The 71716-nt window shown below is 42.7% G+C and overlaps 2 protein-coding genes, 2 long non-coding RNA genes and 1 pseudogene across 4 annotated transcripts; 2 read left to right on the forward strand and 3 right to left on the reverse strand.

Moving 5' to 3' along the window:
- Nucleotides 1-3621: 3621 nt before the first annotated feature.
- Nucleotides 3622-13233, reverse strand: CDCA4 (cell division cycle associated 4). The gene is given in 7 exon segments (XM_015632008.3): nucleotides 3622-7305; nucleotides 7465-7580; nucleotides 7583-7742; nucleotides 9599-9679; nucleotides 10399-10455; nucleotides 12306-12475; nucleotides 13123-13233. Coding segments are annotated over 5 exon segments (1125 nt in total). The 5' UTR covers nucleotides 10411-10455; nucleotides 12306-12475; nucleotides 13123-13233; the 3' UTR covers nucleotides 3622-6549.
- Nucleotides 13234-15061: 1828 nt separating this feature from the next.
- LOC107205383 lies at nucleotides 15062-16321 on the reverse strand (annotated as a pseudogene).
- Nucleotides 16322-18347: 2026 nt separating this feature from the next.
- LOC117244607 lies at nucleotides 18348-20971 on the forward strand. Its single transcript, XR_004498043.1, has 3 exons — nucleotides 18348-19186; nucleotides 20009-20092; nucleotides 20885-20971. It is a non-coding gene; the product is annotated as an uncharacterized LOC117244607 (long non-coding RNA).
- A 7278-nt stretch (nucleotides 20972-28249) lies between these two features.
- GPR132 (G protein-coupled receptor 132) lies at nucleotides 28250-37234 on the reverse strand. The gene is made up of 2 exons (XM_033515257.1): nucleotides 37161-37234; nucleotides 28250-30898 (listed from the first exon to the last, which is right to left on the reverse strand). The coding sequence occupies exon 2, from the start codon at nucleotides 30872-30874 to the stop codon at nucleotides 29771-29773; it is 1104 nt and encodes a 367-aa protein (XP_033371148.1). The 5' UTR covers nucleotides 30875-30898; nucleotides 37161-37234; the 3' UTR covers nucleotides 28250-29770.
- Nucleotides 37196-46722, forward strand: LOC107206353. The gene is made up of 5 exons (XR_004497929.1): nucleotides 37196-37286; nucleotides 38916-39087; nucleotides 40904-41001; nucleotides 41729-41825; nucleotides 46307-46722. It is a non-coding gene; the product is annotated as an uncharacterized LOC107206353 (long non-coding RNA).
- Nucleotides 46723-71716: the final 24994 nt, after the last annotated feature.

Raw genomic sequence — 71716 nt, forward strand, 5'->3', positions numbered from 1 at the left:
TACAAAGGTAGCTGGTGCAAAAGGGATGGATCTGGAATCAGTATGTCTAACACAGAATATAAAGGGGTAGTTTAACTAGCAGTACCCCTAAAGTGTTCCCATAGTTTGAGCCAAGGTTAGGCTTTGCAGACTTGACCCCTGCTGGTAAAAAGTCTATGACCTCTGGGCTACCCTGCAGCAGCAGTACAGTCCTGGACAATTCTCCCTCTCTACAGCTCAAGGCAATGCTTGAGCCTCTGGTACAACCATTCTTCTTAAGTCCAGCATACCTCCCAGAAAGACACCAACACCAGTCACTCTTTCTTGAGTGATTAACATAACATAGTCAGGTTCTGTGAGCAATTTTTGTTCTGTGCAATAGGAAAGGGTGAATGTGCCTTCTATAGCAGGTGTTTCTATAAAGGACAGGTGTTTCAAGCATGCTCTGACAAGAGGTACCAAAAAAAAGAACCTGAAGTTGTTTAAATACATGCATAACAACCTTGGATTCATGGCTTAACACTTGAAGTTAACAGAAATGACCCAAAATATGGTGATTATTTGCAAAGGGTTTGGTCACTTCTTTGCTTGTGTTAACAGTAGAATTCACATAAAAGAACTGGAACCTTGTTTAACTTGGCAATATTTAGCATCTTATGTGCTGGAGGAGCCATGCTTGTCTCACACAGTGAATTCAGAGGTCTGAGCACACATATAAGGTCTTTCTTGACAAAAAACTTCCTTTAAAAGGCCCTTATGTTCTCAAATGAGGTCATGTTCTAGGAGTCTAATGCTCTCCCATTTTGACTTGAACAGGATTGCATATGATTTTTTAATGATTTAAACACAGCCTTTCAGAATGTCTGTACTCACTGCAGCAGTCCAGGATGCCATTCTCACGAGCAGCATATTTGCTTTTGCAGCAAATTTTGCATAAACCAGGAAAAAACACAACCCTCAAACCAATCAATGTCTCTGTATAACTCATCTGAAAGGAAAGCCGGAGGTTTGCTACTTCTTCTTACCTTCATACTCGGCATCTATTCAAAAACACGGTTCAGCAACACAGGAACTAATGAAGACTGCTTTCCTATGGATTTATGCCTGTGATTAATTACTCTGTGTCTAAGGTATGAGCTCTAATTGAAGCTGGTCTCATGCCTGGAAACTTAAGTCTCTCCCTTATCTGAATTACTGGATATCAGTACAGAATGCTGTTTTCTTCTGGTATCTCCACACTTGGATACATTCTAAAAATGTAGTGACTGTGAGATCTGCCAGATTTGATTGAAATAAATTAGCTATTCTAAAGCTGAGTGGCAGAATGATCCCATAAATGCCATCCTTCCACAGGGAAGTGAGAAAGGCAGAGCACGCTGCACTAAAGCCCGGTTAGTTTTACCACCTCTTTTTGGTGGTAAAGCCGCTGTGAACAAACTAATCCTAGACAGTTACTCAAGTTTATTAGAAAAAGCTATGACACAAGATGCTTATTACAAAACCTAACAACACCTTACTGAATATTTCTCAGAGTAGGAAATTAGCCATTGTTCTCTTTTGTCAAAGGAATCATAATTTACAAGAAAAAGCACTTTCCCCTTATACCTTTTAAACAAAGCAGAGACACAAAAGTTAACTATGGTACTGAGCTTCAATTTAAACAATTAACCATTCAGAAATTTTGTCTTAAACTTTCAGTCAGCTCACTGGACACAAAATAATCCAAACACCCAGTATTTTCCATATCTAGCCTTTCTCTCAGAAATTATTTCAAACACAGAAGAGTGAATTTGTTACAAGTCCTGGGTTTTTTTTTCTTTTAAGTATTAAACTCATGGTTTTTGAGTTTGTTTTTTATCAACATACCTGCTCTTCCCCTTGGAAGTCCTGTTTTGTAAGCTTGCACAACCCCAGGTTGAAGTTGCATTACTTGATACATTTCTTTTCCTCTCCAAATCTTGTCTGTAAATGGAACATGAAAAATAGCATATACAGTTCCTTTGCTGCAGCATTTTACTATTGCAGTACATACTTGCACTTCCCACAAGCTCCATGGGGACTTCCAAATACAGCATACAGGGAAATACAATTTCTGTTTAATTCTGGTTTTGCAAGAAGTCTTGTAATCACCTGTATCTTCAATTACTCTTGCCTAAAAAGATGACAGTTGAAATTACTGAAATATTTCCCTGGCAATGCAAAGCAGTCTCCAGCATTAGGTTTTCCTGTTGATATGTTCGTCATGCTTGAATGTTTGCCACAATAATTCTTCAAGTCATAAACCACTCATTTTGGGGGAATGTTAGTTAAGCAAATGAATAATTATTGTTGTTTTTTAAAGGAAGAGCTACCATACAAACTTATGAAAAGCATGTCAAACAATGAAATTTTTGTATTTTTCACTAGTGTCATGGGGTGGCTTTGTACTCTTAGTATTAGTCACAGAGCATGAAATAACACTCATTTCAGAACTGATGAGCAAACAAAATTTGTCATCATCAGTCTCTTTTTTTTTTATATGGGACTACACATTCTAGGCCTGAGACACAAGCATACTTTTACTTTGAACAGAAGTAATTTTTGAAAGCATTTTTATTTGTTCTATCATAGATGTCAGAAAACAAATGTGTTGGGTTTTTTTCATTCTAGCTTTTCACAGTTTGTTTACTTATAAGGTAATATGGAATAAGTTGCAGGACTGCAAGGCAGTCACGCAAATCAATATTCTGAGACACAAAAAATCTATAATGGTCTGGTAATTACAATATTAAACTATACTCCCAGCCAATTTAAAATGCCTTTTAAAATGCTTACTAAAGCAGCCCAGATATACCTGAACTTCAAAAAAAGTCTGAGGACAGCTTTGAGAACAGGTAATTCCTGGTGAGTATGAGGGCTCAGCTCACGTGTGAATCCCTAACTGCTCCAGGCTGAAACCCTTCCCTGCTGCACCTCCAAGGCAGTCTGGTCAGGAAAGGTGCTTTTTTTTTTCAAAGACCTGATTCTCTCTTCATTGACTAAATTTGTCTTTAGGCAAATATAGCTACAGTCGTAGAGACAAGCGTAGAGAGATGTCTTTTGCACTTTTGTCTTAGGCAAACTCCCAGAGCTGTGGCAGAGAGAGGGGGTTAAAAGAAACCAACAAACACCACACAAACACAGAAGCAATAAGCAGACAAGCCATGGTTACAGCACCCTGGATCCTTGCACTTCTTGCATTTGCAGAATGCCTGAGCTCTGATTCTCTGGCAAAGGAAAGGGGGAAATAAAACCACATGCACAGAAGAAGGGGACAGATACCCAGTGTTACCTGCAAAAGAAGCAGACTGGATATTAGCTACGTGCTTGACAGTGCTTTCTTTTGTGCAGGTCTGCAGTGACACCAGGCAGACCAACAGCCCTGTCAGACACACAGCATTGATGATGTGCAAGCTCCACAACTTCCCTAGGAGTACAAAGTCCTAGGAGTGGCAGCAGAATTTGTCACAAGCTTTTCCTAATTTAAGAGGCTACATTTTTGGTTTTTTGTTGTTTTTTTTTTTTTTTAATTTCTCATTTACAAATAGAAATTAAGAAAATCCCCACCAGCTAACATTTTTAGCAACAGCTTACTAAAGAAATGAAATGTCGGTTAGAAAATAAGATGATTTATTATTTATTTTTTTTTTCTTTTACCACCAAGAGAAACAAAGCATGAGAAGCTGAATCAGATTGAGACACAGTATTAAACCAACAGGGAGACAAGCTGATTTTACAGACTGGTCTCTGCAAAGTCAGACCAGTTGTAGGCACCCATCAGTTCTGCATGGTGACTGTGCAAGTTTCAGCAATAACAATTATTATACCTGCTGAGCCAAGATATCAGGCTTGTAAGAGCACATAAGATTTGGCATAAGTTTTAAGAATGTAATAAAATAGGATATATATTTCTGTTTAAATGCTTAACTCTATAAATGCCTACTTACCTAACACATTTCCTGTTAAGCCAACTAGTCTCCATAAATTGTTTTAACAATAATAGAGTTATAAATACACACACGTGCATTTGAGACATAGTTTAAGTTATGAACAAGTTATATTGATTCCTATCTGTAACATGCAGACTGATGCACATGAAGGAGGTGGGGAAGAGCATTTTTAAAATATCTTAACACAAAATTGCTCATTTAATGAAAATAGAGGGTATGGAGGCAGAGGGGAACATCCATAATTGCTCAAACCTGTGATTTTTCAACACAGTTCAGAGCAATTTTGGGAGTTTCCCAGAGGAACGCAAGATATTTAGTTATTCCAATCAATGTTGATATTCCCTTTATAAAACTCTGAAACTGCCTGGCTTTCTGATTTACCCCCTAAGGCATCTGCAGTCCAGTCCAGCGGTTCATGCACAAAAAAGCATCAAGAAAAATTACCTGCAGATTTATGATTTTTAAGGAATCTCTGATACTACAAGAAACACTACCAAACAAGCCAGCTTTATTTCACAGTGAGATATGACAGTTTGTATCTGTATTTGGATCCTGCCAAATCGGCATTTATTACTGCAATACCTATGAGTGATCTCTCAATTAAAACATGCAGCATGAGCAAAATTCTCTTTGGTCCAGCTGTATCCTACAGACTGAACTTGCAAGTACCTATATGCTATTTGGTGCTTTAACGTGAAGTTATTAATTGAAGTGAGAAAGCAAAGTTTAACTACAGCAACTACAAATTATCTTATGCCAAATTTAATATAAGAAACATCTTCCAGTTCACTGGAGACTCACACCAAATGCATGGTTTCAGAAGATGGAGCCCATACGCATTCAACTGTCGAGTTTGTAAAATTTAGCTAAATGATACGATCTTTCCTCAAAGCAGATGATTCTAAAGCACATAAGCTCAGTGGTCTCCTTATTCTTGAGGAGATACTCAAATGTTCTTAACACCCCTTTGGCACCCCCACCTCCAATCCCGTTCCCAGGTTTGAGAACCTGCACCACAGGTAAGGTCACTCATGGGAAGGCAGAGCCTGTCACACACAGCAAGGTTTTCTTTTCTTGTTCAGTAACTTGCTTGGCTTAGATCTACAGAAAACAACCACGTTACTGAGAGAGGTCTTCCCCTGACACAGCCACAGCCAACATATTCCAATGTTGAAACCAATCCATATTTTCTCCCTTCCCTGCTCGCTTGGGGCTTTTCCCCAGTAGCAGCTTCTGATGGTAAACATTTGTTATTTTAGAATAAAATCATAGGCTATACTCAAATTATCCCTTTCCCCCAAAAAAGCCTCCTAGGAAGAAGCTTAGTTATATACACTCTAAACCAAATGCGCTGGAAAAAAAGACCACCATCCCGTGTTGTATTACATTTTTTGTTATTTAAAAAAGCCAAGAGGAAACCCTTTGAAGAGTGGGGCACATTAATTATGACAAGACATCATGACATTCCAACCAGTGAGACTTAAAGGCCGCCAGTAACACTTTTTGTAGTAATTAGTGCAAGATAGTTATCCCATATAAACAAATATTTGATGGTAGACTTCAATGATAAACAATTCACTTGATGACATTTACATATAAATACACATAAATAAAAACCTACATCATTTAGGTTTGTAGTTAACAAAAAGTATGGTCTGAAATGAATTAAATGTAATTGTGTCTAGCTAGATCAAAGCTCTTCCTATAATAATACTCAAATATGTGGGGCATGAAAAGCATAAATGTACAATTCTCAATTTAGTAAAGTACTACTCTATAAAACAGAATCATGAAAACAGCTCTTACATTTTAATGCAAAGTATAAAATTGTCTATTTACATTTACATACACTTTACTGAACTACATTGGGTAGCTCATGGTAAAAAAACATCCCTTTTTGAAAATCTTGCAAAAAATACATCAACTGCAGATATGATCAAAAGTTACTAAGTCAGCAGCTGACATAACATCTGTAGTAAAAAATATATTTTAGGAAAATACCTGGAAAAATCTAAACACCAATAAACACTTTAAAACTATTTCTGAAGTAAAAATTGTAGCAAAACCCAGAAGAAGCTAGCAAGGATAACAAAGACTATTGCATACTGCTCTTTAAGAGCCATGTAGCGAAGTAAAACAGAAGCAGCAGGTATGGTAGGAGTTTTGTGGTGTAACAAAGTGGAAACCAGAGGAAAATAGGAAACCAGTTATCCAACTTTTCTCTCTGTTTATTACCATTTTTATGGGAGAAGTATAAGATGATGAGAGAATCCCTCTCCCTGAGGACATCCTCTATCAAAGGCTAAAAGAAATTGGTAAAAAGAACCCAATTTCAAGAGCCTTAAACCCCCAACGTAGACACTTTTTCCATATGTACTTACAGTTCAGTGGACAATAAATCAGATTGTTACACTACAAGTTACAGGTTAACTTTAAGAGTTAACACTATTTTGCAATATGAAGTGCTTCTTAATATATATATCTATATAATATATAGATACCTGTAAAATACTCGTGCAGATTTGATAGAACAAACTATGGAAATTGCTTTCTCAAGTCTTTTCTTCCCATTAACAGATCTTTACCTCCTATGCAATGAGGTTCAAGATTCAACAAGGATTTCCACAATATGATCAAGGTCATTAAGATCAGATTTACAATTAGAGTTAGAAGCTGTATTTGTTGGAGTAGAAAATGTTTCAAGATTATCACAGTGTCCCATTTTTGTGTTGCTCATCATGCCAGTTAACATAGTATCAAGATCATAATAAGAATTGTCAACTTCTGAAAACAGATCTTCAACAGAATTAGGACTTTTATTCTCCAGTGTCTCAAATATTTGATCTAAAGATTTTTGAAAGTTTCCTTTATTTTCTTGTGGATTCTCCATTTCCCACACGTTGCTCTGTAGGTTTCTTGGTGCTTGCACTGAAGAGGCTGTTGACATAGTTTCTGAACTATCTTGTGCCTGGTCACTCTCAAAGTCTTTATTGAAAGTACCATAGGCTGGAACATGCTTTCCCTCAGCTTGATCCCTAGATGAACGGCAGAGGATATCTGTTGAAACAAGACGATCCAGGGATGCCTGCCCTGTACTCTGTGTATTTATCATCTGCCAAGTCCCATCTTGAGTCATTTCCTCTTGGATCTGCCGTACCGTGTTGGCTATAAGCACTGAACGACAAAGGTTGGGTTCGACCAGCATGTGACACAGCTGAAGTTTAACCAAGGACATATCTAAAAGTGACTGCCGCTGGAGATTATAGGAAGGGATAGCCTTAATACCAGCCAGAGTCCCTTCAATATCTTCTTCACCATCAAAACATTTTCTCTTCAATCCTCGTACAAACATTGTGTCCTATTAAAAAAACCAAACAAATAAAAAAAAAATCATGTACAACATAAACAGCTTAAGAGAGAGGAGGGAAAAAAAAAGTACTAAAAAAGAGAACAGCGAAGTTTAATCTTCTATTAAAAAGCAAATTCTTTAAAGATAGAAACATCAGAATTGTCATACCATGTTCTGGAATGGCCAGTGTGGTACAACAGGGGTCAGGAACATGTGGACTGGGTCCCAAAGGCGACATTCGGGAACCAGGGGTGAGCAGGTCCACAAGGCATGGCATCGGAGAGAGGCAGGGGCTCCCAGCTCCTGGCTCCCATTAAGCTCCACACTTGATGGAAGTCAGGGGCTGATGCCTCACACAGAAGCAAACATCTCACCGGCTGTATTTCACCTACTGGAGAGGCAGTTTCTCCTCGCTCCTCCTGAGTTCCTACTGGCATGCTTAACCTCTAATTTTGGAAATAAAAATACAACCTGGCATACCATCTTTAAAAGATTTGACCCCTCCAGAACATTAATATGCCTAACAAAGTAACATGAAAGAAATAAAACATGGGCAGCATATGTGAAAAGATTAGCTTATTTTGGCTACAAATAGAGTAGTATCTAGATTTGTTCTGTATAACTTGAGACATTCAGAAGAGGTGCCTAAAGCAGTCCTTCCGGTTCCCTTCCTTGGGTGAGTAACTGAACTGCGTAATTCCAATAAGAACTGGGCAAGTCCAGTAAGGATAGTCACAGTCATCCTCTGTGTGGGCTCCTGTACTCCTTTCCCAGTTGACTAAGATAGCAAAATTCTTATATTCAAAGCTTAGGTTCACAGCTAAAAACACACAGGGTGCATGCAGGCTTTTCAGTATTCACACCTAAAATCGTTTGCTGAATTCTCCAAGGGGTGCCTCTGAAGTACCAGCCTTAGCTCTTCTTCTGAATTGCACTAATTTTGACAACAGTACCCCATGCAAATATTGCAGATGGTACTTTGGAATACAAAGTGACTTTTTTTTAATGTAGTATATATCACTTTTATTCTTATAAAAATTGGGCTGTAAATTAAAGCTGGTGCCTGATCTTTACATTTATGCGTCTTCCTTATTTTCTTTCTAAGTCTTCTGATCTTAGAATTCCTGTTTGCCCACTATTTGAGGACTTTTTTTCTTAAGGTAGTGACCCAAACAAAAAAGTTTTTCAACTTTAAAGGCTGATAAAACCAAAATACTATTGCAGTGTCTTTCTATATATAATTTCCCATTTTCCTCAATAAGCCCTAAACTCTGCCTTGCTTTTCAGGTTGCTACAGTACATTCCACATATTTTCAAGGAATTCTCTCTCAGCTTTTTCAGAGACTCTAAAAATCCACTAAAAGGCAACAACACTGTTCCTTTCAAAATACATTACATGCTTATCTACTGTGAAAACCTGGGGATAGCACAGTAGCTAGATAAACACTTGGTCTGACTCTGTACAACATTTGTTACATTGCTGTATATATCCATGAAATAACCTTTGTTGGGATTTACCCGCTCTTGAAAGATTTTTTCCACTGAAGGTACAAAACTCTTCAGAAATCATAATGTGCAGAGACTACAGAATTGAATGAACTTGGTCTTGTAGTCATTTTTCATAACTTCTTAAAAGCTATCCATGGATTAGCTATGGATTAAATACTTCGGACATTTCTTCTAAAATTTTATCCTGAAACCTAACATACTTGCATTACTCCTATTAAATACAACACATGATGTTTCTCAATAGATCCTTTTCCAGATTTTCAGACATACCTGCAGATTTCCTATCAAAGGATATCCTATTTAGTTTTTCCTACACTTGTATAGTTTCTGAACACACCCTGCCCTCCCATGTGAAACAACTTCTAGAAATATTTTTTGGGACTGTGTACAAATTATGTATGATTGAATCATTGAACATAAAACACTGAGCAGAGTTTGAAGCTTCTTTTATTTCAACTTACATTCATGTGAAGAGTAATTAAAACTTCAATTGAATGCTAACCTGGTTTTCTTACATCTATAATTTAGCATTTATATGCCTTCTAAGGCACACCAGCAGAACACAGGAAAAAACTTGAAAACCTCAATACATCACACTTGGGCACCTAGAAGCAGACGAAAAACATTTATTGATTCTTAAAGATAAATCTTTCACAGCATTCACTGGATTTTTTTCTAAAGCTTGCTTTCAATTAGTATCTTACATCATAAAGCCAGTTCTTTGTCATCCTGTTCTCATGACTGCACAGAGTACCAGGTTACGGTTTCATTTAAGAAGCAAAAAGTGACGTACCAGGAATTGTGTTTGATGCAGTCCTTCCTCTTCTCCCATGCTACTGAGCAAGAGTCCATACAGTAAAAGTGACAGCTCCACCTGCCAAGCACAGGGAAGCAGGATGTCAAGCGGAGACAGGAGATGCAGAACAAAATAGTTTTGCTACAGTATCTTTATCCTGGTATGATGTGAGCATCAAAAACATGAATAGTACAATTAAACCCAATGCACAATTAGAGCACGAATGTGATTTGGCCAACAATACCCCCAAAATCTGCAGCAGGAGGAAAATACCAGTTTAATCCCAAGTCCTAGGCTACTGCCCTGACCTTTGGACTAGACTCTCCCTTCTGCCTACACCTTTGCCATTTAAAGGGCAAACAAAAATTTTTTATATGAGCATTAAAGTTTTCACTTTATAATGACAGCAAGTCTTCCTTTACTTTTATTACTAAACTATAGTTTCCACCTTTCTTGTACAAACACATGTGTATCTCTGTAGCATCTAGAGAAAATAAAGTGGCACTAACATAAAACTGTAACATAGCAAAACATGAGAATTTCCCTTTACCAGCACAGAAACTTTGTGACTAAGACTTATTTTGCAAGATGACAATAATGAAAGTAATGACAGTAATTAAACTACTTGAACTATAAAGGCTGAATTTTTAAATCCATTTAAGTATAATAAAATTTGATATCTCAAATACAATTTCCCATCACATGCAACAATTCCCTTAACTACTGAAACTAAAAAGAATGCTGTTCTAATAGGCTACAAAAACTTTTATAATAAACTATGGAAACAATTCAGATACTTTTCTAGACATGTCTGTGCAGTACAAGTCAGTTGTGTCTCCAACTGAAGTGTATACCTAGAAAAGAAACAAAAGAAGATGCACATGGACATCTGTTGTTATTTTCTGTTTTGTCTAGTAATAAACAATTTCTCAAGATTGCTTGCTCACAGATGGGGGGGGGAAGAAGATGGCTGACAAAGGACTTGGGGGTGGGAGTGCAGAAGACATATTTTTCCTCAAGAAGCTTGCATACTTGTTAAAATACCACAACGGAAAAAAACCAAAATCCACCTTTCCACCTTTAACATTCTCAAGCCAAAATCTTTTGACTTGATCCCAGATATTCAAACTACATGATGTTATGTCATGGAAACTATTTCAACCAACTCACAGTCTCCTTTTCTTTTATGGACTGAGCTCACAGCAACTTTAGAAACAGTGTCTTAAGGCATCTGAACTACAATTTCAGTCAGACACCTTATCAAGTCAGTGAACTATTTCTTATTTCTGGCAAACACTTTATGACACTATAAAAGTTCAGAAGTTTTTGCTCCCCAGGTACAGTTTCAAAACATTTATAAATGGAAAGTGATCTCTTTTACAGCCTGTGTTTGGTAACTATTTTGAATCCCAAAATTTCTATTTATGGGAGGTAGGTGACAAGGACATAAACCTAATTTGAAAAAAACCAACCACAAAAAAGACAACAAACACTCCCCCCTCCCCCCAATAACTACAGGTAAATATGGTGCAGTCATGAGAAAAATAAATTGAAACATTTTCTGATGCTATTTGGTATATCTGACAATTTTAGAGGGAGAGGCTGTGGCTGTTTGCCTTGCAAAATAGTGAACAATACAGGAGGGGACCACTGCTGTTGGTAAAAGAGCCATTATCACATCCACTAACTAAATGACAGGGGATGCAGGCAGACCAGTCCAGACTGTAATACATTTACATATTACAAAAGTAAAGCTTTCCCATGCACTATAATAATATGTAAAACCTGCTGCATGTGATTCCAGGTTTTTCCCTAGGACAATAACCAAACCACGTGGACCTCTGTTAGTATAAAGTTGAAGAATATGTCCATCACGACATTCATTTATTTGGGTTCTATAAACTGGCATAGATGTATACCTCAGAAACCTCACTAAAAGCATATTAACTTCACAGCTACTGTCAGACGCAATTAAAACCTTGCACACAAATGACCTCCTACAGACTTCTCTGCATTATCTTCAATAAGCACTCTTCTCAAGAGAATGCTAAATTTGAAACTTAATTAATTAAAATCCAAGTACATTTTCCTATTGACTTATGTATTAACATACTCAAAAAGGCATTAGCCATTGTGTAAAACCTTTTGGTACACCAGAGCAAGACTGCTGCTGCTTCAGAGTCAAGGTGTTCAAAATCCCCTGATAAATTCAAGCAGCATCTTTATTTGTCCAAGAGGCAGCATCATATCCTTTCTTCCTCTGCTATCCCAGTGTCATGAGCCCAAACTTTGTGTGTTCAACTAAACTGCTGTTTGAAACATCTACGCAAAATAAATGTTGTCAAGGAGACAACAGCTAGCTGCAGCATAGTGCACTAGGAAAAAGGAGTTTTGTGGGTTTTGTTGTTTTGCTTTTTCAGAAAATAATAGCACAGTATTATGCAATTCATTATAAGTTTTGTTTTTAGGATTGACAAATTCCCAGTCTGCTTTACAAATAAGAGGCTTGAAATTTGCTCCAATTCTTATTAGAGCATCAACTTCAGAACTCCAGGTTCACACTCAATTCAGACTCATATAGTGATATGCTGCCAAAGATATACATAAGTACTTAAGGGAAAAAGCTGCCTCCATTAACTGGGGTAACAGAGAAGATAGGGAATTCAGCAGTGCTCATCTTTAGGAGAAAGCAGACAAAACCTACCTAGGCCAGTGCTGGAGGTTGTGAAGCACACTGGTGCTTTTTGTACAGCCGAGTACAGTGATGATGGTTAGCACAAGAAGGCAAGAAGGGGCCGTATGTCCCCTCTACCACTCTAATCCTCTCCGCTTCAACACTGGCTTTTCTAAGAACCGTGGGAAGAAACCAAAGCTCTGTGGAACAGTGGAGAAAAAGACGGAAAGAGAGCTACTCCTCCTCTTTAACAATGCACGTGTATCCATATGGTGGTGTCGAGGTACAAGGTGGGATGCAGACACAGCAGAGGGCTGCTAAGGCCAGAAACATCGCTATTCGGACTGGAACAAAGGCCTCTATAAAGCACTAGGGTCTGTCCACCCTGGGGCGTAGGGGGCTTGCAGGCAGCTCTCCAGCACTCGAGAGATTTAGGAAGAGGTTCCAGCAGCCGGGGAAGGGCAGGCTGGGCAGCTGGGCTAGGAGCTCGTGGAAACGCAGGCGGGGGACAGGAGCGCTGAGCGGGGGGAGCCCGCAGAGCCGGGGGGAGAGGCGGGACCAGGGCGGGGAGCGAGGGGGAGCTCCCCGGTGGTGGGAGTGTAGCGGAGTGCCCGGCAGAGGCGCAGACGATGAGGCAGCACGGCTGCGGAAGGGACCGAACGGAGGAGAGGTGCGGAACAGGCCCCCTGTCCCGCCCGCCCCGGCCCCCTCAGCGCTCCCGGCGGTTACTCATCGCCCGCGCTCCCGCCGCCATTTTGAATCGACCCCGTCCCCTCCACGGGTTTCGCCGGCACCGGCTTTCCGCGGATCCGACCCACCCCGGCCCGACCCAGCCCACTGTACTCACAGCCTTGCCGCTGCTGTCGCCGGCGCACGCCCGCCCAAGAACCCGAACACCGCTCCCGCCTCACCGCCCGCTCCGCGCCTGAGGGACGGGCGGAGCCACCCGGCCCCGCCTCTCCCCGCCCGCCATCTTATTGTCAAACCCCACAAAGGCACCCGCGTCCGCCGGGGGCGGGCCTTTCCCGGAGACCGCGCCCACCAAAGAACGACGGCGGCTTCTATTGGCTGCTTCCAGGCCCGGCAGGAGCCACTCGCCGCTACGATTGGCTATAACGCCCGTCTGTCCCGTCCCGGGCTCCGCCCCCGAAGGCGGTGGGGTTGCCATGGCAGCCCGGCCCTTCCCCTCGGCCGTGAGAGGCTGAGGGAGGCGGGGGCGGGGGCGAGGCGGGGCCACCCCGATTTCAAATCGCAGCCAAGGGCCTGCGGCGCGTCTGGGCTCCCGGCCACGGGCTCCGGCGGGAACAGGTTCAGACCTGGCCGCGCTGCAGCCCGCGGGGAGCCGTGCTGGAGGAGGGAGCGTTGGCCGCCCTGGCCCGGACACTTCCCGCCGTCAGGCGCCACTTCCTTGAGGGCTGGGGAGCCCCGGAGCTGTGCCCGCGGGGGTGACAGGAGGCCTCAGTACTCCATTAGCAAGGCCTGTGGCATTTCCTGTTCGGGCCCGGCCGCCCAGCCCCGGGTCTCGCAGTCAGAGCCAAGAACCCGCGTGCTTGGGGCGGGGGTGATGTCTCACACCCCGCAGGGAGCCGCTGTCTGAACACGAGTCAGCAGTGAGTGCCCAGGTGGGCAAGATCAGCGGCATCCTGGCCTTTGTCAGGAATAGTGTGGCCAGCAGGACCAGGGAAGCGATCGCCCCGCTGTACTGGGCACACCTCGAGTGCTCTGCCCAGTTCTGGGCCCCTCAGTTCAGGAATATTGAGGTGCTGGAGTGTGTCCAGAGAAGGAAAGAGAGCTGATGAAGGGTCTGGAGCACAAGTTTTATGAGAAGCAGCTGAGGCAGATTATTTAGCCTGGAGAATAGGAGACTCTCTACAACTCCCTCACAGGAGGGTGTCCCCCCCCGCCCCGGTGGGGTCGCTCTTTGCTCCCAGGGAACGAGTGACAGCCCAAGAAAGAAGATAGCCTTAAGCTGTGCTGTAGGGAGTTTAGGCTGGACATTAGGAAGACTTTCATCACAGAAAAGGTGATCAGGCACTGGAACCGGCAGCCTAAGGAGGTGGTGGAGTCACCGTCCCTGGAGGTGCTGAAGGAAGACTGCACCTGGCACTTAGTGCCATGGTCTAGCTGACACGATCCTGTTTGGTCACAGGTTTCGCTTGATCTCGGAAGTCTTTTTCAGGCTAATTCTGTCCTAAAGCTGCCGTTGCCCTGCTGGGCGAAACCCCCTCCCCAAACCTTGCTCGCCGCTGTGACCCCAGCTCGATGCAGCTGCACATCTGTAACCACTTAGGCCGCCCCAGCGTCTCTGGGTCGCTCGCCCGGTCCAGCAGCTACGTGCCGGCTGCTCCGGAGCAGCCCGGGAGAAGGAGGGGCGGCTGGCCCGGGCCGCCGGAGAGCCGCACAGGCGGCAGCTGCTGCCTCCCGCCCCCGGGGCGCGGCGGGACGGGGAGGGGAAGGAAATGGAGAAAGGGTGGGATAGGCAGCAGGAGCTGGAGGATCGGCGAGGCTGATTCCTATTTGCGGCTAAGGCTCTGTAGGAAAGGATGGGAAACAGCAGAGCTGTGGCATATACAGTAAAGCAGGAGGAAATAACGTTTCCATAGCAAAACAAGATCTGCTTTTAGGACGAGACAGTTCACTCAGTCATCTTTTGTCACTTCATCCGGTCTTCTTTGTAGAAGTAGCGCCGAGTTCATTTGCAATTTCGAAGTTACCTTCAGTTTGCTCAGAAATGTCAGGTCTCTCATGAAGCTGTGCATTCAGGTAATTATTCATGCCTGAAGCTTCTACACATGCTGGCCATCCCCTGACTGGGTGGGCTGCGTGTTCCCTTTTGTTCTGGCTCAGAGACCATCATTGATCTGACCAGGACCACATCATATCCTTTATTACTATGGATCCCATTATTGATCATAATTACCTTTGGAGTGTCATAATATTCATCTAAGAAGTCATCTAAAAGAATTCTCTCCTTGCAGCAAGTACATACCATTGCTCAACAGAGTTTATGCATTACCTGGATATATTCCCACACCAGCACCCTTGGCATCACACAGATCTGAGTTTTTCATTAATAGCTTAGCTGATGTCTGCACTGTTATGCCTCTGGTTCCACAGTGTAACACACAATTCTCCAGGGTGTTTTTCCCATGATGGATGTTTAAAACCTCCTTCACAACTTCATGTCGCATTCACTTCAAACTGTAGATCTTATATTGGATTATGTACAATCAAGAAAGATGTCTCTTTTTTTTTTTTTTGTTTATTTTACCACAATATAAAAGCCATAGCCTTTGAGTTCAACTGAATAAGCACTGCAGAGCAGGCCCCCTAGAACACAGTGACCAGGAGACATGATGACTGTGTCTGCTTCATAACAGGCATTTACAGCTGTCAGTGGATTACAGTGAAACTGTATTTCTAGGTCTTTACCACAATCAGCAACAAGCCCAGAATCATACCATGTTCTCAGATGTCAGAATGCAACCTCAATCAAGGCTCAACACATCACACAAAATAATCCCAGTCATCCTTCTCCCTGTCCGAGTCCTCCAGACACACTGGTAGAAGAGCCTGACATGTTCTACAGTTTGTGCTGTCTGGTCAAACTCTCCTGACTCACCACACACAACCCACAGCTCCCATATTGGTATCTGGTATCCTTTAAGCTTCAAGGGTTCCAGCTGTCCCGTGACTCACACAAGAAAAGCTGAGTTGCACAACTGCTTTCAGAGCTGAGTACTCCATATCAGCCACCCCAACAAGAACTTCGAACACATCTGTACACCAAATTTCCTGCCATCTATGTGATGCAAAGACTTTTTCCAGGTACTCAGCTGTGAATTGTGTCACCTCTGAAGTTTTGCTGTACAAAGAAATAGTTTGGACCTTAGGTTCTGAGCCAGAGTCAGTTTCTTTAAGCTCGAGGTGGTGCCTCTGGAGAGGGATCCCAAAGAAATCTCTGTGCTTTTATATCCTCACAGTCTGTGCACCTGATCTTCCTGTGCCATTGGTGGCTTATGGTCTGCAGTCTTCTGATACCTCATGGAGTTCTTTCTTCATGTCCACGTGGGCAGGCCGTTAATTGCTTCTTCCATCCTGGGGCACTTCAGGATCTCAACTCTTATCTGAAGACACCCAGTCTTTCTTTGTTTACTCCCCTGCTTAGCTGTCCCTGCTAACAAAGTTAATTTAAAGTTCCCTGATGCCAAGCTTTCAGCAGGACCTACTCATGCTAAACTGTCAGCACGTTACAATTCAACTTAACCCTAGACAATTTATTTCTAATATTTTATAAGTAAACAGTAAAATCCCCAACACACAGTCAGCCAAGATATAATCCTGGTAATCTCTAAATTACTCGTGAAACAAAAGATGATCAGTGTGAAGAATATCTGGAAAAAGTACATTCCCGTTGGGCACAGTGTCTCCTAAAGCAGTGCCTGGTTTGTCATGATGATGCCTCAGTCACTCCAGGAGCCGTCACTCCAGACACTCAGCATATTCCTGGAGCAGATCTAGGCTCTGCCGCCTCGGCTGCTCCCGCAGGCCACCACAGCTGGCGGCAGCAGGGCCTGACCCTCCTCCCACGGCCCCCGGCAGCCCCAGCTCAGCAGGAATTCAAATAGGTATTCCCACAACAAATCCTCCAAGAACCTTTGAGCCTCCGTGGAGGCCCCTTTCGAGGCAGTGTGGGGGCTGTTCCCTGAAGGATCACGGCTCAGAGAGTTCATTTGCATTGCTCTTTCTAGTGATAGCATAATCTATATAAAGTACTTAAGTCCCCTCTCCTTATCCATTTTTCTTTTTTTTCTGAGTCGCTACAGTGAGAGGATCACAACATTTTTATAGGTTTTTCCCCCCTCCCAATATCCTCTCCAGTGAAACTGGAGGATGTTTTATAGCTTAAGAGCAACATCATCTATGTTTCTGACTAAACCAGTGAAAGAAAAATTGTGAAAGATTCTCCATCTTCGTTAAAAATCTGAGAAACTAGTGATGTCTCCTCATTTGGTTATTCTCAGCCAAAAGCAACTCTCACATCTCACATGTGTGAGAAACAAAACTCCAAAAGTCAAAATGGAAAAATCTGGACGGGTCTTCGCAAAACAATGCAGCCTTAAGTATTTACTAGAGAGCTGGAAAGAGATATCTGCAAAACAACTTGACAGGGGAAATGGAAATGAAGAAAGTAACTGCATACAAAGCAAAGGAAAAAAGTGAGGGAATCACTGGCCAGGATTGTCAGGAGACCTTTAAATCAAAAGGTAATTCAGAGCATATACCTAGACAATTGGGAAGCATTGCACCTAGTAAGACACTGCAGAGCAGCCTGCCTGCTGAGGAAATGAATAACATGGGTGACAGGGAAAATGGTGCAAATCAGCTCAGCATGTCTCTCCTGGGAAGCCGGGTCACCACTGACACGCAGCAAGATCTCCAGAGCGAGTGGAAGTTCTGAAGGGATTTAAAATCACTGGCAGCCTGTATGAAATATGAATGAGATGCTCTCTTTGTCTGAAACAAGAGGCACAAGGGCTGGTTTAACAGGAGTAGGCATTGCCTCGACCTTTCCAAGCAGGTCGGAGGTGTAGATCCATCCTTAGCACATGGAGTGCTTTGAGCTGCAGCCCCAGCCTCAGAGCAGCAGGGCCGGGTCGAGCGGAGCCGCTGCCCTGAGCCGCCTTCCCTTGGCTGGGCAGGGGATGCCTCGTGCTCGGTGGAAGGACGGGCTTGGCTTCAATCCCTGAGAGCTGCGTGTGCTCCAGCCGTGCCGCCTCCCCGAGCGGAGCATCCGCGGCTGCGGGAGCTGTGCCGGCAGCCAGCTCCGGCTCTCCCCATTCCACAGCCCGCCTGCTCTGCCGGCAGCCCTGCTGCCTCCTCCTCCGGCGGTGGCTGGTACCGGCTGGTGTGACCTGCGTGCCATGGGCGCTGGAAAGCAGCCACTGCTCCCTCCCGCCCAGCCCCCTTCCTTTCCGTCTGGAGCAAGCCTGTGCTGGGCTGTGCTTGATGCGTCGGGAGCTTTGCCGCTCCTTTCTCAAAGCTGCTCAGCCCCTGCTGAGCTGGCCAGACTTTCACACATTGGCTGCGGAGGGAAGGCTGTTTAGAGCTGGATAATGTTTATAAAACCGCAGAAATTAACAGAAACGCAGTGTCCAGGAGCAGGGCTGAAACTACCCTTTTAAAAGACAAAAAACCCCCAAACCAAACAAAACCAGACATGACTCAGCCCTGAACTGGAAGCTGTGAGCTGTCAGCAGTGCAGTTCTGTGCTCTGGCTAGTGACTCCTTTTGAGAGACAAGGTGTGTTAGCTCAAGCTCTCTGCATTACCAGTACAACTGCCTGTGGTTTGGAAGAGTTTTTTGGCGGTGATCCCACTGGTTCAGAACGAGGATAGAGCTTGCTTGCCTCTGCCTCTGCTAAAGACAACGTAGGCTTGTTCTGAGTCTGTATTGTTTCTCTCATAATTACTGTTTGATTAAAGCATTTAAGATACTTTTGTCTTTTTAATTTGGCTCTAGAATAGGGCAGGAGGCCCACTCCTAGTATACATAGTTTCCTTTAAGCCCAACCTGGCAAATTTTGATTACTTCTGAGATAGGCAGCATTATGAATCAGTCCTGAATGCTTCTGCAGACAAGCACATTCCTGCAGCAGAGCTCACCTAAAAAATCCAGAGGCAGATGGAAAACCAGCTATCAAGTAATTAAATTGGGCTGTTAGTCAAGAAACAAGGCTGTAGTAGCAGCTCAGCTGGGCCCCATAAGCCAGGTACAGGACACAACTTCACTGCGTGCAGTCTGCAGTCACAGTGGGCCGAACGCAAGAGAAAGTGTTTTTGTGTCGTTGCAGTGCCTTAATGCGTGGATCACCAAAGGTGGCTGGAAGTTCTGCTCAGCCTTCAGTGAGGGTAAGCTTCTCCTTCACTGCTCTGAGCCTGGATGTTACTCCTACCTATACTCCTACCTTTAAACAAGGGCAGTGGGCAAGTGGTGCCTGTAAAACAAACCAGAAGGTTTGTAGTAAGCAGTGAACATTTGTGGGCTAACTGTAGCTTGATGTTGGATAATAATGATGCTGGCATGAAATGTTAGTGGCTTACAAAATGAGAATAGCAGAGTCAGAGCACTCATCACCCCAGCTAATCCACGAACCAGCTAATACATGTCTGAATATGGCAGTGTTGGCTCAGCTGGGTGTTTGAAAAACTGAACAGTGGTAGTAGGCAGGTGATGGGAGGGTGTGTGGCTGTCAGCACAACAATGGCAAAGCATTAGGAAGAAATCTGTCTGCCTCAGGCCACCAGCCTCAGGCCTTAGGTTTTATGGCTGTGGGTATCTGATCTATCTACTAGGAGGCCATGGATATTAGGAATGACATGAGCCAAGAAGTGAGTTCTTTGTAAGAACTTGCACAGATTAAGATACTTTGTGAGCAAAAAGCATTGCTGCTGTTTTTACCTAAGCTTTATGCAACCAATAATAAATTGCTAAGAAGAGGTATTAGTATGTTTTGATTGCAGCAAATGGAGTGAAAACAGGACACAGGAAAGCAGTTAACCTTGCAGTAGTACACCAGCTCTCTTAGCTTGCCTGGCTAAAGTGGTTTGGTTGGAGTTAAAAGACTCCTCACAGGCCCTCACTGTTGAAATCAGTGAGTTTTCCCTTACAGCAGAAAGGTGCTGAAAGAAAGAGGTCTCTAATTACAGTATTTGTTTATGCTCTTCAACCAGGAGGATGTGACAAAAGTAAAGAGCAGTGTTTTCAGCAAGATCTACAGTTACAAGCCAATTCAGAGAAGGTGTTCTCCATGGCAGGTGAGAATTGTGTTGTAGTAGACATTGGCAGGGAGGAACAAAACCCAGATGATACCAAGTTAATGACTATAGGAATCTCTAGTGACAAAGCACCATGCACTGGACCAAACAGCAGAAGTCTCCAAATGTTGCACCAGCAATCAACAAAGATGGATTTTAAAGTGCTGAATGTTGTTTGGGGTTTTATTTTAAGGTAGCTCTTTGTGATGGTTCAGGTTTATGTTTGTGAGGGACAAGATTGTTTTGTTGTTGCAAAAGCAATGACTTAGAAAGGATTTTTAATAATCAGAAGAACATACCTACTTCTTAATTGGGATTTTTTAAATGTACATTTTGGATACTTGAGTGCCATGTTATCTGGTGCTGCTTAAAATATGTGCTCTGTATCTAAGCATAAATACCATAGGCTATGACAGTTGCTATAGCAACTAAGCATCTACTATTAAATAGCACCCAGAGGCTGAAAAACCATGTGCAGCCTGTCAGTACACAAGGTATTCCTTTCTTTTCAGCCAGCTAAGTACAGTATTTTCATCTCAGGAGCTAGTCTGTTTCTGATGAATGTGTTTGTGCTGGCCATGTGAAGATCTTTTCTCCCTCATCAGCTCTGCCTTCCTTTGAAACAGCAGATACTATAAGAACAAAATAGCCTGGAGTGGTTGCAGGCTGAGGAAGTTAATGAATAATTCCTTTTTCATATATTTTTGAACATACATTAGAGTGTAGCTTTCAAATCTTTTAGTCCAGGTTTGAGCTTGCACTTTTGCTGTTCTGCATCTTTTGATATTACAGTGAAACCAGCCTTTCAGGAGGCACCGTGCTGTTCCTAGAAGCTGTGTCCTTGAAATTTACAGTATCAGTGGGAAACTAATTTCTGCAGTCATGGCAGACTGGTGAGTTATAATTCAAAAGCACAGTTAAAACTAACAAAACTTTTAAGAATATGTGGTCCAGTTATTTATTTTTAAGCTTGCCTTAGAGTTGGTAAGCATTTGGACCATGAAATCTATGGGGGAAAAGTAGAAAAATAAGAACACTGAGTTTCATATGCAGTAATAATTCTGGTGGTTGAGACATCAGTAAGAAGTTGTTGACAGCATTAGTTGTTTTAGATTTTCCAAGCCAGAAATGTGATTTTCTTTAGACCCATCATATATTTATATATAAATCCTTTTTTTTTTTTTCTCCTTTTATATAAGGAGAATTAAATTAAGCATAAATAAGAGAAATATTGATACAAATATTGAAACAAATGCTTTATCTGCAAATTAAAATGACTCTCTGTGAGCCTTGAAGGAGTAGAAGGTGGCTGTGATGGCTTATTGGAGTGTGTGGATTGTTTCCAAATTTTGTTTGAGAGTCTGATGAATCAATAGGTTAAAAGGAAGATGTACTGTAGCTACAAATTATTGCTGATGTTGATTTGCTGGCGGCTTAGCAGAATAACTTAGTCTGTAAAAATATAAATTATAGTAGGAGCAAAACAATTACAGTTTAATAAAGAGTATCAAAAAGTGAGGATATGAAGTAAGTGAACTAAGGCATGAAAAGGCATATTAAAAATGTGGGATTTTTTCCTAAGAGAATGACTAACACCTGTGTGCCTTGTCTGTTTAAAGGGTTAACCCAATTAGAAGCATGACTATGAACAGAGATAACAGGCTGTGAGCTGGTCTTGTTCTCTGCTCTGGTCCTGCACCTCGATGGGAATGACAGCCTTGACTTTTGTAGCAGTAAAGGAATGTTAATTTCTGTCTCCTGGTGGTCTGCCAGTAGCCAGTGGTTTCCCAGCAATCATTTCAACATGTCTCGTATTAATGGAATAATAAATCTTTAATTTGTGTTACTTACAAATAGCACCAAGTGCCAACAGACTTGGGATAAAGTCGCAGGAGCTGCCGTGAGGAGTGGTGCAGGATAATGTGGGGAGTGGTTTGCTGAGGCAGAGAGGCAAAGCAGTGCTCATCGAAGAGTTGTTTAGAATTTGCTGGGTATTTAGATACTGCATGGGGCTCAGCTGAATGCCTTAGATGGTCTTCCCGTCTCCTGCCACTTAGATCTCTCCAGGGAATCATGGACAGATTCTGGCAAGTTCCAGCATCCTCCATTTTATTTTAATGCAAGGGAATTATCTCTTTCTCCCCATGATTTCCCTGTTTATTTTCAATTCTGTTTGGTTGGGGTTTTTTTTTGTTTGTTTGTTTTTTTTGGTTTTTTTTGTTTTTTTTTTTTTTTGTTTTTTGTTGCTTCTTGTTTTTCAGCCTGTTTGTAGCCATCCTTTGAAAAAGGTTGTGTGTTTCTGCCATATTTGGGTAAGTATTATAGCCTGATCTTGTGTCTGGCTCAACAGCTATTTGTATGGTGAGGATAAGCACACAAACACACTCTTCTGTACAGACTGTTCTACCTAAGAGAAGCACAAATTCTTACAAATTATGTTTACAGGGTGTGAACTTTAGGGATATAAGAGCTACTAATGTTTATTTCTGCCACTGTGAAGTCTACCATGCCCAGCAGGAGAAATAGGGTAGAGTCTGGTGCCCTCTTGTGACTATATTAAACTACTGGAAAAACATTATCCGCTAACTTAAAAGCGGTCAGAGCTTGAATTACACTTGTAAACACAAAGAAATTTATCCTAAACAAAAGCTGAAAGTATAGAAAAGGGTGAATTAACCGCTCAGTGTTATTTCTGAGATGAAAATTCTGCGTGGTTCAGAATAGCAGCAGTTGTCACAACTCATAGTTGACTGGTGTGTTGAATATTTCAATGATACGTTGCTTTCATAAAAACTTCTCTTCATGCTGTTCAACAAGATATGATACTGAAGGATGGAGAAGTCAGGGTTATACATTAGTATACCCTACATCATGGAGGATTATGCCCAAGCTACATTTCTAAATGAAAAACTCCCCAAATTCTCCAAATTCTGTGGGGTTGAAGTCATTATGAGCTGAAACTATGGTCCAGCAAAAGGGGTTCAGATTCACATTTGATCTTCCACAGCCTTAAGGGAGGAGGAGGATGGCTATTTTCATGACTTTGTTTCAATTTCACATTGATTTATTTGAAATGGGTTTCAGTATTTCCAGAGGTAAGAGGAAAAAAAAAAATCTGTGATTTTCCCTTTTACAGTGTTATTTCTTATCCTGGAATTTGACTAAGAACTTGTTCTAGTATCTAAAACTTAATTCTAGGAAGACAGAAATATTTAGTATAATTTCCAGTTTCTCCCCTCTCATGAGAGGGGAATATTTCTGGTCAGAAAAGGCAATGATTCATCCTTTAACAAAGCAAGAAGAGTCCACTCAGCCTCTCATTAGGGAAAACCCCATGCTGACTTATAAAATAACACACACCTCTGAATTCTGATTTTGTGTAAACTGAAGTGGCCCTCTGACCTTTAATTTACCACCAAGCCATTTCTGATTTACAGTCTGCCTGTACCTGCTTCAAACCACTGTGTACAGACGAAGATCCTCATTTGTCCTCTTCTTTTTTTCTGATGAAACTTCATATTTGTTCTTGGCCTGTCTAGAATCTCCTAACTTTTGCTGCTGGGCCATTTCCACAAGTCAAGACAGCAAGAAATTGGTGATACTCCTGAGTTCCCTTGCTGTTTAATGTGAGTTTTTCTTCCCTTTTCCATATCACTCCATCCAGTCCTGAGTTTAGTGTGAAACTTGAGCATTTGTCCCCTTTGGGACACAGCTGTACCTGCCAGTGATGCAGTGATACACCATTCCACTGAGAGCCTTATTTTATGAAGGATTTGAACAAAAGAATTAAGAGACCATTAGAAACAATACATGCAGCTAAATGGAAAATTATAGAATTTTTTATACCTTATCAAATGTCTTGTATCAAACACACTGCCTCACCACCTATAAATGTCAAACATACAAGAATAAAAACTACCTGTAGTGGGTAGTATGACCCTTGTTTTCTTGACTATTTTAAGAAAGGCAATTGATATATTTGGCTCCCCAGCCCCCAAATAATCAAATCAATAAGTAATAGTGCAATTGTCTCAAGTGTGTCAGACTCACACTATCAGAGACTCATCCCTGAAAACTGGTGCTAAGAAAGTGCTTCCCAACTGATGAAGGTAGTGTCAGGAAGGGAAGAACTTGAGAGGCAGAGTCTACATGGATAGATCTTCAAGAACTAGGGATTTTAGAGATTATTTCTGGTGGCCTCCTGTGTACAGCAGTGCAATAGTGCTACTGATGTCTTCAGTCACTCAGAGAGGTACTGTGAGCCTTGTGAGTGCTTGGCCCTGAGTGTTTCCAGTCTGGAAATCAACTCTGCAGATCAGTATCACCCTTATCTTTTGAAAAAAACAAGATACCTCCAAACACCAGAATATCACAGTGATGAAAATCCCAGCAAAATCCCCAAGGGTCTAATGCCCATGTTACCAGAAGGAGACACAAAGTTAAAATGAAAGTCTGCATATTTTTTTATTCTGATGACCCAGCATAAATAGAAGCAAATAAAGTACTTTGAGTCTGACCCTAAAGGTGCTGACTAATTAGAATTTGTGCTTGAATATCTCATATTTGCCTCCACACTGTTTACTGCTCCATTGCAATAAGCTCTCAATTTGCATAGACACACCTGCTCATGCTTTCTAGTATCTTTTACAAGGGCTTGTATGTTAAAGTGAGGAGCCAGACAATGCTCAAGGGAAGAAATGTCACATTTTACAGATGGGGAACTGTGATACAGGCTGCTGCATTACTAAGTAGCTTTCTGAACATGGATATTTGCATATTTGCTCAGAACATCTGTGACTGAAGGTTTACAAGGTTTTTCAGGACTTTATATATCGTACAACATCCTTTTCCCACAGTATCTCTCTTCTCTTTGATTCTTCATTGCCCTCAAGAAAATATTTCAAGACAGACCTTTGAACATAGAGGGATTCTCTGTGATCATGGGCTGAAATACACAGGCCCTGATATCGATGGAGACTACCAAACAGGATGGATCATTTCATGGTGCAGTGAGAGGTTGCTGTTTTAGACAGTATTCATGTGATGTTTTGTAAAATTTTTACCACATGTCTTATCGTATCTCCTCAGCAGACTTTCTGTCTGAAAGGTTGGTTTTTGCTTCCTTATCTCTAAACATTTCTTACAGGATGGAGTAAGAGAGTAAAGTCCTAAAAGTTATCAGTGACCTGAATTACAGATTAGACGTAATGAGTTCAGAGCCCTACCCCTTCTTACCAACAGCTCATGATGGCAGCTACTAACACCTATTACCAGGGTATTAGTATTAGTCCAGTTTGGGATAACATTTCTCTTTTTGTGCTCCACATTCTTGTCACTTTGAATCATGAGGCCATGCTGCATCCCTGTTGCAAATAGAAGTGTCCTCTCCTGTGCAAAGATCCATTTTCCAGGGAAAGAGGGAGAGTAAAGCCATGCAAACCACCCACTTCCAGCAGGCACTGGAAGAGATGGAGAGGATTGGTATCACATACTCTCGGCCCAGTTGCAGAAGGCATGCTTGGGAGATCCAACTCTGGGGATGCCAGCACCTGTATGCATCCCTGCATGCCAAAAAGATTTAAAAATTACTGCCTCTCTCTGATGCAGTCCCCCCCACCCCAGTTTTATTTGCTCCTGTTAGTTTATGCTGGTTTGAAAATAAGAGGGACATTCCAAACCGTTAGGGAACTTTGGCATCGTTTCACTGGAGAGAGGAAATCTCCTAGAAGACCTGTCCCACAGTGTGAGCTGCAGAATTACAATATCCTCACTAAGAAAAGCCATTAGGTTGTGGATGTTTCTGAAAGCCTGGTTCTGAGTTAGATTTCATCACTCACTACCCAACAGAAATTTGACATTAGATTGTATGTGAGAGCAGTCACAAGGTCACCAACTGCAGAAGAAACTTTTCAGATGTAGAGTCTGAGTTCATTCCTATGGGGTTTTTCCAGCTTTGTAGCAAAATTGTAGTAATACTCTTGCTGCAAAATTTAATACAGACATGAAATAATTTCTTAGGAATAGAGTTTTATAAGTGAGTTACCTTAGACATTTACTTTAAAAAATTGCAGTCTTCAGATATAACTTAAAATTGATGAATAAGCAAACAAATCACATATATTGTCTGCAAAAGCTAGTCTGGCCAGGTCTAGTTCATAGCTGGGAATTATTCACTTTGTGTTTTATAGTCATACTTAAAATAATCAGCAATGAGCTTATCTCCTAGGCACATTATGTCTGAGCCACATGTAAAAATAAAACAATGTCTTATTTATACAGTAGCCCACTCTTCTTTTAGTCAAATCATGGAAGTTATACCTGAGTAAATGCTGAGTATAAAAGAGTGACATTTTCTAATCCTACCCCCTTACACTAATGAGCAGCTTACCTGATCTGAGCCTTATGTGTGGAGACCTGGCCATCTAAAGACCAAATCGAGAGGCACAGCCTAGGTTTGGTTCTGTATTCTCTCCAATGCATCCTATAGCTTGGGCTCAACTGGGGAAGTTGGGAGCCAGACCAAATGGGTACAGATCCAAATGGCTGTGTTGAGAACTGCAGATCTGATGTAGCAGGTGAACCTTTCTTCACAGCATGAAGCAGTCCCTGTGGGCTCACTGGTGCTGTCTCTGCAGGAGGAAAAGGTGGAAAGACCCACACAAGCAATCCACCCCCCAGATCTACTCTGAACTGAGAAGTGCTCTTTGCTGTGTGTCTCACTTGTGCCAGTGCTGAGATCCTTCCTTTGCCTGAGTGGTGCAGTCAGATACTGTCTGACAAAAAATGGATTATGTGCTTGAATTATCAGACAAGAAACAGTCACTTTATCTGATGAGATATTTTAACAATATGGAATGTTTCGTGATGCCCTCACTCAGCCATGAAGCTGCTTTTCTGTTTATCCAAAGAAGTCAGCATTTGTAGTTTTCCCATGTGGATACATTGCTTGGTACCAGCTCCCTAACCCCTTCAGTAATCTATCACAGAGTATTTTAGTTTGGAAAGCAGCTCTGGAGATTATCTAGGTACATTTTAAAATCAGATCAGGCTGCACAAGTCTTTGTCATTTCTAAAGCTTTTGTTTCAGAGTGTGTTGGAACAAAGAAACTCCAAGGATTTTCATTAAGAGAAGATGCATAATGACGTAGTAATTTAGAACAGCATGCAACTTCAGTAAGGCAGAGGAACTGCAGCTGTTGTGTCAGACCCTGATAATCCCTGGCCCCTGCATCTATGGCACTGGGTTCCAATGGGTTCACAGAATTGTAGAATATCCTGAATTGGAAGGGACCTACAAGAATCATCAAGTCCAAGTCCTCACTCTGCACAGGACACCTAAGAATCACATCACATACCTGAGAGCATTGTCCAAATGCTTCTTGAACTCCCTCAAGGTTGGCATTGTGACCACTTCCCTGGGGTGCCTGTCCCAGTGCCCAACCACCCTCTGGGTGAAGAAACTTTTTCTAACATCTGGTCTAAGTCTTCTCTGACTCGGCTTCAGGACATCCCTCAGGTCCTGTCACTGTCACCAGAGAGAAGACACCAGTGCCTGCTTCCTTGATTCCCTCATTGACATGAGGAAATTGTAAACCATGATGAGATCTCCCCACAGTCTCCAGCCTGAAAAGACCAAGTGACCTCAGACACTCCTCATATCCTCCCCTCCAGAGCTTTCACCATCCTCTTGGCCCTTCTTTGGCTGTTCTCTAATAGCTTGATGTCTCTTTTATATTGTGGCTCCTAAAACTGCACACAGGACTTGAGGTGAGGTCACACCAGCTCAGCGCACAGCAGGACAATCCCCTCCCTTGACACTCACTTTTCATCAGAGGAAAATTGTCAGAGAAGTTTAAATTCATCAAGGTAAGTGGCTAACTTACATCCATGTCAATCAGTTCAGAAGCCTGTACCTCCTGTTCCTTCTAAATTCACTGCTATTCATTGAAGTTTGCTTTCAGACTATGAAAATCCTGAGGTTGGGGCAGTTTGCATGTGTGTCTTCAGAAATGAGTCACCAGTACTCTGGCTGGCAGGGGCTGTCATGAGCTGTGTTCTGCTGATGCAGAATCCTTTTAGCAATGTAAAGTTATAGATACTCAGCACTTTTCAGGTTTCTCCCTGATACCTTAGAGAATTTGATCTCTGACATACATATAAAAATAGAAATACAGAATTTTTTAATTAGCATCACCACAGAATTTCACATTTTTCCAAGAAACAATCTCCAATTTAATATTATGTGGACTACTTTTGAGGGCAAAACGATTTCACAGATAAATACCAGAGTCATTAAATAATTAAAAAATGAAATACACAATAAATATAATAAATTGAGGATATATAATTTTGGCATAATGGTTCTTTACAAAATTGTAAGAATATATAAGAATAAAATATAATATACAGAAATACCTATGGCAATTTAAAGATAATAAAAAGTATTGCAGTTATATTAATATTAATTCAATGCAGAAATGTCAACATCAATAACAATTTCAACATGTCACAGAAATACAACACCACAGATTAAATGGAATGATGCTATGAAACATTCTACAAACTCATACTCAAACTGATTCTTGATGTGTCTGTTGAATCACACAAAAAGATGGAATTGTTTAGATGAACACTGCCAGATTTGTATCATTCTTATCTTTTAAATTCTTGTTTGAAGGCACAAGGCACTACTATCAATAAGTTATTAATAACAGAAGTGGCAGCAGCAATAATGAAATTTGCCCCAGGATATCTGAGAGAGTTCCCAGCTGTGGTGAGGAAGGACTGTGCTCTCCAGACTGCTGGCCTTCCATACCACCTGTGAGTCTACCCATACCTGCTACAGGCTCCTACACAGTAAAAGTGGGGTCAATAACAAAAGGGAAGGGTTAGCTTAGTCAGAAACTAAACATGAGTTCAACAAATGTTTGCAGATGGCATAAAAGCAGTCTCTGACTCCACTTGGAAACATATACATTTTCTGTATATTTCAGTGCATTCTAGATCTGCCTGCAAAACAAGTAAAATTTACTAATTGTAAACTACCAAGCATTAGAATTGTACATTTTAAGAATTTCAGGGTAGTCCAGGATCTTGTCTAATGCAGCAGCAGTACTGTTGGTCTGTGTTATCAGGCCACTTATTTTTTCCTCTAATTCTGGAATGTGTGATGTACCTGAAGCCACATACTGGTATACGAGGAAAATGTTCAAGGCTCTTGTTGAACAACTTACTTACTCATTTTTAATATTTTCCACTGGTTAACCACAAATGTTAACAGCAGAGCACATGTATGAGAACCTGAACATGTACCTCCTCAAGAAGCAAAAATTTCAATCATAAGAATGGTACATTGTCTTCCTCAGCAGTGCTTTTTAAAATTTTGGTTTCATTTCATATGAGAAAGAGTCAGTCAAAAAAAATAAGCTTTTAAGATCCCAATTTGAGTCAATGTAAATTACTTAGTTTATTCCACATATCCTTCACAAAGCAGTATTTTCACCAATGATACTGGTGGGCAAAGTTCATTGTAGGAGACAAACAGAAATGTGAATTATTGCTCCCATAGTGTCCTCAAGGAGTTAATGGCCCATGCAGGATGTACAAGATGATGTCAGCATGTAAAAACTTGTGTCCTTCAGCTGGCATTGGGAACTTATTTGTTCCAGCAGCTATCAGCTAGGTGCCACTTTCCTGGTCTCTGCCACTAGTACAGGCCTTCTGAATGTTGGATGAATCTTTTATTTCTTTGTTTTCTTTTCTTTGGCCCCCTTCCTCTGATTCTTTTGGCGTTTCCAATTTCCTGCTGTCAGTATTGTGATCAATGGATGAATTCAGCTTGGATGAGTTCCATCTCCATCTTCTCAGGCTCCTGTAACAGTCTTCTCTGACATTTTCACTGACCAGAACATAGATGATTGGATCAGCAACACCGTTTGCAGTGCCTAAACACAGAAACACTGTAAAAACTGAATATATCTTATTTTCAAATGGACATGGGCAGTCCTGATGAAACATAAAGTATATGGCTCTTATTATGAGCACCACATGGTATGGAGCAAAGCAGATCAAGAAAATAACAATAATGGCAATAGCCACATACTTCACTTTGGCTTTCTGGCGACAAGTCAAACTGCTGCTTCTTTTTGTAGTTTGGAAAATTTTGTAGTTTGTAAAAATGAGGATTGTGAAGGGTATGGCAAATCCAAATAGGAATCTAGCAAAGCTGAAAGAAGCCAATAAAATGTTAAGGGGCACTGTCTCAAAGCAGGTTTTCATATCTGTACATTTTTGCTTATCTTCCATATAAAATACTGGAGTGTGGATTACTGCAACCACAGCAAAGAGAAAACAGACTATTATGATGGCCTTTTTCTGTCCTCTTCTCCCTCTTGATTCCAGAGAATACACCAGTGCCACGTAACGATCCAGAGAGATGCAGCACAAAAGCAGAATGCTGATGTAGATATTGCAGAAAAAGATGAATCCTGTTACTCTGCAAGCAGTGTCACTCATGGTCCACTTGTGTCCATTTTTCACATAGATAATCCAGAAAGGCAAGGTGCTTAAATACATCAGCTCACACAATGATAAACTGAAAATGTAGATGGCAACCACTTTATTCCTTTGGATTTGTACAAATGTAAGCAGAGAAGTTAAGCAATTTGCTGGAAGGCCTATAGCAAAAACAATGCTGTAAACAGCAACCAGAAGTGTCTGACTCTCTTCATAGGGAATATCTGGGCAAGTGGAGTTACAATTTTCATCTAGACAACGTTCCATTATTCTTTTTCCAGCTGGTAATTCCTGAGAATCAGAAGACAAGGTGGAAAGTTAGCATTGCATCACTTAAAAATGTGTCAGTAAAGATTATGGTCTCATAGGTGCCAATTTGACATGTCAGTGGAGCAAGTGGGATGGGGGATGTTTGAAAACTGCCTCCTCAGACATGAACTGAGAAAGACAGGTCATGTGCCTGCACCTCTGAGAGTTGGACTGGATTCTGGTGGCTGTGTGGAAGCTCTCTCAAGGGGGATCTGAAGTTCTGTCCCTGGACAGAAAAATAATCCATTTCCTTTTTGTCAGTTCCCATTCTAAAATCATACCATAAATGCTAAAACCATCATCATTCCTCATGCCATGTATCACATGCATCCAAAATCTCACATGGGGATCAGCCTACAAAAGTAAGGCAGATGAATATGAAGTTGTAGAGAAGCTTAGACATATTTGAAAAAAAAATAAAAATGCTGGGTTCAGTATTGTCTCATCTTTGGAATGACTGGAGAAAAGAATCCTCACTGCTGTGTGGAGAAGATGGGACAGTACCCAGACCAGTGACAGGGCCAGAGGGAATGGCCTGAAGTGGTGTCAGGGGAGGTTTAGGTTGCATCAACAGCTCAGTGTATTTTTGTCAGCACTCCTAGACTTCTTGCCCTGTGAGAGTCACTGCATGAAAACAACCACAGTTATCAAGTGCACGTTTCTCATCTTCAAGATGTGCAAAACATCTCATCTTCCAGAACAGAGAGATCATGAAGCACCTGAGCATAAATCACTGGAAGATGGGGTAATCTGCTAAGATTTGCTGCATACCTGCTCTGTATTTATACTATGCCATTTCTAATGTTCTTGTGTTATGTGCACACTGTTAGACAATTAGGTAATTATGTTTCATACTCCTAAAATGCAGTGGCTCCTGCTGCTCATTTGGGCCAGTTGAATTAATCTTGTCTCAAAAAAAATCTTTTCAGTAACACTGAAGTGGAAAAAAGGGAAGTGAAAACAAGCAGGAAAGCAAAAGGCTTTACTTTGTCTATTTTTTTGTTACTTGTTACATAAACTGCTCATGTAAAACTGTTTAAATTTCCAAAGAAGAAGTTTGAGTGATAAAAAAATAACCACTATTAGAAAAAGTAAAAAAATTACAGATATGGCTACAAGGAAGAGAAGGATAAGTCAAAAAAAAGCACAATAATTGGACAGAGACTGGTTGAAAGTCTTTGGAATAACTCACCTGAGATACACAGGGACAGAAGAAAAAAAAAGGACACAGTGAAATCCATTATATGAGTACAATTACATGAGCAAAGCATTAATTCATGTATTTTTTATTTTCCAATATTTTTCTCATTATCCATCTCTTCCAGGGATTATTGTTAGAGCTGAAAGTTTTGAGGCATTTATGTGGATATTTGGAACAGTTTAAAATAACTGCTATGGTGGTTAAAATTAAACAAACTTTCCTTTCACACTTTCCTTCCTGTCCCCAATCTCTGTAGAGGAAAAAAAAACCTGTGTGTCTTAAAGCAGAAATCAGCCTTCAGTGAAAGGGGACCTGAGTTTCTCCTGTGGGATCTTGTGTGCTTTCCTTGGTAGAACGTGGTTCTGGAAGGATTTGACACAAAGGTTCCAGCAGGATGTTGGTTGGACACTCAAATCTAACACTGAAAAACATCAGTTCCCAGATGTGACATTTATGCCACCTACAATGCTCAACACCAGCAATGTCATTCCTCCAGTGTCTGAACCTGGGCTTCTCTTTCTCATGCAGAACTTACACTGCCTGCCTGTAATTTATCAACTGATAAACTTTTTGTGCCTCTTAACTTGAAAGTAAGAAATTGCTGTGGATTATTTCCTCTGCTGTTCTTGAAAGAAGGAAAAACGTTTATGGTGTCTTTGAATAGAAACAGATCATGGCCCATTTGCCCAGCAAGTCAGCAAACTGCTTTATTTTTTTTTTTCTATTATTAATAAACAAATTAGTAGAGTAAATCACTCCTATAAGCAAATCTCAGCATAAAAAGGAGAAATAGCCATGGCTCCACTTGGTTACCCATCAGACCAAACACTTCTACTGACACACACAACACAGTGGGATTTGAAGCTATATAATTTGAAATTTGAACACAAACCTATGTATTTTCAAGCAACATAGTTTCAAATTTGAACATAATATATGAATATATAATCTTGGCACTATATAGTTTCAAAACTCTGTTTAGAAAAAAGAATGTTTTAAAGCTGTTCTGGAATCCAGCCTGAGCACAACTCTATCCCAAAAAATCTTTCTTCCACTGGTGAAGCAGGTAACCCCTCTCTTGCCTAGTGCTGGTTAAAACAAGTTATGAGGCATTTGTAGGCTGAAAGCAGCAAAACCCTGGGATTAGTTATACAGCCTTTACATTTAATTTCATATTTCAGATATGAGAAATAATGCAGATATAAGCAATCTCATAAATATATTAAAATAATGATAATGATAAATATAATTACAAAGAAGATATTTGGTAGAAGAGAGATGTTATTAATCAATTGTCTTTCAGGAGGGGAGGAGCTCAGCAATCTTTCCTGATAAGGGAAGGATACTTGATTAACCTCAAGATAACACTGTTCATAGATGTAAACTCTCAATGACTTTAGATTTTTAAATACCTAAGTGCAGGTTTTTACATAAATCCATACATCCACTTCCCCCTTTCCACAGTCTAGAAATCCCACAATAGTACAAAATGTGCTAATTTCCTAAAATGAGCAGCTGTGGTATTACTAAGGGGAGCTGTCATAATTCAGGTTTGAAAAAGGTCCAGTGTTAAAAAGTGATCCTCCCTAATCTGGGTGCCCTAGAGCCATGTTACCTGGAGAGGGACTGCACAGGAGAGAAGAATGTCTGGTGGGTGGGAAAGAAATATGTTGACAAAAGATCCTGATACTGGGTTTAAGACCCATATATAAACATATATAAAAGCAGGTAAAACTGCTTAAATGTCATACATTGTAGGCAGGGGAAGTTCATAGGTTAAAAATAGACCCCAAAATCCACCCATACCAGGGGACATTTTTTTTTTTCTCTGGTCTCATGATTTAAAGGCTATGAGTCAGGATTTTGGGACCTAGCAAAGTTTCTCTGCCCATCTTGAGATCATCTGAGTGCAGCTATTTCAGGCCAGATTTACTCCCCAGTACCTACCAGCTTGTGTGGAAAAGATCCCAGAGCCAGAGGAATAGCTCCATGGCCAGGAGAAGCATCAGGAAGCCCAGAAAGGCTGTCATAAATTTGAGGCTAAATTATAAAGCCTGTCAAGTCAAAAGACTAAGGAAAGTGTAGGTGCTGGAGCAGCAGCAGTGAAAGTGAGCAACTGAGAGTGGCTCTGCTAAACATCCTCTTCACACCTGAAACCATCAGGCACTCGAGCTCCATGACTCCCTAAAGCTATTGCAGCTTAACTGGTGGCTTTGACATTAGGGATTAATTGTATATAGCTTTTTTTTAAAGAAGTGGCTCATTTGGAAACCCAACTGACCAAACTTTCCTACTAGTGTGTGCTGGAGCTACGAAGTTTCAGAAGAAGAGGATGAGAGTGGTGATTCCTATTCCTCTTGCCTGCATCAGGGTGCTCAAGGATGCTGAAGCACAACCAAGTGTCAGCAGATTTGGCACTAAGGGCTTTCAAGTGGATGGATACTGCTCTGGATTCCCAAAAGAGCATGCTGGGATGTTGGAGAACAGGCTGGGATATCAGGGAACAGCCTGCTTTAACAAGGCGAGGATGTCTGGCTATGCTGGCACACTGTTAGAGGTGTTTCCCATGTCTTGGTTTGTTTTTATTAATGCTCAAGGGTTGTGTCTGACCACAGTGTGGTCCTGTGTGCTGTTGGCCTGTCACTACTGAGCCCTGCCCAGGCTCTGTCCTTCACCACTGACCTGGTCACCTCCTGCAGCCTGTCATCACCTGCTCTGTCTCTCCCTGAATGTATTTCCACAGTTCATTCCTGCCTTTCACCATCCTCCTGCTGCTTTTCCTCCCTCTGCCCCAAGGCAGTGGTTTTCCAACCACTGCTGTCCCAGAAGATTCACAAATGGTAAATCATACCTCTTCTGTTGCTCAAGCTTCTGGAAGTCAGAGGATGCTGGATCAGAAGCAAGTGTCCTGTTCCACCAGGCAATGACACTTGCAGAGAATATTTATTCATAAACAAACACATCTGATAAAACTCCCAAATTCACAAGCTTCTCCTCTTCCTGCACTGACACCTTCACTGCAGTCACTTCAGTCACTACAGTCACAGGGATCACAGGCTCTTTCAGCCCTCTTAAATCCCCCAGTCACAGCATGTCTTAACTGTGCTGCTAAGAGTGAGCACAGATAGGATGGCTTCTCCTTGTCAGGAGTAAGAAAATGCAAAGACAGTGTTGACTTTGACCTTGTGACAGTAGATTATCTCTCCCTGATAGGGGTCTTGGCCCTGCCCTTGTGGGTCTGTGTGGAAACTGCTGTGGTGGCATCATCAGTACTAAAGATGTTACTGGGGAAAAACAGAGCAAAGAATTGCCCAGAATAATTTCATGATCTGCCTTGGGCTCACTGGCATACTGGCTGTTACTGTCTAGCTAGTTTCATCTGAAATTGTTTTATTTTTGTCTAAACTGGATGTCTCTCAGCAAGTAGGATTTGTGAAACCTTGTGAAAACCACAGTGCCTTCTTTAAACAATCCTATTTTTAACAGTGCCTGCAAGTGGTATTTAACAGTGTTCTGAACTTAGACACAAATATTTCCTCCTTCTCCATTTACCATGAAACACAATTTCTTTGTTCCTTTTTGTCCTCTGATTTGCTCTCAACTAACTGGAGAACTTCCATTTTCCCTTTTGACATCTGGGTCACCTCCTGTAGCTACCTACTCCCATACTAGTAGCAGGGCTTTCCCCTTGAAGACTTCAGTGATACCAACAAAAACTGTGACGCTCAAAGATTCCTCTTTGCATGTACACACACCTCTGACGTCTCTGTGAGCCCACTCACTTCTGCTGAATCTGTGGTGTTTTGTCTGAATCTGCATCTCTGATCTCTTCTGGCTCTTTATACATCTACCACAATGAGCATCTCATTCTTTGTTGGCACACTTAGAGTTTACTCTGGAAGTTATTAATGTAAAAAGTCCTGTTAGTAGATATTTCCCAAAGCATCCTGACACTTGACAGCAAAATTATTTGTGTAATCCGTGCTGGAAGATCAGTGTCTTCTAAGAGGCTTGGGAAATGCAGAAACTGAAAGAGTTGTCTGCACTTTCAGGCAGAAATCTGTACAGAGAGGGTGCTCAATTCCAACTTTAAATTTCTTTAAATATATTGTCATGTGTAGAGGACTTTGAAAAACATCTCAGAAGAAAATCAGTCTTGACCATTTTGTACTAATGAGCAGAATAAGTGCTGGTGGGGTTTTTTTGTTGTTGTGTTTTTGTTTGTTTGTTTTTTTCCCCCTACAACTCTCTTCTCTACAATGAAATTACTGGAAGTTAAAGAGCTGCTGGTTTAGAGGCAGCAGCAGATCTAAGCAGGATTATGAGAAGGACAGGTTTAAAATAAACCCAGATGCTCTTTGGTCTTTGCAAAGGAGTCAACTCTGAAAATATTTTTTGGGGAAAAAAAAAAAAAAGTTAATTTAAACTCCAGTTAGCCTCCACATTCCTGAGTGCCAGAGATCAGCAGTGCTGTGTGAATAAAAGGTGGAGGAAAAGAAGGAATGTAGCGTATCCAATTAGTCTTTATAGACCAGCAGGTAAACTTGACAATTAAATGACTGTCTTGCTTTTCCAGCAGAGTAAGGAGGAGAGGAAAGGCTGGATATGAATTCTCCTGAAAAGGAACCCAGCATTCATATTTCTATTATAATTCCGTATTCATGGCTCATGCACTGCAGTGATAGCTAAAGCTAAGCTCACAGCAACCTCTATTCTGCCAAAATCCTTCAATCCTAATAATTGTCTATCCCTGACTGGAACTAAAGTTGATTTCTAAGAGAAATATATTTTTTATGGGAAAGGGAATTCATAAGGAAGACAGGTAGGAAGGACTGCATTAACTGTAATTAATTAATACAGATTCAGCAACTGCATCAATCACAAGGAGATTTAGACTACGGTGAGGCATCAACACAATCTGCACTTCTTGAGCACAAACACACGGCATGGAGAAACACGGCATGGAGAAACAATGACCAAAACAGAACAAAGAAAATGCTGCTAAATGGAAGCAATGCCTTCACTCAGAGATAGAACACTTACCTTTTTTTTTTTTTCCCCTTTTTTTGCAGAGGAGACGACGGAGTGCTCCAGCTCGTGCCGTGCTCCGAGGCTGCTCTGACAGAGCTGCAGGAAGAGCTGACAAAACCACGTGCAGTCCTAAGTGCGGTGAGCTAAAATAAGTTCTGTAGGCACAGCTTCATCAGGCTCCCCAAGCGTGGCACTTTTAGTTGGGTGGGCACAGAAAGGAGAGGCTGCCCACTGCTATCAGAGCACCTAGCAGGAGAAGTAACCTTAAGAAAAAAAATAAGTTTGCTGTCAAATTCTGTCACTTGTACAGAGGTGGCAGGCTGCTTTTGTGACTGCCAAGACTCTTGTTTGGGCTCCTGTTCTGGGTGTGCAACTGAATCACTGCCCTGGAGGGACAACCCATGAGCTGCCCGAGCCCTGTGGCTGCTCAGGGGCAGGGCACCTGCAGGAGGTGCTCATTTCTACCGTGGAGGTAATTCCCACTCTGCCTGCGACACATGAACTCACCTGAATACATGTGGATTGGCTGCGTGCTGGTAAATGGGAAACAGAGCCCGATAAAGGGAGTGGTGATAGGAGGGAGAGTCTATTTTGTTGACAGGTAGGATAGAAAAGGCTGAGAATGCTAAAGATTTGATGGTGGTTAGAGTACCTTCTAGAAGAAGAATTCAGTAACAGGAGTTCCGTAATAGATAAGAACACTGATAAGAAGGAGCATATGCTCTTTACCAAGTGCCCTAGTTTAGGCTTTGTGTGAAGGAGGAAGAAGATCCCAATGTTACATTGCCAGGCTATACCTTGTTCTGTGTGCTTTTGCTGATGCTGTGTGTCACTCAGTCAAAGTCAGTTATGACCAGATTTATGAAGTTTTAAGGCAACTTCTCAATCAACTCCTACAAATTCCACTTACAGTGAGGTGCTTATAGGACCCCACAAGGGTCTGCCAGGACTTGCAGACTGCTGAGGGTTAAGGTGGGACAGGAAGGAACTTCAAGGTGGCAACCTAAGGCAAGCAGAAAACTGAATTTACTTTTGGTATCTGTATTGAAACATTTCTTCTGAAAATTAAAGAAATGCTTGGTATGTACTTTCATTCTTGTGTAAAAAAGTTACTTTGGTTCTGCTCTGGAGAAGGTTTCTAGGGTTGGGTCTTTCTGTAAAGAGCAATTTATTCTCAGGAACCAGAAGGAATTGGGGAAAAAACGGGCTGAAGCTGGTTTCTATCTGTGGAGGAGAATAAGTGAAATTTCTGTCTTTTATCAGCTCAGCTTGACTGGACATATTGCTGAAACCAGTCTGTGCACTGCCTCAGACATGTGATTTCATGTTGTTCCTTTTCTGAGCAGAAATCAAACCCAAAGGAAAACACAATGAATGAATAATGTTTCTGAGATGACTACAGCTGATTTGTCTCTGTATTTGTCTTTCATTCACACATGTGGGATAGAAAAGAGCAGGGTGCTCTCAGACCTGAAGAGCTGGAGTTTTCACAGAGACCAGTGGGCTCCTTTGTGGCATTTGTGATGTACCAGTTCAAGGTTCCCATTTGGCTGCAATCAGCTGTGGGGTCAAATACCTGCCTGATTGTTTCCTCCCTAATGTTTGGTTTAGGATTGTCAGAGACACATTTGCATTTTCCAGCTAGATTTTATGATGAAACTTTGAAAATTGCATGGTCCTCCATAGGGAAATGAGAGATGACACATCTTGAATCTTCCAGTCAGACTTGAAAATTATTACTATTTATCTTCTTCATGCTTTTTTCAGCAGTACAGCCCCAACTGACATCACCTACAACCGTTCCCCTGAAAGATTAAGACTGATACAAGATGACATGTTGGAAGATGCTTTCAAAAAATTTTCACAAGATCTTCTGTAAATGGAGATGAACACCAAGCTAGACCTTCTGTGGGTGGCAAAACCAAACCAAACATTGCAAGTAAGTTTACTCTGTTTTCAGTGGAGATAATACAAGCAGTACAGCAATAAAATTTTTGGTATGAGCTGTATTGCACTGACATTGTACTTAGTCATTAAAAAAAGATCAGATGAAGAACCTTTTAAAGAAGTGTGCAGAAACTCCCTGGCCAAATCCAGTTGAAGTAAATGGAAATGTTTCTTTTAACCTAAATGATTTTGGATTGGGCATTTTGAGAATATTTATTTCTGCCATTTAATTTCTGGATGCTATTTAGCTAGTTGCCTTTAAGGTAGCATGTTCAAGGAAGGTAAGGTGCATAGTGATATCTTAAATGCACTTTCCATCATTTTCCTACTTTCTATTTCCAAACAATAGAGAAAAGGATCCAGCCTTGTTTTAACTCAGTTCTACATAACACAGATTTTTATTTTTTTTTAATTTTCACAGCTATGATAGAGAAACTATGAACTAACTTTCATTTAGAAACTATCGAGAGAAAAGCAGCTGTGATATTTCTCTGTCCCACTGCATATGAAAATACTCTGTGTTAATGTTATCTTCCCCTGATTGTGACCAACAAGAACCTGTAAATGGAGGAAATGTCAGATCATCTGCCTCCCCTTCCTCCACCTGCAACTGAATACAGCCCTGTGGTCATATATTGCAAAAGATTACCCAGGAAGACAATTTTGTGCAGTCATGCACCTTTTTTGTAGGTAAACAAGGTTAATTTTTCTTGAAAAATGATAGAATATGGCTTTAAATTTGCAGCATGGGAAGTGAGGAAATGAAAACAGTGTCTTGAAGTGCAGATCTTAGTAGGAAACAGCCAAATGTCTCTTCTCATGTTACCAGGCAGTGCACTGAAAGGGGACAGAGCTGCAGATTTGTCTGGGGAGTGCAGTGTATACAGGATGGCAAAAAGGACTTCCTTAATCATAAAAAAAGGCAGGAAAGTACCCAAGAGTCTCTCTAATTCAGCAGTGTCCCAGGGCTAAGAAGCACTGAATTCTGCTCTGTGCTGCTGTGGCTGAAGCACTGTATGAGTGCCCCTGCTGCACTGGTATGATACAAACTGTGCCTAGCAAAGAATATCAGTAGCTTGTGGTTCAAACTTGGGTTGTCTGTGACAGTGGCTGTGATGCTATTGCTCTGGGACAGGGACAAAAGCTGGCCAGGGTGTTTTTTTTAGTCTATATCAGGATCAACCACAGGTTGGATCCCTCAGACCAGAATCAGTTAAACTGCTAAAATCAAATCTCAGCTTCCTGCCAGCCACTTCCTACCTGCAGAGTCTTTCCCTTACACATGAGGGCATACACGTGCCACCCTGGCAGCTGAGTGGCAAAATCATTGAGCTGAGCCCTGCACAGAGCTTACATGGATTTCTGTGTGACCATGCATGCCCAATCCATAGTGTGCAGTCTGCAGGGAATGCAGAAGCCTTCCAGTCCTACTGCTGGAGATTAAAAACATGGGGCTGTCAGTTGCTAAGATTTTTGATTCAGTGGCTTTCCTACATGTGATGGGCAGGATCACTAATCAGGACTGCTGCTTAGTCAAGCTGCATAAATGCTTGCATTTCCTGTCTGTGTTGGAAGCCCTCCTGCTTTAAGTTTGCCTGTCTTTGTGAGTGCTGTGTAGAAATTTGACTGTTCTCCTTTTTCACTGGTGCAGTGATGTACTGTGTGCCTCAGGGGTGGAAATCCACTCAGTTGAATATGACTGATTATGCCCTCACCAAGGAAAGGTCTCTCACTCTGAAGAGAAAAGCTCTATTTTTGTTTGACAGTCCTACCCTGTCATATACTGGGATTATTATGGTCCCTGTTAGGAGCTCCCTGGCAGAGTGCAGCTGGTTGTCACACGGAGCTTCTGAGAGACATTTGACACCACTGACTTCTCTGGAGCAACAACTTCATCCTCTGTGTGGTAAGAGTGGAGAGGTGCCAGTCTGGACCTTAGGGTCCTTGGGACAAGGTGGGGTTGTATCTAACAGCTTCTTTGGGACACCCTGCTACCAGTGGTGTGACCAAAGCTGAGACGGTGAGTGTGCTGCTGCAGCTCAGGGAATTTGGCTCTAAACTTTGAATTTAGTCTCTGAACTTGTGTGTTCCCAAGCATCCCAGCCTATCCACTTTGTCCTTTCATTCAGCCCCAGCTGTCAGAATAAAAGTAAACTGAAAATGTAATGAGTTAGCAGGCACCCATCAGTACCTGCCACGCTGTGCCACAGGCTCAGCTCTGCCGCTCACGCCACACGTGCTGCCTTGTGACAGGTATGTCTGGCTTTCTTTTCTTATGAAAACCCTTCCTTTTACTAAGAAACTCTAACACCCACAGGGGTGGAAAGGTTACAGTTGTTAGTGCATGGGGAGGAAAAGGGTGCGGTTCAAAGAATACTCATTTCAAATTTTTTTTACAAACTCAAACCATCAGTAGTGCTGGGCCAAGACCTGAAATCGGTTTAACCATCACAGATCAGAGAGAAGTTCAAGCTGGTTTTGCATCTTGTGCAAACAGCTAATGTGGCTACCCAAAGCTCTGTGCTGCTGCAGGACTCTTACATTTTTGGATATTAAATCTGGGGTTAATACAAAAACTGTGTCAACCATGGAAGCAAAGTAATAAAATTCATCCTCCCATTCTGAATCCCAAGGGAGCGGAGTGGCTGAAGAAGAAAGAATTGACATACACGAAGTGCCTTGGACAAGCTTGCAGTTCAGATAAACCAAATCTCACTCAAACACTCTGCTGTAAGTCCAAATATTTTTTTTTTTTTGCTACTGTTGTTGTCCCCTTAGTCTCCTTCAGTTTGCTCTGTAGCCAGGCTGGACCCAGCTGATGCAGCAGGGATTCAAAGGGCTTTAGTGTTGACATTGCATCAGCTCCTGCTGTGCTCAGGGACCCTTGCTGCCAGCTCTCCATGGCAAGGATCCCAGCAGTCCACCTTGTAGAGCTGCACCAAACCCCCGAGGTGGGTGGCTTTAGGAAGCTGGTACCCTGCTAGGGGAGGATGTCACAGAGCTGGCAGGCACCCATTGGGTGACCCCAGCACGTCTGTGCTGGGGCTGAGCACTGAGGGGCACCTTAGAGAAAAGCTGCAGACAGGAAAGCAGGAAATGTTTTGCAGAACAGAGATAACATAGAAAATAATGCTCTGTAAATGGTTTGATTTACTGATTTACATGTACAGGGGCTGCCATGTAAGCACACAGGAAAAGGAAATGGAACGGAGGAGGAGGGGGAGGAAAAAGGCAAGAGGACAACAAAAAAGCTGGCTGGTTTCATTGGGAGCAGTACTTTATGGGCTGGGTGTTCTCCTGAGCGTGGTGTGTTGTTGAGGTCTGCAGTCACACATGGACACTCAGGACTGTGAACCCTTTAGTTGAAAAGGATGTCTCTCTTTATCAAAATGTGCAACTTGCATCATCTTGGGGTCCTTCTGCACTGAGAATTCCCTGATGTATACAGCTGGAATCACCCTGGGCACACCAGACCTGATCTAGAGCAAACCAGGTCTTGAGCCACTGATCTGAACTTCAGCTGTGTGATGGAGTAGTCACAGAGGGTAGAGTTGTGAGCCCTGTGCTCTGTTGCTCAGACTTTCTCAAAAAAGGGAAGACTTCAGAGGTCTCTGTGACTTCCTTTGGGGTGAACCCTCCCTTGACACGAGCCTCAGCAAGCAGTGGGATGCACGCTCCTGCCAGCAGCAGGTCTCTCTGCAGAAATGCTGTGCACAAGTGATTTTTTGTGAGCCTTTGCCAGACTTTTTGTGGCCGACCTGTCTGCACCTCAGTGGGGGAGCTGACAGACCTGGACAAGCTCTATTTTACAGTTACTTGTTTCTTCATTTGATCCATTTCCTTTATGTCATTGACCTCCAGTGGGGAAACTGAGGCTCATATGTGGTTGGTGAGCTGGATGATGATTCCATTTTGCAGTGGCCAGGCCATGGAACCATCTCCTGCAGCTGGATGGTTACCTCTGATGTCGTTTTTGAGGAATCTCCTCTGAGTCTTTGGGAGTGCTGGTGGCTGTGAAAGACCCCTTCCAGTCTCTGCTGGAATCATTTAGGTTGGAAAAGACCTCTAGAATCATCCAGTCCAACTGTTAACCCAGCTCTGCCAAGTTTACCACCAAACTATGTCCCTAAGTTCCACAAGCACACATTTTTTGAGCACTTTCAGTGATGAGTTCAAAAAATGTACTGTTATAAGCAACTCAGTGTTTTGAAGAAAATAAATTACCTGGTGAAACTATTATATTAAGCCTCAAACTAAAGTGAAAGATTTAGTGGGGCACGTATTTGGAGATATTTGCTTTGCTTTTTCTCAGATAAATTCCCTGATACAGTCTGAAAAAAAATGTATGGTCTTCTGTGAGATTTCTAGATTTGTATACACCCCAAGGAGAAAGAAAACTCAAGCTTTCCCCCCTCTTTTCCCACCAGTTTTTCAGATCCTCTTACTCCATCATAATAATGGAACAGACAAAAAAAAAACTACTGGAAATCACCCTTGAAAACACTGACTTTTGAGCTCTGGCACATTTTTCCCAGCATAAATGCATCTTGCTATAAATTGGTCTTCCTATAGGCACCTGGGATTTTGTTCTGTGTTCAGCAGTTTGCTTTCACTTAAACAATGAATTTACAGCCTAATTTTCCAGGCATGATTTCTATGCCCTCCTTGGTGCTGGGAATGTACTTTTTGAAGGTTCATTTGTGAAGCAACCATATTAATTGGAAAGATTCTTCAGCATTAAAAAGCATCCCTTCCATCATCTTTTCTCTTGACACTAGCAGCTTCAATCATTTTGTAAATCAAATTACTCGTGGAAAGACACCTTCACCTGGTGCTGGGGTGGCACAGGCACATTTTAACATGTGACACTGGGGATGGAAAGTCTGTCTGTCTGTCTGTCTGTCTATCTGTGGTGGTGAGAGTGATACCTGTGGTAACTTTTCTGGAGTGAGTTTGCAGAGTGGAAGCAGGTGGACTTTGACACCACAACTCTCTGTGTACTCCAGGCTACCCAGATGTGGGATGTTTTTGCATGAAAACTCTGCTCAGCCAAACCTGCAGGTTTCAACATTTTAAGAAATGCAAATATTTTATAATTCTCTTCCAGCTTTGGTAGTGTGTGCTGTCAAGTAATGGGAAGAAAATAGATATAGCTCAGTTCTGGACTCATCTTGTGGTCTCTTTTCATTAATCTCATCTCTCTCTTGAGTTTTAGTTTTCTTTTAGTTTTCCTTTAGTTTTTAGTTTTCTTTTTAGTTTTTCTTTAGTTTTTAGAATTTCTGTGAATTCTTTTAAATACTTCCTTTGCATATATTTTGAGATGAAGTGGCAAAAAAGATACTGTAAGAGACCCAGTTGTTATAGCAAATTTTAAAAAAGCAAACAGCCAACTATAGATATCTACATATAATGAGACATGAAAATCCCACAGTTTTCCAGAACCAAATGGCAATGCTCCCACTGACCTGACTGAATGAAAGTGTCCTGGTTTGCTGTGCCAGCATCACTGCTCAGGTCCCAGGAAAACAGGATCACTGGCTGCAGGCCAGCTACACCCTGGAGCTGCAGCTTATGGAATGCACACAGCAAATACATGGGTGAAAATAAAAGGTGTCTTGTTATGCTGCCAAGCACCAAAGAACACAGAAATGCAAGCACACCCATAAAATATATCTCCCATTCTTCTGCAGAGGCACTTTCCTGTCTGATCAGCTTGGGTGACATCCTGGCACTTCCAGGAACAGGAGGAAAGGGCTATGAGGACAGAAGAAGAAAGATAACCGAGATAGAATGCAGTGTCTTTTCTCTGCTTCGTTTCAAGACGTTTGAGATACATGCCTAGATGTCAGTGAGGGCTCTAGGCAATGACAAGCTCATGTCTTCTGCAGAGAGATGGATGTGAATGTCTGCAGGTAGCTGCAGGAACAGCCACTGGTATCCTATACCTGGTTTTGGGTGCCCTGGAGAAACCTGACATTGCTCAGCCAGGCAGTCCCTTTGCTCAGGACTTCTTTAAAGACCAGGAAAATAGGTTACTCCAAAAAGCTTTTCAGCAATATAAGGCAGAAAAACAGGAGGAGAAAGTAAAATCTGCTGTACTGTTTATAAAAAAAGATACCTTCTGGTGTTTTCTGTGATATTCTCTGATTCCCTTATAGTGTTTGTTGTAAAAAAATTAAGAACCTGTCATGGTAATCTAAGATTTGTGCCTTTTTCCCAGCAACAACATTTTCTGTTAGGACACCATCTTGTGTCTCCTGTTAGAGGGGGTCTTAGTAGAAATATCAGTGATAGAACAAAAAAAATAAATAAATCTGTTATGATGTCTGAATCCCTTTGAAAAATGGCAATAACATGCTGGTATTTGCTCTTCAAAGTATTATCCATTATTTGGAAATGAAGGAGCAACCTCTTGTAGTTAAAAGCCTTATCAAGCTCAATCACAAAATCGAATGAAAAGCTGTATTCAAATGCAACCTAATTTATAAAGTGAATTATTACTTTATTGAATAAGAAATTTAAATAGTCTAAAATGAAAAATCAGATTCTATCAGTTTTTGATCTTTCTTTGGTAACCACCAGATTACAAGTAGTCCCTAATTCTGTGTCTGCTACTGAATTTCAGTTCACTTTATTTTACCATATTTGAAGGGAGTTTGTTTATGGTATAAGTGATGGGAAATTCCAGACGGAAAGGAGGAGTTAGTACATACAGAGATGGACTCTGTGCTGTTCTTCTAAGCCTTGGTTTTCTTCTGAGAAGGAAAGAGCAAAACAACAACACCCTTTTACCAGTGCTTTTTCATCTGGTTGTGTGGGTGGTATGTTGAAATAATAGTTTGGTGGAGATTAAAGAAAAGCATGTCTGCTGTGTAGCTGCTATCAGAAGGGGGAATCCCAGCTCTTTAAAGAGTGTGCACAACTAGACGTGAGCAGTGTTATTATAGGGTTCAAAAGAAAAACCAGCCCAAACAATCCCCTTCTCACCAAAGCTCCCCTGGGTTTCCAGTGTGAGCAGTGGGCCAGGTCTGTGATTGGGAGATCTCTGCCAGCATGTGGCTGCTGAGTCTGCTGGGTTAAAGCATCTCCTGCAGAGATGGGCAGCCTTGCTCTGAAGATTCAAAGGATGGAGAGCCCACCACTCCCATGATGATTTTGGTGTTTTGTCCCAGTTATCAAAGAGCACTGATGAAATCTCTCCTTTCTTCCAGACTGGACCCAGCAGAAGACAGTGTGCTGTTGATGTAAAAGGAATACACCTGCTTTAATACATAAAGAACACACCTATTTCAACCTTCACTCCTAAAGCAAAGCAGTCTTTAGTTCCTGGTGTTTTCTTCAATGTAAATTCAAGGTACAAAAAAGGTCATAACTTTGCAGAATGGCAGACACTTACTGTGAACCCTCCCCTTTTCCAGACCACATTTAACCCACAGTCTGTTTCCTCTCCTTAGCAATCACACTTTTTGTCATCTGTGGTCCCTAGATACCTACAGATTAGTCTTCCTATGTGCCAGTGCTGAGCAGTAAAGCACCTCAGCAGTCTCACTTTAGTGCCTGGTAAAATTATGGAGACTAATCTGTGAGTTGTTGAAGAGCACTTGGAAGACAAGGTTTGTGAGGGAAAGTCCTGCTCAACCAACTTCTTTTTTTTTTTTTAATACAAGGTAGTCAGTCATAATAATAATCTTTGATCAAGGGAAACCAGTTGATATAATCATTTTGGATTCCAGTAAAACTTTTGACATTGTCTCTCACAGGATCCTTCTGGACAAAATGTCCAGCAAACAGCTAGATATATACATATCTATGATTCCATGACTCCCCAGCCAGTGTCAGGTTCCTGTGGGTTCCTATCAGGATCTGGGTTGCTCTGGAGAAAGGGCATGATGAAGAGAGGAGGGGTGGTGAGGCCTGTACCTCTCCCACTGAAAGCAGGCCAAGTATGTGGAAAATACATCTATGTTTCAGAAGGGAAGCAGTTGGGGAACTGCCTGTGGCTGGGGAACTCAGCTCTCAGAAGGAAGTCCCAGTTGCTGGTGCTGAGACTATTTTTGTCTTTTAACAGACAACTGTAATGGATCAAATGGAAAAGCAGCCCTGACAGCTGGGTCTGAAACATGTGCCTGCTGCACATGCACCCTGCCAAAGGTCATGCTCAAGGCCAGACCTGTGCTGGCACAGTTAGAAGCCTGTGGTGATAGGAACTCAAGAGCAAGTGGTGTTTTGTGAAAACGTTTGTGCAGTTAGCCTACATGCAGTCACAGTAAACTGAGAAGAGATTTCATGTGATGGATAAAGCAAATAAAAGACCAAAGAGCAGAGTGAGTCCTGAACCTCATACAGGGTGATGTTTGCTCTGGTCTTTGCAGGTTGCTATTGCAGGTGTTTCCTCTTTTCAGATTCCTTTGAAGAGTGCACACATGGGAAGTGTGCAGACAACAGAAGGCAGCAAGAGTGGCTTTCCTGGGAAGCCAAAGGTTTGCCTAGTTTGAAATCCAGCCTCCAGTGGTGTCTCAAAGCAGCTCCTGGGGAGGAGCAGTGTAATGGGGGCAGCTCCCAGTGTCCTCTCCCCACAGCTGCTGCCTCACTCCACGAGTCTGCATGTCAGGGACTGTTTCAGCAGTGGTCTTTCTACTGCTATGCATGAGCTTGGAAATTATTTCCCTACACCTCTGCCTACCTCTAACACCATATACACACTCCCGGTTCCTTTATTCCCTTTTCTCATAGTGCTGTACTGGGACCCTGTGCTGTGCCATTCATTAGTGTGTGCAATCTCTCACTTCTCCAGCTCTCACATCAATTATGGGATAACTTTTAATGCTTTACAGGACACAGCATTGTTCCCTGGTACAGCCTTGGAAAACCCTGAATCTGTCATGTCTGGGCCAAACTCATCAAAATAGTAACTCAGTTTGGCAAGTAATTCTTGTTCTTTGAAAGATGCCTATTACCATTTCCTATTCATTTCTCTTTGACTACTTACCCAGTTCATCCTGTTTACCCATTTGGAGTATTGATACACTGTGAGCACTTCTTCAAATGGAAGTGGGAGAGAGATTATGTCATCTCTTCTGGGAATGCTAATTATCCACAGTGCTTATTTAAAATATTTTTCCCTGGTAGATCTTGCTTATGAGACTCTTGATGCAACTGAGCAAAAATGTCCATCAGAAACCTTGTGTTATACGTGCACATGTTCTTACTTCTTTCTGAATACAAACAAATATCTATTTAGTACTTTTCTTTTTTAAATTTCCATCCATTTTACTACCAGTCTTTAGTGGTAATCCTGCACTATTTTTAAGCTCCTTTTGTTCTTAGTAGAATAAAAATTACTTTCTTTGCTCTGTTCTGAGGTGTTTCTATATAGTTCTAATTTTACTTACTAATTTCTCTCAGTTACTTCAATTTAAGTTAACTGGCAGCTGTTTTCCCCTTTCACAGCTGTGATTGCTTTTCAATTTCACATTGATTCCTTCACTTTGCTGCTGAACCAGGATGAGATTTTAAGTGTGATTTGTTTGCACTCTTGACTTGGAAATCCTGACTTTTTGACCATCTGATAAGCCCTTCATCAAAGGCCTGAACTTTCATTTGGGTTTTTCTACCCACATTTTGTCTAGCAGTGAATCTGGATAGTAATTTTCCTTTGAGCTAGAGAATGTACCTTTTTTAATGCTGAGTGTTTAGGGCAGACAAATAATCAGGTCACAATCGGGTCACAATGATGCCTGGCATTCAGAGGTCAACAAACTTTCTACCCAGAATTTGGTTCACCAAGGTATGTTGCAATGAACACCCTCATCATGGGTGTGACCTCATGGGTTAAAGAATTCACTCAAATGCTGTTTTTCTATTGGCTATTTACATCTCTAGCATGTGTCTCCCACGTGGAGCTCTGTGTGCATACAGAACTCTTCTGTCCACAAATTGGATGAGGGTTAAATGAATAATGGGTTTAAAGAACAATCATCCTGCCTTTTGACTCTGACTTTGTCTGGTGGTCTGTAGCAGATCATTCTGCAGATACTCTCCCTGTTCTACTGAGCATCTTGTAAATCTGACCCAGCAGCTCACAACTCCACAGTGGTGCTAAACAGAACTGCCCCCAGTCTGCCCTTCCTAATCAACAGTTTTATTTCAGTATCAGGCAGTCATCTCACTGTGCTTCCGTGACATCAGCTGCATCAAGTTCCATCACAAGTAACTTTCTGTTCCTCTCATTTCTTACTGGCCCTTCTAGCACCTATATAATTGACCACAAGTTCTCTTTTTTCATCATTCAGTGCTTTCATCATTCAGTCAGCAAGCTGCTGTCTGTGTGTGGAGTTGCATGACACACATTCTTGGCAGTATTTGCTATTGCTGCTCTAACCAGCCCTCTATGGCCCTCTCTGAAAATGTGGGCAACCCACATTTGACACTATTTTTTTTTTCAGCTTCTGATGTCACCCTTCTTCCTCAAAGACAGGAGATAAGCAAAAGCAAATCTGCTTGCCTCATACCCATTGTGCTGGCCATCTACAGATTATTCATGAGTTGTCCTGCTTTGCTTTGGTACACCAGAATTCAGTCAAATACAAATATTTTTTTGTGTGTTCAGGCTATTATTTTGTGTCAGATCTGGAAGGATGAAAACAAGAAAGACCTGAATGCTCATGAGAAAACCTTTAGTTTTAGGAGGTTTCAAGAACAGTTTTGCTGATCTGTTGATACACGTGAATATTGACAAGTGAAACTGCTCCTGAGTCACATCGTTGTTACAGTAATGAAAAATGAAACATCATCTGTAGTATCTAGGTTGAGGGAAGGTGGCTGTGAAACAAGCTGTTGTGGTGGGAATGTCTTTCCAGAAGGAGGAAAGAAGGGGAATATGAGACAGTAACAGTGAGTGTGTATGGGGTGAGAAACATCATGGGCCAGAGAGCCTCCCACTCTGGGAGCTGCTGCAGAACATGGCAGGGCAGTGTCCAGCAGCACAGTCCCAGCTCCTGTTTCCCAGCTCCCAAGCCATTGCAGGGCAGCCAAGTCCACTCAGGACTCACCCAGGTGGAGAAGTCCTTGGTTCTGGCTGCAGAGCCTGCAATGGATGAGGGGAACATAATGGAAATCTTGAGTCAGGTGAAAGCATCCTCCATGTACAGGCAGAGGGCTGCTGAGGCAGAGAGAGACCAGGATCCCATGGATGCTGCATTAGGGGGTGTGGAGAGGGTCAGAGTGAGCCCTGAGAACAGTAAGGAATGTAAGGATGGAGAAGAGTCATCATTTTGCCGTGTCCAGGAAGTCAGGACAAAACTTGTAGGTATTACAGCCTGAGAAGGAACAAAAAGAAAAGGCAGGAAGAGTAGGCTGGTGCAGGGAGGTAAGGAGGGTTTCTATAGCCGTGGCATTTGGGATGGAAAGTTGGGGGGGAAGAATTTTGTGCTGCTGAAGGCAGGGATGGTGAAGGAGGTGTGGCAATTATTAGTGTAGGCAAGACGAGAAAAGCCTCAGAATGGTGATGCTATAGGCAAAGGTAGGAGTTACTGAGGTAAAGGTAGGAGGAGAAGCTGACTGCAAGGAGAAGTTAAGCAGACAGGAGAAGAGAAGGAGAGTGAATTTGTCATGAAAGAAGGCATTGGCAGGAAGGGAATGGGTCTAAAAGAAAGGTTGATGTAGGAAGAGCAGTCTTTGAGCTGCTCTTCCTGCAAGAACATGCAAGGGATGTGCAAGGTCAGAATAAAAGTGCAGATGAAAATACTCTTCTCAGTAAAGTGGTTGCTGTGATGGGGAATAGGGATCAGTCTGCCAGAGGAGGGACTGGCAAATGGGGATGGCACCTTTACTGGCAGGGCCTGCAGAGCTGATGTGAGGAGCAGACTGGGCTGAAGGTTCACCAGGGTGGATATGGATGGAGTCACCACTGGATTTGTTAGCTTCTCCTCAGAGATGAAAATGGTAAGGAGGAGCTTGGAAATAGGTACTGGGCAGGTGGACAGGCATTATCAGTTGTCCTGGGAGGTGAAGCATGAAGCCACGGGTTTTTGGAAATAAGATGTAGCTACAAGAGAGTTGAGAACACCTTCCTCAGATGGGGAAAGGGCTGGGAGAGCTACCCCAGGACTTTAAGGAAATGAACCGAGGAGCTCCCCCCAGCAGGGTGTTAGGAGAACATCTAGTGGTGGCCTGGAGTTTTGTGGGGTTTCCCTCCATCCCTGTGACTGGTGGCCCCATGGTATCTTCCCAATGACTCAGGGAATTTCCCAAGGCCCTGCTGAGAGCTCTCTCTGCATGCATCAAAACTGGTTTGTGGTTGGTTTCTTTTGAGCATCAAAACTGCAAAAGAAATTTTCTAGCTCCTCTCTGTCTGGGAAATGGAGTAGTCACTGGGAAAGCACATCAGATGGGAACTGGGTTGTCTGTCTGTCTCTGCCAGCTTGTGTGTCCCCAGGCAGGACCTTCTGGGTGGCTGGATGGTAACACCTACAGCCAGGTCTGTCACCACCTTGTCAGGGTCACAGCTCCAGGTCTGAAAGGCTACATGAGAGACTGAATGCAGCCCTGCTTTTGGGGGGAAAGATAACTTCTAATACTTAAAACATTCTGATTTTTGCTACTTCTTTCCTGCTCATGGATAACCACCACAGCTCTTCTCTCCTCATGGACATGTGTTTCCCATGTGTCCAAAAGATTCGAATGGATAGAAAAGAACAGCTCTGTCCAGAAAGCCTCTGGGGAGAAAACCTCACCCTGGGCCAGGAGCAGCTCAACACAGCTACCTCCTGCTGCTGTCAAGCTGCTTTTAATTTTTTCCTTGGCTATTTATTACAGAGACCCCTCAGTGGTGGTGAGGAGCCTGTGCATTCTCTGGGTGTGTAAGCACTAGGCTGGTGCTCATTTACATTTTCTCTGTGTTGTGGCAGGCTGGCTGCCTCAATAAATACCCTCAAATGGTTGTTGCTCATGCTGAGATTCTCTTGTCCTTGTGTGACTGAAGGGATCTCACACACTTCCATGCAGAGGACTCAAAGGAGGCACAGAAAAGCCATCATAATGTATTCATCCAAAGAGAACCCTTCACAGCTTATGCAGTCAAGGATAGCTTCTTGTTTTTTCTTGAGTCACTCATTGTAAAACTATTCAAGCTACTCAGGGATAGAGAAAGTTATCAAGGAGTTTAAAAGAGGCAAATTCAGACATGTCTTGGCTGTTCAGGCTGCACATCCAACCTTTTTGCTTGCAGATGGAATGTAGCCGTTTCCATGTTGAAAAAATAACATGACTAAGATGTAGTGTGTTTGAATAATAAAACAACCCAGTCTGGGCCCCACTGAGTGAAAGCAAGACTCAGCTTGTAACATGTGGCTTCGAACCCTCTGACTGATTGGTGATGTTTTGTCTGAACCTCTCAAACCATAAGAATTCAGGAATGGCCCAGGCCAGCTCTACAAGTACTGTTCCTCCAGAATGAGTATAATCTTCCGGGCATAGTATCACAGAATGGTTTGGTTTGGAAGAGACCTTAAAGATCATCTTGTTTTAACCCCCTGCCATGGGCATGGACACCTCCCCCTAGACCAGCTTGCTTCCCCCATCCAGCTTGGAATGGGCATGACTCTGTTCTGAGCCATCAGTCTGTCCCCTTGATCCACTCCTCACAGCCACAGCTCCTCTTGGCTATGTCTGTCTGGATGACCTTGATCTTGGGAAATGTTCCATCCTAACCAGAAAGGGTCTGAGGCTGTGGGTAAAGTCAGCAAAGTCAGGGAGGCCCTTGTGAGCTTTAGGCTGCAAGAGTGGGATTCAGAAAAAGGTTCATGTTCCTCTGTGGCTGTGGCTTGAGCCAACAATGAGAAAAAAGTGGGGAAGAGTAGTGCCAGCTTTAGACTTTGAGGCCTTTGTTGTTCTGCCCAGGTGCTTTTAAAAGAAAAAAAACATTAAGGTCACAAATTTAAAAGAATATCCCGATGCCTACAAGGCTGTGAATGATTCTAAGAGATGACTTTCAGCTGTCATTTCAAAGTTTTTGGACAGAACATTCTTGGGAGCAGTAGTTTCATTTGAGTGATTGACACCTGTCATATTAAAAATGTGTAATGGTGAGGACTCCATTTCCAAGAATGGAGATTATTCCCTTGGCCCAGAAGAGAGCTTAAAATCACAACCAGGCATTACTTTCCCAGGGTTTCTCCTAAATTTTTAGAGCTGGTACGTAGTCTCATCCCACCCAAGATTTTATAGAGACTTGTTTTCCCCAACTCAGTCAATATATTTTTCCTAAACCACCACTACCTAAATAAAATAAATAAAGAAATAAATAAATAATAATTATATTATTATTATTATTACTACTACTACTACTACTAATAATAATAATAAAAAATATAAACAAACCTGCATCCCAAAAGCAGATCAATTATTCAGGGTGCTTCCTGGGTATAAAATCTCTGGAGCAGCAACATTTAAGAGGCTGTGGATCAGCTACTTTGCAGTGTCATGAAAATTTCATGCTCTCTTGGCAAGGAAGTTAGTGAGTCAGGCAAATAAGCTCTCATGCTGTCTCCCTGACCTGGATACAGGCTTACACAGTTTCAGATTACAGCTCTATGTGTGTGGCTCAGAGAGGAGGGACCCAAGTGCATTTAGGCCTTTGACATCCAAGGAGTCTGAGTTTCAGATGTGCAACACCATTAAAAATGTTTTGAAAATTTCAGCCCTGGTGACCCTAAAAAAACCCAAACTAATAATGTTATCATTATCAAAAAAAAAAGCCTTACAGACAGATTATTCGTTTCTGAATGCAAAGGTTCAAGTCATGCACAAAACATCTACCTGATAGAAACTTTATTGGCCTGCTGGCACTGACTCCTGCTCCTGGCCATGACTGCTAAAGTCTCAAGGCTGTGTGTCTCACCTGGTCTGCAGAGTGTGGCTGGAGGTGGAAAAGAAGTGGAAACAGAAAATATGTCAACTGGTTGCTAAAACATTGAAATTAAAAAAAAGGTGTGGGGAAAATGAGGGAAAAGAAAGAATAAAAAGCAGAACAGTAGACCCAGCAGGCAGGTTTAGCCAAGCAGAAGCAATGACTACAAAGTGAGAATCTGAATTTTTGAGTTACAGCTTGGTTACACCGACTCTGCTGTACTGTGTTGCTTTATTTGCTGCTCCCGACTGTCACACTCCCACGCTCTCCTGCAAGGCATCAGGACCAGTTAATTCACCTGGCAAATCGCTTTTCCGATGGGGCTGTGCTGGGGATGCTGAAGGTACCGGCTGTGGCCAGACGATGTCGTGCTAATCCCGCGGATGCTCGGCAGCCGGGAGTTTATCTCCCCAGCCGCAAACACTGCAGTGGAGGTGCCTTCTGTCCTGCTGCATTAATGTCTCTCCTTTGTACCAATCACGCAGCACAGAAGGTGCCATTAAGGCTTTAAAATTTAATGAGCTCTAATAAAACCTCTCCCTGTGATAAACAACCCAAGAACAGGTTATGCTGTGGGAACATTGCATCGTGTGTGCCTTTATATCTTTCCTTCTTCTCTAACTGTATATTCCCAATCACTTTAATAGACTTTCTGCATCTTTATGTTGTGGAGTTACTGCAGATTAACTCCATAAAGGTAGGTAGGTGTCTAATTGTCTAATGTGGGGTACCTGCCCCACCTAGCTGGAGCATTTGCATTCCTGACATGCTGATAAATGCAAACCTGCCTAAACTTTGGCTTGGCTGAAATGATCATACCTAAATCCTGCTTGATGACTTCCCAGCCCACGGAAACAAACGGGAAGTCCATCCTCCCTCCTGATTTGACCAAGAGTTCATCCTCTAAATTTACAGGGTGCAAGAAGCTCTGTAAGTGGCTATATCCCATAAGCTTTCTCAGCACATCAGTGTTGTTCACTGGAAACAGATGGTACTGGTCTAAGCCCCCTCTCAGGCTGTTGGAAACCCAGACTGAACTTCTATTTCCCATGTAGAGCCTCTCATGTCCTGAAAACGTGCTGTGAGCAGCCAACTGTTAGATCCTCTGGGGTCTGGTCACAAAGTCTCCTGCTGAAGCTGTTCCATGTGGCATAAATAATTAAAGATTCACCGGACCAGAGAGAAGTGGAAGATGGACTCTCCTTCCCCATGGTCAGGACACTCATGTGTGTAATGTGAGAAAACCAAGTTGTAGGTTCCTGCTCCAGTGAACAGCTAACTAGCAGCACAAGTTGGACCAGCTCCAGCAGGAAAGGTTGAAACCCCTCTTCCCAGGACCATCCAGGGCCTGCTCATTTGGGCATTTCCATGGAGCAAGAGAAAGAAAACCAAGAGCAACCTGCAAAATCTTCAAGCCCCTTAACTACTGATTAAGAGCTGAGCTGTCTCTGTGGGAAGGACCTGAGCTACCTCACATGAAGCCTGAAGGATGAGGGGGATCAGAAGTGTCCATCCAGCTCTGTGTCTGTCTCCAGCCTTAGCTGAAGGCAGGTTCTGGTGGAGGAGCAAAACCACAGGGTAACTCTTTAATGATACCTTCCCAAGATACACACTGGATGAAAACACCTCACCTATGTTCTCCACGGTTTATTCTTGTGCCATACCCAGTTAGCACATTTCCTATGAACTTTAGCCCCTTATTTTTCTTGTACCTGTGGCAGAGGGCTGGACAGCCAAATCTGAACTGGGAGACCCCTGGTGTGGCCATGTGCCTCAGGAGTGAGCACAGTAACTTGTCTGCAGGTTTGCTGCTGTGCAGCACCAAACATTGTGCATGTCTGAGGCCCACAGGCTCCACCACAGCACCTAAGTCTGGTTCTGTGGTTTGCCACTGTAAGTGACACCTGTCTCTACTGTTTTTCACCTGATACTTTACTTTAATGACCTAGATGTGCAAGACCATCTGAGGTGATTTTATTTTAGTCTCAGATTGTGTTTGTTCATTTCGCAAAAAGAAAGGGGAAAAGAAAGAGTGTTTCTTCTTGAAATGAGCCTCCAGCAAGTGTTCTCTCAATTCCCCAGTCTGTTGCAACAATTCTAAAGAGGAGGCAAGGTGTGGAAAGAGAGTTGGTATTTTCCATTTGGTATATTTGGACAGAAAGGCAAATGCCCAGGTCTGAAGAAGAAAACTCCAGGCTAAGTTTAGAAGCTTCTATTTCAGACTTGGAAAAGTGCAGGAGTATCTGAATTTATCCAGATCAGTAGTGGAGCTAATGAAAAGTGTTTCTTTGCAGAACTTCCCCGAAGGATATCTTTACATCACCTCAGCTGGCTGTGACACTTGGCAGAAATGAGTGGAGCTGCACAGGTGTTAAAACTCAATAGTATACCAAAAACCAAGGCTCTCATGTAGGCTTCTTGTTAGGAAGGTTTTTAAGCACCTTTAAACATGTTTGCAGTTCCCCTGATTTCAAGTCAAACTCCTTGCTTAGCACATTAAAAGGCTGAATGGCTTCACTTTGGAAGCCCTGGAGACTTGGTGGAGAAGTCGTTTGACCTCCTTGTGTCTCAATCCATCCAGAACATGAGAGTGAAAAATAAACAGCACCTCATTAAAAAAGAAATAGATAGTGTGACTGACCTGAGCTTGCCTTGGTAAATAAATTCCAAAGCCATAAAACTGCTTGAGGAGCTGCTTTGCCCCTTTGAAACAACACCCACTCGAGGCACTCTCTAAACACTGTGCTGGGGGTGACACAGAGTAATCGCTGAGGAGCTCTTATCATTATCTGCCTGTCAAGCCCCCATACATTCTTCCTTGTCTGAGCTAAGCAAAAATTACAAACCAGTGATGAGAGCTTGCAATAAACACCAAAAGAGACTGATTTACCCAGGAGTTTTCCCAACTGTTCTTGCCATGCAGAAGCATCACAAGGTCAAATTTATACCTCTGTCCTCTATTCCCAAAGGACTCACCTTGATAGTTCAGCTAGCCAGGGTTTTAGGTGCTGCTGCTCACAGTGCTGTTAGCTGGGATGCCCTGTAATTCCTTGGTAAAGAGCAGGGTTTGTGAGGCTGGCATGAACAGTTGGACTGGATGATGCTGGTGTTAAAGTGGGTATCTTGGCAAAACAGCCAAGGACTTCTGGGAGAAGGGTCAGAGGAGTGATCTGGGATCTTGAAGATGAAAAGAAACAGTCAACCAAAGTTTGGGACAGGTATGAGTCTCTTTAAGCACTGAGATGACAGTTTGTCTGAATGAAAATCAGTGCCTCTATTTCAGCATTAAATATGAATGCAGAGTGGAAAAGTCCCATGGATGTAAAAGAAAAAGTTGTCTCTAGAAAAATATTTGTAGGGAGTTCACCACAGATGGGGATGGGTACTGATGTAACAAGACTGAAAGTGGGGAAAGGCTCCATGTACCACACAACCAGGTGAAGCATGATCCCCTGGCACATCACTGCTTCAGAAACAAACCCAATCCATAGGAGCCCATCAGACAGAGCAAACTTCAGCTTCCTGCCCAGTGCAGCCTGGATTATCTGCCCATGGATTACCTTCCCATGACCTGAAACTCTCATCCTGCCCATTCCCTCATCCCTGGATAGCCTCTGTCTTTGGGAATGCAACCTGCCAGGGGTCACATGAAGAGATTACAGCCTAGACATTTAAGCTACATCAACACCTGTTCCTGTGCTGTGTTCTAAAGGCAGGATGGCAACAGAATGTTTCCCCGCATGAGCAAACAGAAACCTTCCTGATGAACTGTGGTCCCATCAAAGGGAAGTGTAGACTTGCTTTTCAGTAGCTGTAGAATCAGTCCTTAACTAATGGAACTGCTGAGGAGAGATAGTTTCTTGGCATGGCCTTTCTAGGCTACCTTTAAATTCCTGTGTAATTAAAAAGAAGCAAGGAAAAAACCCCAAACCACAACAAGCACCACTGTTGATCGCTCCCCCTATGTTTAATGAAGTCCTAAAGATTAGAGAAATGTGCAGACAAGACACCTGAGCATGGCAGACCAGAGCTTGTGGGCTGTACCCAGCTGCTGCTGGCACTGCACACAGCCAGTGGGGCTGCAGAAGATCTCTAAGTGATTCAGGTTGCTTATTATCCAGAGCAGTGAGGCTCAGGTACAGTGAGTGGAGAGAAACAACTGTGGCACTTACATTAGGTACCCAAATGCCCTTTGCCCTGGGCAGAAGGTGTGATTTTGTGTGTCCTGACAGCTCCTCTGCCTTCTGCTTAGCCATGTGAAAGGCTCCGTCACAACCAGATGTTGTGATGAGGATGGAGCTTTGCCTTTGATTTTTACCATCTAAGCAGCTGTGTTGTGCCTCTGAATGAGTTTGAGATGCATTTGGAAAGCAGCTAAATGGTAATCTCCACATTTGAGGGCAATCATGTTTATTATTTAATTTTGCTGCTTAGTATTGCATGACATGGTTCATCTTGGGGTGGAGGGACAATTACTGAGAGAAGTGCAGCATTCCAGACAGAAGAGTAAGTTAGATTTCCATGATATAAATGTACTCCTACATGCAGTGCAGTGAAAGGACCTGTTTGCTCAGGATGAATGAAAGTATTTTGCTGGCCTCCTCTCACAGCAGCTCATCTTGGGCCATACCCTGTGGGCTCTTGCTCAGATGGGTTTCTTGATGCTATCACTAAATGTCTTAGGGGTACAAACCTTGGCCAAGCCACCCCAGGAGCCTGTGGAGTTATCCTGACACACTCTGTTTTCCAGCTCGAGCTTTTTTTGGCAATCTGGGTGACTTTGTGGGCAGATTCCCTCAGGCTTGTATGTGCTGAGCAATATTTAATGGGACATCTTGGGGAGTAAGAGACCATTCAGTCTGAGTGGGGACTTGGGACTGGCCATGACATGGAAATATTGCGTGTAGTTAAGATCTGCACACTCCAGTGAGATAGTTAATGTGGTTAAAATCAATGGGCTGTGCTAATTTACCTCAGCTGAAGCCTGCATTTCACATGGCTTTTCAGTTCTTCTTTTAAACTCTATTAATTCCAGTGTTTAATTGCAAACAAACTAGATGATGGATCAGTTAAAGAAAAATATACTGTAAATGGTCAAGGATTTAGCCTGTGCTATCTCTATGATTCCCATGCAGATCTTTCAGACCAGTTATTTGCATATGTTAAAATCTAATTTGAATTGTTCATCACATAGAACTAGGTAAGTTTTGGGGTTTTTTTAATGAGAGATGTAACTTCAGGGCACTATTAAATTCTAATTAAAAATCAGTCAAAAGCACCCTTTTCTTAGTGTTTGTGCCTGCAGCAACACTTCCACTGTGGTATCAAAAGCTCAGTTCATTACTTCTTAATTAATTTTGCCTTGAGAAGCTCTAAGTTCTCAGAGGACCTGTTGGGTTTTTAGAGTGTTGTCTACATAGTGTTTGCTTGTACACAGCAGCCACAATGACATTCAGATCAGGAATCCTTACCCATGTAATCCAATTTGGTACAATGTCTGCAGCCTGCCAGCTTTTGGGAACCTGAAAGATGCCTGAAGTTCACAACACAGAGGATATCTTGCCTGGAGCTACTGGTATGGTAGGGATTTTCCCATCTCTCTATTCCCAGTGTGTCTGTTTTATAGTTGAAAAGGTTGGTATACAAGTTGATTGATTTTTTTGTGTGTGTTTTGGGGTTTTTTTTGGTTTTTTTTGTGTCATTTTTATTTTTATTTTTTTTATTTTTTTTAAGGAAGATCATGATGAATAGAAAACTAGTCTTGCTCCTGTCCCCAAAGAAATCTTGTCTGAAGTACTTGAGTCAGCCAAGACTTTTTCCCTCTACCAGGCTACTGGAGATGTGCATGTTTGTTTTTTTTTCAAGATAAGTATCCTGCAATCCAGATCTCCCACTGCAAATGATTCATTTCCCCTCTTGGCCCAGCTGTGTGCGCACGTGTGTGGTGGTGGTGAGCCAGAGCTGACCAGTGCCCTGGGACAAAGAGAGGAAAAGAAGGTAAAAGGGTGGAGGAGAATAATCTACCCAGTCTCAGGGGACATTTTTCACTGGTTTAGGGCATTTCCACCAGAACAGTTTTGGTAATGAACAGACCATAAATGTGCTTGGGGTGGCTTGAACATCTGAGCATTCCTCGAACTCTACAAGACAAGGGTTTGGCAGGAGAGTGTGAACCAAACTTGCAAATGTTCCCCTGAGCTGGGCCAAGAGGGACATCTGTAGCTGCTGTCTGTGCCAGGAGGGACCTGGATGATATAAATTTCTATTAAGAACCTTTGTATTAAGCCTAGTTTGCACAACCAGACCCTGTAACTATCAAAGGCAATAGTTCAAATATGCCTTCATGTGTGTCCAAGTCTTCGTGCTGCAAGGCACAGAGTTAGATGGGTGGGGCTGAGGGAGCTGTGGAATAAAACAGTATAAATTGGGGGGTGGGGAAGGCTTAAAGTGAGATTTTGAGGCAGTGTCAGCTTCCAGCTTTCCTCTTGGAGAAAGTGCACAGAAAAAAGGGGGAAAAAATTAAAAACAGAAAGGAAAAAAACCTTGATGAGTGGATGTGAGCAAGGTGTTTTTGATTTTGAGAGAAGCCCCCATCTTTCCCCAGGTTATCCTGTCCTTTTCTTCAGGAACTTCAAAGAAAGCTCCCCTTTCCTCTTCTCAAATGCTGATTTGGGGACAGAACAGTGATTAAATATTTTGCTCATCCTCTTCTCTGCTGGTGATGGTGAGGGGGACTGAGCAAGAAAACACACTGGGCAGCTTAAAAATTACCCTCTCAGTTCTCTCTTTTCAGAGCCTGTGCACACTGGCACCAGCAGAAGCAAATCTTAAGGCTGAGGTCTTGAGCCCTGTCTGCCCCTTCCCTGTTTCCAGAGCCACATATAACATCAGACTGGATGGATGGATGGATGGATGGATGGATGGATGGATGGATGGATGGATGGATGGATGGCTCCACATCTAAGTGGTCTCATTTCATGTTGTGGAGGCCAGAAGAGGTTGAAAATCAATACCAAGTTTGGCTCATAAGCTGCAGAGTTTGATTCTCCTGCTATGTCACAGAGTATCAACACTCAACAACAAGCAGCTACCAGCTGAGATAAGCATCCAGCTGAGTTCAGAAAGCTGCAGCCCAGCCTGTGTCAGGGAGAGATGCTCACTATTTCTTTCTGTACTCAGAAAAGAGACAAAGCTGCAAACTTTTGATGCTGCAGTTGTAAATGTGCTCAGTCAGCGTGTGGCCATCAGCTGTGGCCAGAGCTGTGTTGTGCCTACATAGACATGTCAGTTCTGGAGGGAAGAAGCTGAAAGTTTCCTCAATTTTTATTTTCAGGTTCATTCAATTTTGCCAAGTTTTTGTTGCTAACAGGCAGCAGACTTGAGCCTAATGTTCTCAGAGATGTCTTCATTCAAATGTCAAGAACCAAAAGGGATGTGAAGCTCAGAGAGGAGACAAGGGGAAGGAGGGACATGTTCTTATCTGAGATGTAGGAGCCAAGCTGGTCTGGCTTTCCATGGAGGAAAATCACATTAGGATTGTGCCAAGGCCATAGTGGTTCAAAGATGGCAAGTTAAAGGGGAAAACAGTGAGGCCCTTGCCTGTTCCATGCGGCTGGATAGGACAGATTTTCGTGATACACTCCAGGATGTGATAGCTACCAGGAAAAAGTTTATAAGGGGGTGCAGAGAAAGGGCTGGGCAGAGTGTGAAGAGCCTGTGGATGTGCAGCCAACAAACCTGAGCAGCACTAGGAGGGGGTTGTGCCTTACACTCAGAATGCAGGAATAGCCTGATTTCTGCCTCTGTTCTTCCCAGACTGACTGTTCCCACTTTGCACTGAGTGCTGATGAAAGGAAATACTCTTTGCTCAGGGAGCCATGGGAGATATCAGCTGAAATTTTGGGTGAGGAGGTGAGCAAGGCTGCAGATTAGTTTTAGCAGGAATCCCTTGTATAGCTGAACCCACCCCTCTTTCTGCTGAGAACACCCAGCCATGTGGCTGTCACTGCAGTCTGTGCAAAACCTCCTGGCAGGGAAAGCAAGCCACTTCTGAAAGACTTCCTAAGGGAAATGCTTGCATCCACTGAGGTTTAGCATACTTGAAAATGTACAAAAAGGAAAAATTCTTGTGTAGGACAGAGGATGGCTTGGATAAGATAATATAAACAATCTTGTCAGGCTCTCAGAGCCTGTTTGTTTATACACCACATCGCATCAAGTGAGGGTATATTGGCAGCATCCTCCAGCCTGCACCTCCTCACTTGCATCTGGGCAGAAACCCATTGAAGAGACAGAGCCCAGCTGCAGAGCTGAGAGGGCAAGTGGACCTTCTCCTTCATCCCCTGCTCCCCTTCCAGTCCCTCTCCCTTGCTCACCTTCCTGCTATGCCTTCCACCAGCTGTCCTCAGGAAGAGCTGGCCTTTGGAGTACGTGCCTCTGACCACCCTGCACTCCATGCTCTGGGATTGCCAGGAGTGTGTTTCCAAGGAATTAATTTGTCATTACTTGCTAAATAAATGGAGTGTGATAAGAATCTGCATTCTGCTTCCATAAAAACCTGTAGATGCTGTTGCTGGTGTCCCAGTAGTTTCTCACAAGAATGCCCAAGTCACTTATTCTTCTCCATAAAAGCCGGAAAGGGCTGCCTGGCTCAGCTGGTGTGGTTCGTTCTTGGGAGGGAGCCCCAGCACTTTCATTATCAGCAGTTGCCATGAAGTGTTGGGCTGGGAGGTCTCAGCAGCACAGCAGGAAAAGGGTTTCATATCTGGAAATAATCTTGTAGAAGTCTCTCTTAGACCTGAAATTCTTGGCAGCAATCTTTCATCCAAATCTCCTGAGACAGCAAGGGACTTTCATCCTTTGGTAAATCCTGGCAAGTTTTACATATTTTTGAAAAGCAAAAGTTGGTTGTTTTTTTTTTAACTCTCCAAAACAGGAATCATAGGAATACATCTAGTCACTTTTTATGATGGACATAAACCAACATCTTCCACAAGTGATTTCCTCAATTGTCTCTTTAGAAACAGGTTTGGCTCCAGAGCACCTGAACACTAGATCTGCAGACACCAATTGCTGCTGAAATATTTAATTAGCTGCTTAAATATCTCTTCAAATTACGCCTGTGCTGCTTTGCATGTGTTAATACATTTACTCTCATAAAATCTCTCTGAAGCAGGACTGTATTTCAAGGGTTGGGGTACAAAGGCAGAGTAACATAAGGTCACATTTTCTGAAGAGCCTTGAGTAAATCCCAGAAGACTGAAAACCCTTCCCCTGCAATTTGTCCAGTGTCTGGGGAATAACATTCACATCTCCGTCCTCCAAACCTGGACTGTGCCAAGCAGGCATCAGCTAGAGCTTATTAGCTCCAGCAGTCTTTTAATTTTTCTTTTATTACATAGAGTGTTTCCATTATAGTAACACCCAGAATTGGGGAGGGAGGGGATGACTTTTGTGCTTCAAATAGGTCTTTACAAAAGGGCTAAAAAAATCCTCACAGAACACCCAAGATAACATTGTCGTCTGTAATCTTAGCAACACACCCAAAATGGAAAGCATTCTTGTTGTGAAACTCTCAAGTTGCTGTTTTGTTTGCTCCTTATTAAGAGTTAATAAACAAAAGTGTTTGGGTTAATTTTGTCATGTGTACTGTGAGTTGCTAAGGAACACGGCTCCACTCTGCCTGAAGTCTCTGTAGTGAGACAACTGAGAGATGCATGAAAGTGCTGTACAATAAATGGGATGGAGCATGCTACAGTGTGCCAGGCCCTGGCCTGGCATTTGGATTATTTTCTTTGTTTGAGGTGTAGAAAAGCCAAAGATACAGAGTCCAGCTGACATAGCAAGGGCAAAGGTTGGCAAAGGTGGAAGCTGTGCAGCTTTGGCTGAGACATGATGCTTTGCTGGGCTGGGTGTGATGTGCAGCAGAAGGGCAGGTACCAAAGGGCTGAGGTGGTCAGTGAGGAAATTATCACGAGATCTGGGATGTTAATGGACAGGATTTTTGGTCAGCAACAGGTGGAGAGGGCTTGGTGTCTCTGAAGGTCCTACATGGCAGCCCATCATAGCAGGGAAGGCACATCCCATGTTGTGAGGTGAGAGGTGACACAGGAGCTACAATCCCACCACATTTCTCTGAGGCTTCCCAAAGAAAAGGCTCTCTGTGATGACCTTTAGCTCCCAGAAGGGCCAGGAAGGCCAGGCTGGGAGAAAGAAAAAGCTGGATTAAATGGTGACTGTGTGAGTGCTCTGAGCAGAAGCCTGTGTGTCATGGAGGGCTGAGGGAAAGGCTGTGATTTTGCCGTAGCTTTCAGACAGATGGACTTCTCTTCAAAATGGTGATTTTCACTGTCATATGAATGCAAATTGAGAATCATTTTCTGCAGACAAGTACAAAAAGAGGTACCGTGTGTAAGGTCTAATTTCACACTGAAAGCAAGTAGCAGAGAACAAGACACTATTTTAACAGCAATAGAGATGGAGCATGTTGCTGGGCTGGGAATTACCAGGGAACACTCTTAAAGGTTTTATCACATCTCATTTGCAGGCATTGTTCAGTTTTGAAGAAATCCTAATCTGGATCAGAGAATTTCAATCTTTCAAAGGGATGTTAGCAGCAGAGTAGTTTGCCTCTGCCTCAGTCTCCTCCCAGGTCAGGTTTTTCTCAAGAAAGAGGTATGTGTTTTTGGGCTGAGGATGCTAAAGGAATAATTGCTCACATGTTTGTAGGACCTTTTCTGTTCCAGGACTGGAGATGCAATCTGAATAAAACATACCAAGTTAGAAAAGTCTTACCTTGGTCTATTTGTAGGGCAAGCCACAAGTTTTCAGCATAGGTCACAGCTTTCAGAATTAAAATTTCAATGGAAACACTCATGTGTTCAGGATACAGCTTTTTAAATGTGAATTTTCCCCTTGAATTCAGTGACTTTAGATAGTCTCAATCCTTCTGCAAATTGAGCATGGGTTAGAGGAGAGGGGAGAGGAATGAAATCCAGGAATACCAATCAGCCAAGACAGATGCTGGAGGAATGTGAGCAGTGTTTCAAACTTTCAGGGCTTCCCAGATTTCTCAGGTCTAAACTAACACTTGTCAGTGTGGAAAAGAACCCAAACCAACCATCCCAAAACACAAAAACTTTCAGTTTTGATGAAGTATGTATGATAGCTGCTGGGTTTAGGAATCAAATGACCTCTTTCAGCATGTACCTAGAGCTGTTTCCTTCCAGTAGCCAACCAGACAACTTCCAGGTGCCCACAGGCATGACAGGAGAGAGAGCTCCTCACAGCCTCTGGGGTTATGGTTAAATGCACCAGGCTGGAACTTCCCAAGATCCCACCAAGAATGCCTTAAAAGATACATTTATGGAGCTCATTGATGGCTTCTGCAAGCAGAGGCTGGGCAGGATGCATTTCAAACAGCTTATGTGTAGAACACATATAGACGATGCATATCCAGTCTGTTTTATTTTGCCTGCAGTGCCTGACATAGCACTGTCTGACAATGAATCACACACATTCAAACAGTCCAGCAAGCCACAGATTTAAACATGTAAGTGCCATTTCCTATTGTCCCCAGTCCAAGGGGCTGGTGGAACATCATGTTAAATAATAGGGCTGCTATTAATAAAGCTGGAGAGTCTGTGTTCAGCACTGCTACATGACAAAACACATCCCTGAGGCTGAGGTTCTCTTCTGCTGACACAGACAGCTAAATCCAGCTGTGCTGGAGCTGCTAACACACTTCTCAACCTTACTGGAGACCTTCTAGAAATACTGACATGATTAAAACAAGACAGAACAATATGACTAATGCAAACCAGGAACCCATGCTGCTTCTCAAAAATGCTGTTGTGTGTATGTCTGCTGGTGGAAGGCAGGCCAAGTCACTGGAACTGCATCAAGCAGTTGCCTTATTTGTATGAAATTTCCTCTGTGAAATGAATGCTTATTCCAAGGAATACATAGACACCCTCAGATCTCAGAAGGAGGGGAGAATGGGGGACACCTATTTTAAAGAGAAGCATCTTGGGAAAGTGGCAAACACAGCGGGCTGAGACAGTGAGGTGTCAGGGCATGGGCAGCAGACCTGCCACCTCCCAGGAGGAGGAGGAAGCGTGAGTGACACAAAGCAGAGCAGTCAAAGGTTAGTTGAGTGCTGTGTAGTCAGCCAAAGGTGTCAGGTGGATTATAGATACTCCTGATAGCACGTTGCATGAGTATTTTAAAATTAATTCTATTCTGACCTGGAAGGACAGATTTGGTTGGCAGAGCTGAACTTCCCCAGACCAAATGTGGCTGTGCAAGTGATGAACTGGACCTGCCAGCAGGAGCCAAGTATACAGCCTTGGAGAGAAACTGAGGCCCAGCTTCATTTCACTTGGCTGTAAGGACAATTGAGTGCCTGAGCACCACTGCATCCTCCAAAGAGAGGCAGTGGGAGACACCTAATCCCTGCCTCAGTTATGCTTTGGGGTTGTCTATCTCCTTCAAGGTGGCTTTCTGGGGCTTGGCATGGTGGGGAACGAATCCAGGAATAAGCAGCACCTGAGACCACACAAGGAAGGTTCCTCTCCTCCTCTGGGAACATGGTGTCTCCCCTGGCTCTTGTCTTCTGCCACTTTTCTACCTACCAAGACTTTTACTGCATCCTGACCTTGCTCTGTGCTGGAACTCCTTGACACTCAGTCTCCTTCCCAAAAAGCAGACTGGGGCATGCTAACACTGAGCCTTTGAAACTCTGACATTGCAGTTTTTCCTTCCTCACTTATCACAGAGAGAGTAAGAAGCTGTCATATCCTTCTCATGTGTTGCTTCCCCAGGCAATGGGGATGCTGGTCTGCTTCTTCACCCTGCCCTCATCTTTGCTTTCCACTGCAGCTGATCCCACCCACCTGGTGCAGATAGGTCACAAAGGAAAAAATTAATTTAAATTAGGGCTTGAATCATGCTTCAAATAGCTTGTAGGCCTCTCAAGGGTTTTTCTGAGACCAACTGAATCTCAATTCATTGAAAGTTTCTTTCTGAGCAAATGAGAGAATTGAATGGGGCTGTGCTCTGCTACGTGGTGCTGAGGTTGATATGGCAACAAAGGTTCTAAAAATGATGAGAAGCAAAGGATATTCTCCTGTGTTATAAATAGCTGTGTCAAGTTGTTATGGAAACTGTCAAGTAAACTAGGTTAAGAAGGGCTACTTTTCCTGCTCTCTTTTGCCAAGGCTTCCTGAAACATTCTGTGCCACCACAGTACGAGGAGGAACTACAAAAGCTGGGCAATGCATTGATCTCTACAAATGAGGTGTCTCTACAAATGAGGTGGGATGGCATCACAACCTCTGTCCTTAGAGGCTGGGACTTCAGTGACACTGCTGTACCTGCTCTGTTCCTCATGACAGTGAAAATCATGATGTAGTCTCACCAGAATCCCCCCCTGGAGATCAGGGCCTTGATGCTCTCTCAAGACACAATTGTCTGGGCAGCTTTTTTTCCCTGAAGTCTCAGAGAAAACACTCAGGTGGGTGAATGCCAGATGGAACTGCAGTCACAGCTGTGCATACAGTAAAACACTTTTGGGCAGGCAGGTGGAAGAAGCTTTTGCCAAGATTAGAAGTGCAATTCAGTGTGTTTTGAAACCAATGTGCCAGCTGTGAACTGGAGGGGGCATAGTGTGTCCTTTGATGGGAATATAAAGAAGGTGACAATCAAAGCAAAAATGTTGAATTGCACTTTGGGCACCAACCTTTTGTCTTAAAGGTATTCCAGCAGTAGACAGACCCAAAACATCCAAATCCTCTCTGAAGGATCCTTCTATTCTTCAGCTGAAAGGTTGCTTTGACATCTTGTTTTCAGCCCCAGTCCCTTTTGTGAGCTGCACAGAGGCATCACTTAGGTTAACCTCCCCTTTCAAGGTGCCCACTGTGTTGCATTGTCAGAGGGGTGATTTTGAGATAACACACTTGTTCCTGACTCATTTTATGTCCTGAGGAATTTTCCAGTAATGAAGTGCAATTTGATGTCTTTGAAAGATAGCAGGCAGGTAAATGAACCACTCATCTATTAGTGCTGTCCTGTTATTGTCACTGCATCTGTCCAAGGCCAGAATTCAAGCAGTACAACTGCTTATGATATGCACAGCCTTCTTATCTTCATTTCCACAGATACAGTTATCTGGCACCTATCCCTCTCAACACAATCAAGATTAGACTCAGAGGAAATGAGGTTGTTGAAAGATCTGCCTTTCATATTTCCAAAGACATGATGGCAAAGAGAATTTTGAAAGGGTATTCCTGAGCTGATGTACAGTGGGTATTCAATGCCTGTAAAAAGCCCTCTGTCATACATTCAATACACCTTTCCAGGGCTTAGCAGTCAGCATGTGGAGTTATGCCACAAGGGGTTAGTGGAATGTACTTTGTTCCTGTGTATAAATAGCTGGCTTTTAATAAAGTGCATTCAAAAGTATGCAGAAGCGGACAGGATGTTAAGGCTGAGAAATCCTTTTCCTCTGGAGCTGTGCAAAAAAAAAAAAAATTATATAAAAATTCACACATACAGAGGAAAGAAAGTAAAACACAGTGAACTGGCTTGGTGCCAGCATTACAAAAAGGGGCAAAAAAAAAGGACAAAAAGTTCACCTTTGTCTCTGGGAGCAAATTTTTGCTTTTATCCCTTCAGTGAAGAAAAATTGCCATTTTCTTGGCAAAAGAACAGAATGTGTGCACAATGGGGCAAAGCTGTGTGACACAGGGGTCAAACAGTAAAAACTGTGCCCTGCAAATCATTTTTGAAAGTTAAATAAGTTACACCACAGTCCTTCTGGGATGGAGCTCCCATGCAGAAGAACCTGACAGAGCTCCTGGCCAAGAGCAAGAGATGTAGCTTGTGTCACACTGAGGAGAAACCTCAGCTGGGGACAAGGAGAAGTCTGTGGTCAAGTTGAGGGGTGTAAGCACAGTGGTCAGTCCTTCTGCACCCCAAGTGTCCATCTGGCCTTACCATTTCAATTATAAGGACTCAGATGATGGACTGTTCCTCTGGGCATGTTTGTGGTAGTGATCTCTGACTCCTATAGAGTGTAAAAGTATGAGTAAGTATTGAGGAGTGGTAAGGAATGGATGCAATGGAGATGGGCAGCAGTAAAAAGACCTGAGACAGATTGATAATGCAAATATTTCTACTGAATTATAAAGGTTTCAGAAGGAAAGAGAAGAGGATCAAACAAGAGAAAGGTCAAAATACCTGATTATAGGAACTACCTGAGAGATTATGCTCAAAAGATGGAAATTTAGAAACTCTACCAAATTTTGAAGTTTCTACTCCTGGGCTATTCCTGCCTTATTCCTGATTATAAAAATGGAGAAGACTGTTAGAACTGGTGCCATACCTCCAAATGAGGACAATTGAATACAAAGCAGAAGCAGAATTGAACCTAGTATTCTCATTTCCTGTAGTTTTTTCAGGTTGTTTTAAGGGAGACTGCAGTGAAAGAGGAACTTGGTGACAATTTCTCAGAAGTCATAAAATTCTTGAGCAGCTCCCGGGGAAAAGAAACAAGCAAACCACCCCCTGCATCTCAGGGCACCATGAAGTGATTTTCCAGTCCTTTCCAATTGCTTCACGATGCGTAGGCTGAGCAGTGATTGGGAGCTCTTACATTTTAATGCCAAGTTTCAGAAAGATCTTTCTCGATGTCTACTCCACCTTTGTTTCCTCTTTTCTTTGTGGTTTGGGTCTACCCAGACTCAGAAGTCAAAGAAAAGTGGATGGGCTGATTCACTAGGCTTTGCACTTGAACAGCTTCAGACATTTTTCATTCATTCCACTCCTCCTTAGAGGCATTCATAATATTTTTGCTTTTTTTTTTTCCCCACAGCCTGACACGTACATACATTGCATTATCAGATAGAGTAATAACAAGCATTAAAGGAGTGTGCTTGTTCACATCTTCTAAGTGATGTCAGACAAAAATGTAGCTTTCAGCTCAGCTCTCTGTAGTTCTGCAGCCACTCAGAGACTGCTCATGGCATCATCTCTCCTGCTCCCTGAGCTCTATCCATTGCTTAATTTCATGTTCTTCCTTGCACCATTTTTTCTCCCTGAGATAAGGATGCATGTTCCACTTTCCTACTGCCTTTATTCCCACTCAGCCCATCTCACTTAACATTTTTTTTTTCCTGAACCCAATCTGTTATCAACTATGTTCTTGAGCACATGGTTTTCCCTGGAAATGTGATATACTATCTTGTACACCTAGAGAAAGTTGGCCTGAGAGAATAGACCCATGGTCCTCGCTGTTTTCTTGCCTGGTGGGAGCTAAAAATTCTTTGTTGAGTCCTCCCAGGAGATACAGTACCTTTCAGAAATATTGTTTCAGAAAAATTGTTCCCTTTTTTCTTTTTCCCAACAGTGGAAATGCTTTACATACTTTGCAGATGTGTAAGGCTGTTACGTAAAGCATCACAAGAAGGCAAGGGCCCTTGCAAATAATAAAACTGCAGGCTAGTTGAAACCAGCCCCCTTATTTCATTTTTCTTAACGAAATGTAAATCTACACCCACACAAACTATGCATGCTCGGAGCAAAACAGTATTCTGCATTCTGGGGCCGGGAGGGAGCTGCTGGAGGGGCAGCTGCCTCGCCCCACTCCTTCTGCACTGAGCTCCTGCCCCGTTTCCACAGCAGCTCTGACCAGCCTGGCCATCAGCACGGCTGCTGCCACAGGCACTGAGGCCAGGAAGTGGCTTGCCCATCCATAACTCATCAGACAGCCTTGCTTGAGGATCTTCCCTCCCCTGTGGGCTCTGCAGATGTGGATTGGAAAGTGCTCAATCTGTTTTGCTCCCAGAAGTCTTTCATGTGTCCAGGCAAACTTCCCAAGCAAACATGGGCACAAGCACAAAAAGAGCAGAGTGGTGCCTGTCTGGCCAGTGTTCATCCTGGACCTTCTCCATCCGTGCAGCCTGGATCTTGTGCCCTCTTCACTCCTACCTGGGACCAGAGCTGTCCCATTTTCACACTGTCTTTTCCATCGTGCATAGATCTGGTTTAAATATGGAATAAAAATAATAACCCTACCTTCCACCTCTGCCTACAGAAAAACTAAAGGCATGGCTATCTCAGAGCAGCACTTAAGTGGGCATCTCAAAATTACTGCCACAAAATCACTGCCAAAAAGTGACAGGACAACCTGCAGGATGAGACAGTTCTCAATATGATATCCAGGAAACTGTGTAACGTGACTAGCTTCAATCAAATTAATTGTCTATTATTCAATTAAAAATAAGGAAGTAAAGAGACAAAACCTTATTTAATTTCTTTCTGTCATCAGCCAATGTAATCTTCAGTTTAATGAACCTGATGGGTTGTCTTCACATGAATAAAGAATTTTTCCTCAGGCCACATACTCGAGTCATCACTGGGGGCTGGGAAATCTCAGTTCCATTAACAAAGGAGAAGTCCAAAGGTGCTGCTCTGCAGATGGGATAGGACAATTCCCCATTGCTATTAAAGTGCCGTAACTGGAAAAGGTGCAGTTGGGCTTGCAGAGGGACAACATACCCCATTTTCTGCTAAAAATTACTTCTTTTTCTCACACATATTTGGTGACAATTCATTTCCTCTCCTCTTCCCAGAGGTTTTCTATGCAGTTGTTTCATAATTTGCTGCCAGATCCCAGAAACTGCAGAACGGACACAGACAGAAGCTCAAGAAGAAA

This window comes from Parus major, chromosome 5 (assembly GCF_001522545.3).
Source record: "Parus major isolate Abel chromosome 5, Parus_major1.1, whole genome shotgun sequence".
Taxonomy (NCBI): domain Eukaryota; kingdom Metazoa; phylum Chordata; class Aves; order Passeriformes; family Paridae; genus Parus; species Parus major.

What these genes read in the sequence shown, in the direction of transcription:
- GPR132 (XM_033515257.1), bottom strand. Translation starts at nt 30,874, where the DNA reads ATGGAACGTTGTCTAGATGAAAATTGTAACTCCACTTGCCCAGATATT.